Source organism: Rutidosis leptorrhynchoides, chromosome 3, assembly GCF_046630445.1.
Source record: "Rutidosis leptorrhynchoides isolate AG116_Rl617_1_P2 chromosome 3, CSIRO_AGI_Rlap_v1, whole genome shotgun sequence".
Taxonomy (NCBI): domain Eukaryota; kingdom Viridiplantae; phylum Streptophyta; class Magnoliopsida; order Asterales; family Asteraceae; genus Rutidosis; species Rutidosis leptorrhynchoides.
Window position 1 is genome coordinate 68,569,705 of NC_092335.1, and position 72,089 is coordinate 68,641,793.

Here is a 72,089-nt window from a genome sequence, read left to right on the forward strand (position 1 = left end):
GCTCGGTTCATTCCTCCGAATTATTATTTTTTATATTATTATTATTATTATTATTATTATTATTATTATTATTATTAAGATTAATATTATTATTATTAATCTTATTATAATATTATTATTAGTAGTATATATACCTAAAATACTACGACGACGTTATGAGCGTGTCACCTTCAAAATGGGTTTTTGAGCTGGATAGAGCTAAGGAAATTATGGGTTATTGCCAAGGAGGTTATGGGTAATGTTCGGGGGTATATTTGTGAATCAAATCTAGTGTTTATCATCTCCGTTACGTCTACGTACTTTCCTACAATATTGAATCTCAATATTTATACGTAAGCACTCATATTTTATCTTTTATATATTAATTGTGTATCCATGTCTAGTGCTCGAGTATATATATATTTATATATGCTTGTATGCTAAATTTCGTCGTTAAACAGTTATAATGAATCACGAATTAAATACATATATTTCTGGTAAAAAGTATATGATATACATGTTTTTGGAAAGCTGGCGAAAAATCAATAACTTTTCATTTAGATATCTAATAATTTCGATGAACGGATTAAAAGATATGATCAACCGAATTATGATTGACGTTAATTGAAATTGCTTTTGAATCTACAATTAAGATTTAAACAACTCGTTTACGAGATTGATAATTTGGATTTTTGAATATTACCAACCGAGTAAATGAATCCTTATATAAGGTACATCTCGTTTTGTTAAACAACTGTCAAAATTGACTTTTTGAAACGACATTGGATAACTTTTGTATGTCGATCTCGAGCATTAGGATTGTGATACACTATGACCTGACCTAGCTTGATAGACGTTTATTGACCAACATATGTTCTCTAGGTTGAGATCTACGATTATTTGGTAATCCGAGTTTCGATCACATTTTGGTGAACGACTTTATATGCTGCTAAGGTGAGTTTCATATGATCCCTTTTACTCAATATATTTTTGGGCTGAGAATAATGCGACTGTTTATAAATACTGAAAATACTAGATTTATATGCGTGAGTTTCATATGATCCCTTTTACTCAATATATTTTTGGGCTGAGAATAATGCGACTGTTTATAAATACTGAAAATACTAGATTTATATGCGTGAGTTTCATTTGCTCCCTTTTTAAATGCTTTTGCAATATATATTTTTGGGCTGAGAATACATGCACTTTATTTTAAACAATGGACACAAGTTCATACTAAATTCTATACTGAGTTTGAACCGAAAATCCCTTAGCTTTGGTAACTAGTAACTACCGGTTATAAGAACTGGTGGGCGCGAGTAGTAGTATATGAATCCATAGGGCTTGATATCCTCGTCCGAGCTAGAGCACTAGCCTTTTAACGGATGTATGCTATTTGAGAAGCGTACACGTTGGTTTGCGTGTATTATTAAGATGACTATACAAAGGGTACAAATTATATATACGTTAAAGTTTAGTTACCAGGGTGCTCAATTTCGTAGAATATTTTGATAAACGTTTCTGGATGAAACAACTGAAATCTTGTGATCCACCTTTATATACAGATTATACGAAACATTAAAACTATGAACTCACCAACCTTTGTGTTGACACTTGTTAGCATGTTTATTCTCAGGTTCCCTAGAAGTCTTCCGCTGTTTGATTATATGTTACACAAGCTATGTGCATGGAGTCTTACATGGCATATTTTTTCAAGGAAACGTTGCATTCACCAAATCATCACCATGTATCTTATTTTGACTGCATTGTCAATGTAATTACTATTGTAAACTATTATTTACGGTGATTGTCTATATGTAGAAATCATCAGATGTCGAAAACCTTTGATTTAAATATTCATTTATGGTGTGCCTTTTCAAAAGAATGCAATGTTTACAAAACGTATCATATAGAGGTCAAATACCTCGCAATGAAATCGATGAATGACGTGTTCGTCCATATGAATTTGGAGCGATCGTCACACGATGGTAGGGGACAATCGGTCGATGGACACGAGACTAACGGTCGATGGTTGTGATGACCCGGAAATTTCTGACCAAATTTAAACTTAATCTTTGTATGATTAACATTTGTATGAATAACTTACGACGTATATTTAAAACGTGTTAATGAATGTTGAAAATATATATTAACTTGGTCATAAAACGATTTGTTATTATATATATATTAACAAATAGCGAGACAATGATTTATAGAAGTAAATGACCAAAACACTCGAAAGTTTAAGATACACTTTGAATGATATAGTTTATTGATAATTTAAGATTATATTTTGACAAAGGTACGAGTCACAAAACGTAAATTACTAGTTTTCTAAGCGTACGAAAATGCGTTCGAGAAACCGAAACCGGGACATAAGTCGAGTGACAACATACGAGTCATCGGAACAAAAATTACAAGTCAACTATGCACATGAATTTAATATAATATATAATTAATTATTTAAATTATATATATTATATATATATTATATAATAATATGTCGACAAACAAGAAAACAAAAACATTTTGAGCTGGATCAGGCGGCCATGCGATCGCATGGAAAATACACTAAAAACCCATGCGATCGCATGGGCATCAGATTCCAAAAAGTTGCCTATAAAAGTCCAGTTTCTGCTCGAGTTTTATTTACACATACACTAATCCCTTTGTAATATTATTATTATTTATTATTTATATTAATATTATTAATATTATTATTATTATTAAGATTATTATTAAGATTATTATTATTATTATTTATTTTATTATTATTAGTAGTATTATTATTATTACTAATTATATCACTTAAAATACTACGACGAGGTCATGAGCGTGTCACTTTCAAAATGGGTTTTCAAGCGGGATAGAGCTAAGGAAACTATGGGTTATTACTAAGGAGGTTATGGGTATTGTTCGAGGGTTTTGCTCGTAAGTCAAACCTAGTGTTTATCATCTCCGTTACTTCTATGTACTATCCTACAACATTGAATCTCAATATTGATACGTAAGCACTCATATTTTATGTTTTATATATTAATTGTGTATCCATGTCTAGTGCTCGAGTATATATATTTATACATACGTGTATGCTAAATTTCGTCGTTAAACAGTTTATAATAGATCACGAATTAAATACATATATTACTGGTAAAAGGTATATGATATACATGTTTTTGGAAAGCTGGCGAAAAATCAATAACTTTTCATTTAGATATCGAATAGTTTCGATGAACGGATTAAAAGATATGATCAACTGAATTATAATTGACGTTAATTGGAATTGCTTTTGAATCTACAATTAATATTTAAACAACTTGTTTGTAAGATTGATAAATTGGATTTTTTGAATATTATCAACCGAGTAAATGAATTCTTATATAAGGTACGTCTCGTTTTGTTGAACTATTGTCAAAATTGACTTTTTGAAACGACTTTGGATAACTTTTATATGTCGATCTCGAGCATTAGGATTGTGATACACTATGACCTGACCTAGATTGATAGACATTTATTGACCAACATATGTTCTCTAGGTTGAGATCTACGATTCTTTGATATACCGAGTTTCGGTTACATTACGATGAACAACTGTATGTGCTGCTAAGGTGAGTTTCATTTGCTCCCTTTTTAATTGCTTTTGCAATCTATATTTTTGGGCTGAGAATACGTGCACTTTATTTTAAACACAATGGATACAAGTACATACTAAATTCTACACTGAGTTTGAACCGAAAATCCCTTAGCTTTGGTAACTAGTAACTACCAGTTATAAGAACTGGTGGGCGCGAGTAGTAGTATATAGATCCATAGGGCTTGATATCCCCGTCCGAGCTAGAGCACTAGCCTTTTAACGGACGTATGCTATTTGAGAAGCGTACACGTTGGTTTGCGTGTATTATTAAGATGATTATACAAAGGGTACAAATTATATATACGTTAAGTTTAGTTACCAGGGTGCTCAATTTCGTAGAATATTTTGATAAACGTTTCTGGATGAAACAACTGAAATCTTGTGATCCATCTTTATATACAGATTATGCGAAACATATAAACTATGAACTCACCAACCTTTGTGTTGACACTTGTTAGCATGTTTATTCTCAGGTTCCCTAGAAGTCTTCCGCTGTTTGCTTATATGATAGACAAGCTATGTGCATGGAGTCTTATATGGCATATTTTTCAAGAAAATGTTGCATTCACCAATTCATCATCATGTACCTTATTTTGACTGCATTGTCAATGGAAGTACTATTGTAAACTATTATATACGATGATTGTCTATATGTAGAAATCATCAGATGTCGAAAACCTTTGATTTAAATATTCATTTATGGTATGCCTTTTCAAAAGAATGCAATGTTTACAAAACGTATCATATAGAGGTCAAATACCTCGCAATGAAATCAATGAATGACGTGTTCGTCCATATGGATTTGGAGCGATCGTCACAGTTGGTATCAGAGCGTTGGTCCTAGTGAACCAGGTCTTGCATAAGTATGTCTAACTGATAGTTGTTAGGATGCATTAGTAAGTCTGGACTTCGACTGTGTCTGCAAGTTAAAAGTTTTGCTTATCATTTCTTGTCGGAAATTACATGCTTATCATTCTTAAGTCTAGACACATTTTCCTGCATTTATTGCATAAATAGTGTATAGACAAAAATTCATATCTTAGCGTATCTGTTACTGTAAACTTTTCCTGATATCTTCCGAAAATTTCTCCGTGATTTATGGAATTTGGTATTATATATACATATGTAAATTATGTATTGAAGAATACCAAACTAAATTCTATAATCTAATTCATATCAAAAATCATCTCCCTATTTATACAAGATGGATCCCGTATCTAGTTCAAACTCTGACAGCTATTCCGATATGGATATTCACCTGAATTCCGAAGACAGTGTAACCGGAATGGATCAACCAATTAGCCATCATCTATTCTGGATGAATTGGGGATGGGTTCGTAACCTACTTAATTATTGGAGACAAGAAGAAGGCGATCCCTTTCACCCACCACATTGCCCTCTTGGCGAAGAACCCGAAGCTCTTACCGGCGAACCTGTTCGAGACACCATTTTCTCTCTCATTTCCAGAGTATCTCGTCACGATAATATACTATCTCAAATTCTGGATCTTATTCATCCGCTCGTCCGAACCGCTAATCATCCCGGTGTAGTAGAATAAGTCAACGAGCTTCGTGCTCGGGTAGTGGCTTTGGAGAATATGGTGCAAAGGTTACAAACACCAGCAGCATCACCGGCATCAACAGTACCACCGACAACAACACCAACAGCACCATTACCACCACCAACAACATCCGCATCGCAAACCTCAACTTCACAATCTGTTCCACGAGCATCAACGTCATACGCACCGTAGTTACCAAGAAATACCAGCAACAATAACCGATGAAGTATTAACTCATTTCCCCTGAAGAAATTTTATGTATATTTAATATATCTGAATTTTGAAATCAAAATAAATCTTTTCGTACTAAGCTATTACATGTGAATCTTAACTGGTAGGTACTACTCGGTTAGTTCATATTACTAATATGCAATGATGTACATCCTTCCTTAACAACTTAACCATTGTTAACTACAATCTCTATTTCAACCCAATGAATTTCATTTCATAATAAACCAAGTGTATTAATCAATTACATAATTGATTTTACATTTTCAATTTCGATATACTCAAAACTTTCCAGAAAACATCATCTGTGCCTTGTAATGTTCACAAAAAAATTCCACGAGTACCAACATTCTTCACCAAGGAATATCAATAAGAATAAATAATGAAGTATTGATTTCATTAGCGAAATACTCCGCAAAGATTATGTAATCTTTAATATTTTAAAGATTAATCATTTCTAAGTCAAGCCGAAAATCAAATGAGCTTAATATGATATTAACTCATTAAATCTGTATTACATCTGAAGAAAATATACATACATATATTTTCATAAAGACGGTAATAAAAATTCTTTTGTACAAAATATTAATTGTGAAATCTTTAACGGGTAGGTAATACTCGGGAAATATATAAGTTCACAATTAATATGTTATACTGTACATTCTTCAACTTTGATTCAAAAAAAAAAATTATTAACAATACTCACAACGATATACAATCGTTTTCATACAAATTCAATCACATATTCTGATATTGACGGATCAGAATCCAAGTCATAACTCTGAACCGGTGACATCATTCTTAGATATCTACATCTTTCAAAGCTATACTTTGACTTCAAAACTGTGCAAGATCCTTTAGCGTTGTTTTTACCGAAAATAATCTTGCAATCCCTTTTCAAAGTATCCAGTATTATCAATCATTCAACCAGTCAACCTCGACTTTTCAGATTAGCCTTATTATAATCTTGACATATACATTCTTGTTACAGGGGAACCTTTCATGTTCCACCACATTAGCAGTAAATTTATCAACAACCTCATTGATCCTTGATCTTTCGCAAAATCCTTATACTCATTGAAACCCTATCATGTACTCATCTACATCTTGTAACGGCAATTGCCATACCAACTACCGGGAATTAGCAATAAGTATTACGAATTTCGCAGCAATTCTACGCCAACAGTTATATATATACATATAATGTCTATCTTCTAGACTTACATACTTCGAATGTGAAGTTTCTGAAAAACATCCCAAACTATGAACTAGTTCTCTGAAATTGGAACAATGTTGATGAAGCAGCAAAAACTGTAAACGACCTTAACAGTCAAAAGCTTGATGATAAAGAATAGTATGGTGGTAAAGCTGAGAAAAAGAGAAGGTTTGGAACTGAAAAACGGATTGAGTAAAGTATGAAAGAGGCTGTGGATAAATCACAAAGACTGAACCTGCCTTCAAAGAATCCAAATGATTCAGTATCTGCTGAAGCCATTAACGAATACCTTGCTTCCGAATCTAAACACTTGCGGACAATATTCTTCATCATCCTCTGATATTAGAAATTCTAAGATATCATCGTATCTTTCATTATAAATATCCTCCATATTTCTGGAGATAATTCCATAATCATTCTTATCAGAAATCAATTTTCTCCTTATGATATCTGTGTTACATCATAAAAGAAACTATTTTAGTTTCTAAATTCTGAAACCTTCGAGTTTAAAATATGAATATTTTTGAAGTGATGTTGGGAGCTGAAGCATGAGTTAGTATAATATAATGACACTTGATCAACGTGATTATATTACAGTAAGTCATGCTGAGTTTCTAAATGGAACGTGATGATTCACAGATCATAACGTCATCATGTGCTATGTCATACGACTCTTGTATTCTAGTTAATCTCTAAAATATCAAGAAAATATTTCTTGATGATTCTATCTTTCCGGATATTCTAGTAATTTAACAAATCAAGATCGTGCCATTACGATTACCTTCTTAGAACATTAACTATGTTCATCCAAAACTCCATACCTACGAATTCTGGACCATTATTCGCTTGACTTGAAGTCGGGAAGGAAAAATAAAAGCATGAAGCTCCGAAATATAATGGAGAATAAAAAGCCCGATAAAAACCCCGAAATTACAAACCGTGTATATCAATGCGTATAGCAATATAAAGACATGGGAGAATGAAAAAAACTATAACCCCAAGGTAATAGTAGAAGAAAATAACCTCCTCTGGTGGCAGATGAAAAAGAAGAATGAAGGATACGATAGCCAAGAAAATATCAAGAATCAGAACTGGATTAAGCATTTTCAAAATCTATTAGGAAGTATGAAATAAGGAAGAAGCTTATAGGAGTGGTGAAAATAAATGAAACGGAAGAGGTCAATTTATAGTAAAATATCAGACATAGTAATCGAGGCAGATTACGCATTTAATTAAGGAAGATCTTAATCTCCTTAATTTCCGAAGAATCAAATCTTATTTAGATTATGAAGATTTTCTATTCCTTAAATTACGAAAATCAATCGTTAATATGTCAAGAGTTAAGACGAATCTCTATTCTTCATTTCACTCTTTTACGATAACTTCTCTCATACGCTTCGAATAATCGGATTGTTTTATCCATATTATTCAACGGTGATAAAACTCTATTTATCAACACATATACGTCATGAAAACATTTTTATTGTTAGTCATGACTACCTCACTCAAATTTCGGGACGAAATTTCTTTAACGGGTAGGTACTGTGATGACCCGAAAATTTCTGACCAAATTTAAACTTAATCTTTGTATGATTAACATTTGTATGAATAACTTACGACGTATATTTAAAACGTGTTAATGAATGTTGAAAATATATATTAACTTGGTCATAAAACGATTTGTTATTATATATATATTAACAAATAGCGAGACAATGATTTATAGAAGTAAATGACCAAAACACTCGAAAGTTTAATTGAATGATATAGTTTATTGATAATTTAAGATTATATTTTGACAAAGGTACGAGTCACAAAACGTAAATTGCGAGTTTTCTAAGCGTACGAAAATGCGTTCGAGAAACCGGAACCGGGACATAAGTCGAGTGACAACATACGAGTCATCGGAACGAAAATTACAAGTCAACTATGCACATGAATTTAATATAATATATAATTAATTATTTAAATTATATATATTATATATATATTATATAATAATATGTCGACAAACAAGAAAACAAAAACATTTTGAGCTGGATCAGGCGGCCATGCGATCGCATGGAAAATACACTAAAAACCCATGCGATCGCATGGGCATCAGATTCCAAAAAGTTGCCTATAAAAGTCCAGTTTCTGCTCGAGTTTTATTTACACATACACTAATCCCTTTGTAATATTATTATTATTTATTATTTATATTAATATTATTAATATTATTATTATTATTATTATGATTATTATTAAGATTATTATTATTATTATTTATTTTATTATTAGTAGTAGTATTTATTACTAATTATATCACTTAAAATACTACGACGAGGTCATGAGCGTGTCACTTTCAAAATGGGTTTTCAAGCGGGATAGAGCTAAGGAAACTATGGGTTATTACTAAGGAGGTTATGGGTATTGTTCGAGGGTTTTGCTCGTAAGTCAAACCTAGTGTTTATCATCTCCGTTACTTCTACGTACTATCCTACAACATTGAATCTCAATATTGATACGTAAGCACTCATATTTTATCTTTTATATATTAATTGTGTATCCATGTCTAGTGCTCGAGTATATATATTTATACATACGTGTATGCTAAATTTCGTCGTTAAACAGTTTATAATAGATCACGAATTAAATACATATATTACTGGTAAAAGGTATATGATATACATGTTTTTGGAAAGCTGGCGAAAAATCAATAACTTTTCATTTAGATATCGAATAGTTTCGATGAACGGATTAAAAGATATGATCAACTGAATTATAATTGACGTTAATTGGAATTGCTTTTGAATCTGCAATTAATATTTAAACAACTTGTTTGTAAGATTGATAAATTGGATTTTTTGAATATTATCAACCGAGTAAATGAATTCTTATATAAGGTACGTCTCGTTTTGTTGAACTATTGTCAAAATTGACTTTTTGAAACGACTTTGGATAACTTTTATATGTCGATCTCGAGCATTAGGATTGTGATACACTATGACCTGACCTAGATTGATAGACATTTATTGACCAACATATGTTCTCTAGGTTGAGATCTACGATTCTTTGATATACCGAGTTTCGGTTACATTACGATGAACAACTGTATGTGCTGCTAAGGTGAGTTTCATTTGCTCCCTTTTTAATTGCTTTTGCAATCTATATTTTTGGGCTGAGAATACATGCACTTTATTTTAAACACAATGGATACAAGTACATACTAAATTCTACACTGAGTTTGAACCGAAAATCCCTTAGCTTTGGTAACTAGTAACTGCCAGTTATAAGAACTGGTGGGTGCGAGTAGTAGTATATGGATCCATAGGGCTTGATATCCCCGTCCGAGCTAGAGCACTAGCCTTTTAACGGACGTATGCTATTTGAGAAGCGTACACGTTGGTTTGCGTGTATTATTAAGATGATTATACAAAGGGTACAAATTATATATACGTTAAGTTTAGTTACCAGGGTGCTCAATTTCGTAGAATATTTTGATAAACGTTTCTGGATGAAACAACTGAAATCTTGTGATCCATCTTTATATACAGATTATGCGAAACATACAAACTATGAACTCACCAACCTTTGTGTTGACACTTGTTAGCATGTTTATTCTCAGGTTCCCTAGAAGTCTTCCGCTGTTTGCTTATATGATAGACAAGCTATGTGCATGGAGTCTTATATGGCATATTTTTCAAGAAAACGTTGCATTCACCAATTCATCATCATGTACCTTATTTTGACTACATTGTCAACGGAAGTACTATTGTAAACTATTATATACGGTGATTGTCTATATGTAGAAATCATCAGATGTCGAAAACCTTTGATTTAAATATTCATTTATGGTATGCCTTTTCAAAAGAATGCAATGTTTACAAAACGTATCATATAGAGGTCAAATACCTCGCAATGAAATCAATGAATGACGTGTTCGTCCATATGGATTTGGAGCGATCGTCACAATGGTAAAGACAAACGGTTATATGATACTACAAACTGTCCTCCGGTTCTATATGAGACGATCGGTCGATTGAGTCTGACGAACGGTCGAAGGTCGAGACAAACGGTCGATGGTCAAAGACGATCGGCCGAGGGTAGTTCTTACGTATACAGGGCAGGAAAAACTAGGGTTTTCACTAAAAACTTCAATTTTGATCGATTTTGACGTTCTAAATCCAAAACAAACCGGTAGAAGCCTAGGAAACACACCCAGAAACACAAATAAACACAAAAACCCTAAAATTAAAAACACTGAATTCGACTCAAAAACGTTTAGATCAGCAAGCCACAGCTCTGATACCACTTTGTAGACGTACTTGGATCTTAGATCAAACGTTGTACCTAGATTAGAGGCAGAAAACACTAAACTAAGATGAATCGAATACATAGTTCACTTTGGGATCAATCTAACCAACAATATGTTGATATAATCGACGCCTTAATGATTGTATTCGGTTGGGGTATGGTCTAGGACGATAGTAACAGCGAAAATCGACGGCAAGAGGGTGTAGGGTGTGTAACCTAACAATGTAACCCGACTTCCCTATTTATATACCATTACAGTGACCATCAGCCGGTGGTCCCTGACCTACTGCCGGTGGTGTTCGTCCCTCGACCGATGGTCTCTACCATCGGTCGATGGTCTGAGCTGCCAACCAAACAACTCGAACCATTTTATGTTAATACATTAATCAAACCAAACACAATGTATTAATGACATAGTCCTTACATGACTGAAATATCAAAGACAAAACGAATAAAACATATTACAATCATAGAACTTGGGATTATGCACCAACAGGTTTTTCGAAAATGGTGCATTGCTTTACTACGTTGGGGATGAGTCTAACCCTATTCGAGTTGAGAAAGACGGGGCGAACCTTCCACAAGGTGGTTTGAATGATAAAACATATTGGCTAGATCTTCCAGTTAATTCGTTGAGTAAAGAAAGAGTCAAGAGTGGTAATTTACAAAATGCTAGGGCTTATTTTCATGTTAAACCGGTTTCGGTTGGGCTATATGCCGATATTAGCATATGGGTGTTTCACCCTTTTAATGGTGCATCACGGGCTAAAGTGTTGTTTAGAGTAGTATCTTTAGCACCGGTGGGTGAGCACGTAGGTGATTGGGAACATGTGACTTTAAAAATAAGTAATATTAATGGAGAGTTGAGCATGGTCTACTTTGGGCGACATAGTTGGGGTGAATGGGTGAGTAGTTAGGGTCTAGAATGGGACGCGAATAGCAAAATAGTGGCGTACTCAGCATTACATGGTCATGGGTTATATCCTAGATCCGGGACCGTTTGCTTTGGGTTGAAAGGGGCGAAAGGGGCGAAAGTTGCAGGTTTGTTGGATATAACGTCCCCAAGTAATAAGGTTATGGATACATGTGTTGGCGCGGTGGTTGTTGCGGCAGAGTATCTGGGTGGTGTGGTGGTTGAGCCACCCTGGTTGAATTATATGAGGAATTGGGGTCCTCGTAAAAGTTATGTAATTGATGAGGAACTGCATGCAATACGACATCGTTTGGGGTGGTATTTAAGCGGAGTATTTGAGAGATTTTTTCAAAGTTTACTTAAAATAATATTTAGTGAAGGAGGACCAACAGGACCAAAAGTTAAAGGTAGTTGGAATGGGAGTGAGAAACTTCACATGGTTATAGAAAGGCCTATATCACTATGAGATGTCGATTTACTTTCCGCCCCTAATAATATGAGGAATTTATGTGAATCGAGACAACCAACAACCGCAGAGGCTAATTTACTTTATAATCTTGAAGAAACATACGTATGATAGTTTTTTCATGATAGTGGTATTGTAATACTTAAATGTTTAGATTTTATTATTATTTAGGATTTATCTTAATATAACCTTAAGGTTATATTAAGAAATGTAAATAAATCCTAATACTTATTACTCATATCTACAATATTAATTACGGATTGCTTTTGTTCATTACTATTTTTCTTTTATGACTTATACATTTAGCCATCTCATATTAAGAAATAGAAATAGAAATGGACGTTGTAAGTAATCTAAGTTATACGGAGTATTATTTTTAATGGGCGTGGTAGTTTCAATCTCAAATTTCACTCTAACAGATGAAAACTTGTACGAGTAGCATGCAGTGAATAGTTTTGTGTATAGATAAAATACAAATAAATTGATCACTCGGTTCATGTAGTATTTTATTACGTAGTACTACGTAGTATATCTCTTACATCACTATTATCGATCCTGGAATGGCATTTTGGGGCATTCACGGGTCGCTCCAAAAGTATTTGATTTGATGTACCAAAGGAAGACTAGAAGTTCTCTTTCCTTGCAATAGTTTTTCCATTAACAAGCCAACTCCTACATATATCAAAAGTTGTATTATGAATATTGCAAACAAGCAACTTCCTTTTAACCCGGCACACAAATTCGGGGCTCCACAAATACCGTCCAAACTCGTGGAACCGGGCAAACCAGAACTACCATAATATCTACTTCTTTCAATTCAATTAATTAAAAAAAAGGACCTTTTTAGGTGTATATATAGAGCTCAAATCACTTAGGCAATTGATCTAATAAAGTAGTCCCCTTTAGGAAAAATAATAACTCAATACGCACATATATAAGTAGATGCAGGTGATACACAGACATACATGTGTGGTATATATTCTTGAACCTGATGACCTTATCTAACGAATGAAACAATCGAGTGGAAATCGAACTTCTAATGAATAACGTGAACTTGTGGGATCGAATAAATCAAATCATTTCACTAAGAATTGATTAGATCGACATCTAGAGTTGTTTAATCGTATTGGGAATGAGCTAGAACGAAAAACACATAGTATATAACAGCTAGGGTTTGCAAGAATGAGTAACCTTTGTATGAAACCCGAACCCTTATTTAAAATTTTGTCATAACTTCTTCGCATTTTGTTTACTGAAAATTAAGTATAAAGATTTGACAGAGGTGTATTATTAGTTGCAAACGAAGCTGATATTCAACAAATATCCATAGTTTCTCCTACAATATCAAGTTTCAATTCGAGGTTGTACAAATACAAACAAAACCTGTGTCACGTCTAACTCCGAACCTAAATTAGTCCATGCCAAAACCAACATTTGCGTGGGAGGAAAAACATGTAACGAGATTTAATTTTTGGGGACCTGACAGATTAACTTCTTCTCCTCTTCATTTGGTTAATCATTTGTTCAATCATTGAATAAAAGCAATGTACATTAGTGGTGTTTATTGATACGGTTTATTCAGAGTGTTCTATTTGATTTTGAAACTTGTACGAGTAATATACCAAAAATCAAACTAAAACTGAACTCATTTGCAAACTGAAAACTGAATTTTGATTCGACGTTGGTTAAAATTGTAAACCCAATAAAATCATCATCTAGCCAAAATAATCATAAAATTTTGATTTTAAAATTTACTTTTGACTTTAAATCAATTGGTGATATTAGTATTTATATAACTAAATATATTATTAATTGAATTAGATTTTGAATCAGTTTAACCCAATCAGAATGTAAAAATAATAATTTTCTATCTATACATTATTATAAAGAGCGGACAAAATCTCGACGTTGGTCCTTTAACTTTGTACCAAACGGCGTGGATAACCTTAAACTATTTTTTTAACTTCATTGACCTCGAACTTTTACGATATCTCACAGATGACCTTGGTGCTAACGAAAGTTAAATTATGGCCGTTAAGATTAATCACGCAAGGGTATTTTAGTCCATGTACAGAGGTTTAATAGAAAAAATAGAAAATGGCAAGAGGAGGAAAAACAGGTACAAAATGGGGATGACTGGGAATCTCGAGATCGATACACATGGACAAGAACTAGAACTGACTAAATAACATATTCTTTCAAGAGGGGTAGTCTGAGGATATACATGGCTATTGAAAGGAAAACAGCTAACAAACATGGAATCCATGAGAAAGTCGTACATGGGAATTACTAGAGTCCTCCAGGTATGCATACACATCAACAAAAGACATCTCATATAAATGGTATTCAATATAAGACTACACCTTTAATTGGGAACCATGCTAAAAATGGAGATGGAAAGGAAGGCCTGAAGTCCTGACAAATTCATACTGTGATGAGAGATACTACAATGATGTGGTCACAAATGGCGGTGTTTACAAAATTGATAATACAGGGGGTTCTCAACGTGAAAAAAAATACAGATGGACCAGTTAAACTCGATGACGATGATTGTAATAGGGAGATCCTAACAAATTACGAATCAGAAACAAAACAACATCAAATTTACAGAAAAGTTAAGAACATTTATCGTTTTTGACACTTATGAACATGAAATCGAAATCGAAAACTAATGAGTTTTTGGTAATGAATTCGTCATGAAACTTGTCGTAAATTATAATCCTAAGCTTCGATGTTCACCCTCCTCATTTGTAACAGCTTACAACTCTCTAATCTGATTATTGATCATGTTGTTTACTTTTTGATAACGCACTTTGACTTTCAGTTGATCAATCAATCAAATGGATGAATTAGGATATCAAATTTTGAAGAAACGTTCACTTAATGATCATGAATAAATCTAGAATTTTAGTTTTGGCTATTTCTTTTCAAATTGTTCCGAGGACCAAAACGTTTTAAGTTTTCGGTTAGCGAAGAACACGATTTGAAAATCACCAAATCTGAAACTGTTGATTGAAGTAGTGATCGAAGAGTGTTTGGTTTTGTCTCTGAGCCATGAATCTATATCTAACTTGAGTTTATAACCTCTATTTGATGAACACACAAATCGGTTATTTGTTGCGGTTTGAAGATGAATATGAACATAGATGAAGACGAATTATGAATTGGAGATATTTATGTATCTGAATCTTTCTATATTTCTTGTTTCTAATTCTAATAATGGTATTCGAGATATCTAGAAGATGAATAACAATTTGATAATGAAATGAATAAGATCGATGTACACAGGTTCTAAAAATGATGATGATAGTCACGATGTGATTATGAATTCTTTTATTTTCTGAATTTTAGGATTAGAATGATGCGTTAAAATAAGTTGATCCATTAAACTTTTGTACATGGACTAAAATACCCTTACGTATTGTGCACGTGACTAAATTTAACGGTCAAAATTTAACTTTCGTTAGCACTAAGGTCATCCGTGAGATATCATGAAAGTTCAAGGTCAATGAAGTCAAAAAAATTGTTTAAGGTATCCACGCCGTTTGATACAAAGTTGAAGGATCAATGGCGAAATTTTGTCTAAAGAACGTGTCAATAATCTTAAGCGTCAATTTCTCAATTAATCTATTTAAATTTATTAAGCACAAAACATAACCCCCAATGTAAGTAACATGACAATGTTGGTACTTAAATTGACACCTATATTTACAATAGTCCAGTTACCTTCTAACGAGTTACTGAAGTGACCCTTGAGTAGCTCGAGTCCAAATCTGTTCTTTTAGGTTTAGTTATATTATAGAGGCATAACTAAAATGCGAAAACTCTAGCTTCAACTTGTTAGATTATTTGGTACCATACCATACTATCATATACATCATATACATAATACATTGATACAAAAGTTACTTAAAAAAACATTTTCCAGGACTTCATCATTCAAGAAATAAATCTTTTAATTGAGAGCGTTTACAAAGGGGGCCTGACAAGGACCTTATTTCTTATCTTTACGTCCACATCAACCCTACAATTATTGACTTTATAGACAAACGAATACCACTTCTTTCAGCGTAACCAAACAACCGTCTTCGTAAAATCACTAAAGGAACAAAACCCACCTAGGAGGGGTTTTTTTCTGCATTATAGTTTGCAACAGAACTATTGTGTTCGTTCAGCATTTCCATAAAAACGGCAGTTAGTTTTCAACGGAAGCCGAATACCGTGGTTCTACAGCAGATGACAACTAATTAATGTCCTAATACTTCGACACTTTTGCTCTTTTTTGTTTTTCTTTCTGTTTTTTAACTGTATACAGACGTATGTTCCAAGTTCATCTTCCACCACTAAAACTTACCAAAACTGATAACAGCAGGAGAAAATACCTTTAGAGCTGTTTTCTACAGGTGCTCTTGGTGTTCCCTCAACCGATTCATCTGTTTTTATGATTAAAGTACTTGTACCAGGAGAATCGGGTGAAAAAACAGCATTTTGAGAGGCAAAAATGCGAGATGGGATAGAAGTGGGACGGGGCTCGGGTGGAAAATTAGCAGACAAGTAATGATGAAGCATTTGTATTATTTGACTGAAATTAGGTCGAGAATTCGGATCCTCTTTCCAACATGATGTCACAATTAATGCTAGATCTTCCGGTAGATCATCAGCACGAGGCCTCACATTCTGTAGTAAAAAAACATATTCATATCAATGGCCGAGATTGATTATATCAAGTCATAAATATATTCATATCATTACGACCTCTATGCAAATTTGATCATCAAATATATTATAGGTGGCAAAATGGGCAGAGCTAATGGGTCAAAAAGTCAAATCCGATCGAGTTGAGTCGAGATATATAATATGTCCATTTTTCAACACCTCCTACATAATAACTAGTGTATTAAATGCGACTATAAATATATGTAATATCACAATAAAGCTTAAAAATTTGGTATAGTGAATTAGTAACAACAACAACAAAACCCAATACCACATGAGTAGTGTATGGGGAGATGAGATGTAGACAATCCTTCCCCTATCCGAGAATAAAAACAAGTAATTTCTCCACCAGAGTGAAAACACTCAAAAGTCAAAAGTATAGATAGTCATTCCTCTCTCTATTCGACGGGTAAAGAGGTTGCTTCCGATTGGACCTCCGGCCAATAAGTAGGAATTTTTTTTTTTAAAAGTAAAATAAAATTAAAATTAAAGATAAAATTAAAAATAAAATTGACACGCCATGGAAATGATAGAATCAAATTTCCATGAGTTTTAAATCCAGCCTGGAATTCAATTTAGGCTCTAAATTGCAGTCAAGGCGCCAATAAATCAATGCTTGTTGTTGACTCAAAGTTTCAAAGTTTCGACTTTACCCATATGGTGGTGTTGACTTTGATCCTATTAAATTTCAATATTTCACATTCTAGATCGGGAGTCAAACACATTAATGAAACTACATACTACATTCCAGGATAGCCCAGTGGTTGGGGCCCTAAGTTCCTTGCTACATACTACATTCCAGGATAGCCCAGTGGTTGGGGCCCTGAGTTCCTTGCAAAAGGTCTCGGGTTGGAATGACGAATATTTAGTGGTGGCCAGGGATGGGTAGGAAATAGGGAGTATACATGTTGGGTTGCGTACATCATACATCAGAGTATGGGATCGGGTCGATTTACTCGCCCTCCGGGTAGCCTTCTACCTTTTAGCTTTTTACATACTAATTCTCTCCTCTATGCTGCAAAGATTTATAGCAAAAATGGTTGAAAGATGACGTGAATTACGTACCTTGAACGCAGCAGCATAGGCTGCTTGAAGATTTGACATGCCTTCAAAGGGTAACTTATTGTGTATGAGCTCCCACAAAACAATCGCAAAGCTGTAGGCATCAACCTTGTGATTATAATGCTTCTTTTCGCCCTGCCTTAGTGTTACAGTACTGTAAAGCTACAATCAGATGACAAAGTTGCTTCAACGCACAATCAAATACCAAGAAACCTAACAAAAAGGTAATTGCTTTAGTATATTAACCATGTAAATGAGATTACCTCGGGAGCCATCCAACGATAAGTTCCTGTTTCTGCTGTCATCATCTCCGTTACTGATTCTTCTCTTGCCAAACCAAAATCAGCAAGTTTTACAATCTTGTGGTCTGCTGTTAGCAACAAGTTCTCTGCCAACAATAATTTAATGAAAATCAATTAACGAGTTGAAATGAAACATAAAGTTACAAGCTTTTTACATTTTAGTATCTAATTTAACTTTAGTAATCATACACATATACAACTATACACACGCATCTTAGGGCATGTCAAGTCTTTATCTACATTTGCTTACATTTTAGTTTAACTAAATATTTGAACAATTATTTACCTGGTTTTAAGTCACGGTGAATGATCCCGTGTGAGTGTAAACATTCCATTGCATGAGCTATATCAAGTGCAAAACTTATAGCAACACGTGTATCTAAAGACCTTGGCCGCATATTCACCAAGTATTTCCTTAATGTTCCACCAAGAAGAAGCTCGGTCACTATGACCATCACTGGTTCCTTACATGCTCCGATAAACTGCACATACATTAATTGTTATTGGATCCTGACATTAAATATTAAATTTTATTGCTTGATCATAATTCAGTAAACTACCTTTACTAAATTTTTGTGTTGCACTTTAGATAACATTGCAACTTCTCTCACAAATCGGCCTTCAATCTTTGCAATGTTCTCAGGCGTATCGCCTTTGTTTACAATCTTGATTGCAACAGTTTTGTTCTTATATCTAAAAAAAATCACATAATCAACAATAAAATCACCTTTAGCTACTCTACTAGCGCAATTAAGTAACTTATCAAAAACAGATGCAATGAACTCAGCAACATGATACTGATCTTTACATAAATTATAAGATTATATCAAATTATGAACAGGGCATTTTCTAACAAGTGAAAAGGATGTAGCTGACTTACTTGCCCTCATAGACTTTAGCATGTGCACCCTCACCGATCTTTGGACCGACAAAAAGAAGCTTCGGATCAATTAACCATTTTGATTCCAAATTCAAATCACCCACTGAATAAAACCCATTTCCAGATCCCATTTCCTATAATTATATCTACAAAATCTCGTTGAGGATTTTTCACAAACACCTTACAGGCAAACTTTCCAAGACAGCATTTTGACGTCAGTCCCGCAAATATATGATCAATTTTCAGCTAAATAAGTCCACGCTTACAGATTTTAATCAAATCCAAGATCATAAAGAGGATTAAAAAGCTCAATTTTACCACCCCATTAGATAATCTTTGGTTACAAAAAATTAATGGTGGTTGGATATATGTACAGTATAGATTTAGGTCAAAGAAGATAAAAGTGGTGAGATTGAAATTAAAGAAGTGAAATGAACCCAGATGCGGTGGTTGGAGTTAATGAGAGAGTGAATTCATGGTTTTAGGCGTTATTTGAGGGTGATCTGCAGAGATTAAGGAAAAGGTAACTGGGTGTGTAATGTGATAGAGACAAAGTAATCAAGTCATTGATTTTAATTAGGTGAGAAAAGGGCCAAATGAAATGGCGTTAATCGGGAAGATTTTGGTTGCGTGACGCGTGGTATTTGATTTACGGCCTTTGGTTTACCTTTTAATCAAATAGTTCAGCATTGAATTTTAAACCATTTAACATTTAGTTATTTGTTTCTGACATCTTAATGGTGCTGAATGGTTCTAACTCTGAATCATTCAGAGCTAAAACACTCTCTTAACCATTAAAAACCTCAATATTCTGTAATATTCTCTTCAAATCATACCTCAATAAGTTAACTAACAAGTATATTAAATATTCTATTCATGTTACACATTAATAAGGTAGTTTTACTCAGTTCTTATTGTTCATTCTAATTTCTAAATGATTATCAAAAGTTTATTTTCAAGTAAAACAAACCTTATTCAGAGGCTATGGACCATTCAGATTCTTAATCATTCAGTGCTAAATCATTCAGTTTTATTAAACGCACCCTTATTTTTTAATTATATACCTCGCTTTCTATAATTTCATTGTTGAAAGAAAAAAATACAAATAAATAAATATAGACAATTTTGTTCTTAAATATATAAAAAAATATAAGAAGTTTTGAAGATCATCGAGCCCGTTATCATGTGAGCCATATGAATTGCTAGAAATGAGTACACATTCGAAAGTATACTTATCGATCGGTTATCGTGCAAAACATCAAACTTAAAATATTCTTACTTATGTTATGATCTTCAAGCGTATGTTTGGGTAATCAAACCATTTTGTTTGATACATTAGGCTTGCAATCTTTCATGATCTATTGTAATATTCTTTTAGGTGTTATAATAATAATAATAATATAGATATGGATAGTCAATTTTGGTGTATACATATAGTCAATTTTGGTACACAAAGTATGTATTTTTATATTGAGATTTTAGGCTATAAATACTCATGAATGCAAGCATTAAACTTGCACCATTTCTCACACTTACAAAGTGTTTCTTTCTTTCTCTCCATTATCATCTTTGTTCTTACACTTCATTATTAGTATTCTAAATCAAGAATCAAATCACTAAAGGTAGTTATAAGCCTACTGAATTATAACATCAAGAATCAAACCACTAAAGGTAGTTATAAGCCTACTGAATTATAACACGTTATCAGCACGATAATCTTAATACTAAATATGGTTGGCTCTGCCACCAAAATGATATATGGTCGGTTATACCACCAAAATGATATATGGTCGGTTATACCACCAAAATGATATATGGTCGGTTATACCACCAGAATGATATAGGTCGGTTATACCACCTGAAAAAATATATGGTCGACACTGTCGCCAAATTTTCATTTATGTTTACTAATATTTATATTTTTGTTATATAACATTTATTTATGATTGCTTACACATGGTCGACACTGTCACCTACTTATCATTTATGTTATATTAAATTTATGTTTAATGTTTATATACTTATGAATATAAATTGACTCTAATTTATCATGATGTTTGTTTTAATTTTTGATAATAGAAAATGTCGAATCTGGGAAAGCTTAAATTTACTCCTTTAGAATCAACTGGAAACAACTACATGCCATGGGTTATAAAAGTAAAAATGCATCTTAAATCAATGGGCATTCTTGAAACCATAAATGAAAACAACACTTGTTCTGAAAAAGAACAAGCTACGGCATGTTGCTTTATTCATCAACATATTGATGAATGCTTACAAAATAATTATGTGACTGTAGAAGATCCCCATGTTTTATGGGAAGGTCTCAAAAGCAGATTCAATAATCAAAGAGAAATTTTACTTCCAGCTGCAATGGAACAATGGAGAACATTAAGGTTCCAAGACTTTAAGAAAGTAAATGAATACAGCTCAGCTCTGTATAATACATGTTCACAACTTAAATTCTGTGGACATGAAATTAGTGATGCAGACATGATGGAGAAAACTTTCTCCACAATGAATGCTGCAAACATCACAGTGCAAAGAAATTTGAGAATGCTAAAGTTCAAAACATATCCTGAACTTAATTCATATCTCTTAGTTGCAGAGCAAAATGATGAGCTATTAATGAAAAATCAGCAATCCCGTCCTACTGGTACACTTGCAATCCCTGAAGCAAATACTGCAAATAATTATAAACAGGGACAAGGACGCGGGCAAGGTCGTGGTTATAATAACCATCACCATCATCATGCCAAAAGCCATAACTATGGTAGAAACCATCCTTATGGTAATGGTAATGGGCGTGGACGTGGTCGTGGTCGTGGCCGTGGTGGTCAAAGAAATAGTAATCCACGAAAATATAAATATCAACCACAAAACAAGCCCATTAAACAAGATGTTGAAGAAAATTCTTTTAAAAATTCTGAAGAATCTTGCTACAGATGTGGTAGAATGGGCCACTGGGCTAATACTTGCCGAACATCTAAACATCTTGTTAAGATGTATCAGGATTCGCTGAAAGGTAAAGAAAAGGAAGTAAATTTTGTGGATAATATTGATCCAACAGTCACTGAGAAACCATCTGATTTATATGAAGATTTCTTGAATGTTTAAGTTGTGTGTCTTTTGAAAAATAAACGATTTAATATCGTCTGTCTTTGTCATTATGTTTGCTAAATGTTTCAGTACTATCTATTTGCGTTTAAAATATTGTGTAATATTAATGTACTCACTATTTATTTCTTATATATGAAGTTCAATATGAATTTTGCTGGAATACAACATCAATCAAGTGGTGGAGATCTCTGTATAGCAGACAGTGGAACTACACACACTATACTTAAATCCGAGAAATATTTTATTGATCTAAAACCAACGGAAGGAACTATACATACAATATCAGGACCTGCTAACTTGATAAAAGGGATAGGAAAGGCAAATTTCATACTACCAAATGGTACAAAATTTTTAATAAATGATGCCTTATTTTCTCCCAAGTCAAGCAGAAATTTATTGAGTTTCTCCGACATATACCTTAACGGGTATGATTATCAGTCAGTGACAACAGAAAATGAGAAATATTTAAGTATCACTGACAAGAGTCATGTGGTTGAAAAACTGCCAAGACTTAGTTCTGGATTACATTATACACATATAAATGTACCAGAAATACATATGGTAGTTAACGAAAAATATATTGATCCTGGTGTATTCAGTTTATGGCATAACAGATTAGGCCATCCAGGATCAACAATGATGAAAAGGATTATTGAATGTACTCATGGACATCCACTAAAGGATAGAAAAATCCATCATGATACAATGGTTCCATGTACATCTTGCTCTCTTGGAAAATTGATAACTAGACCCTCACCACTTAAGGTTGAGAAAGAATCACCAATGTTTCTTGAAAGAATTCAAGGTGATATATGTGGACCAATTCATCCACCATGTGGACCATTTAGATATTTCATGGTTCTAATAGACGCATCTAGCAGATGGTCTCATGTTTGTCTGTTATCAAGCCGTAATGTGGCATTTGCAAAATTTCTTGCCCAAATTATTAAATTGAGAGCTCATTTTCCTGATTACACCATTAAAAGGGTGAGACTTGATAATGCTGGTGAATTTACATCTCAAGCATTTAATGACTATTGCATGTCTATAGGAATTGTTGTTGAACATTCTGTTGCTCATGTGCATACACAAAATGGTTTAGCCGAGTCATTGATTAAACGTTTACAGTTAATCGCTAGACCATTGATAATGAGAACAAAACTCCCTGTATCTATATGGGGTCATGCAATTTTACATGCTGCTGCATTGATTCGCATCAGACCAAGTGCAAGTCATAAATATTCCCCCCTACAACTTGCTTTTGGTCAAGAGCCAAATATTTCCCATCTTAGAACATTTGGTTGTGCAGTGTATGTTCCAATTGCGACACCACAACGTACAAAAATGGGTCCTCAAAGGAGGTTGGGAATATATGTTGGATATGAAACATCTTCAATATTAAGGTATATTGAACCTATGACAGGTGACGTTTTTACAGCACGTTTTGCTGATTGTCATTTTAATGAAACATTGTTCCCTAGATTAGGGGGAGAAATGAAAAATAAAGAAAATGATGTTTCATGGTGTGAACCTCAATTAAAGTATCTTGATCCTCGCACAAAAGAATGCGAGACAGAAGTTCAAAAGATAATGCATATACAAGAACTTGCAAATCAATTGCCTGATGCATTTACAGATACAAAAACGGTGACAAAATCATATATACCAGCAGTAAATACTCCAGCTCGAATTGAAATTCCAAAAGCTGGCAATAACGTCACTCATGAATCTTTGCCACGTCAGAAACGTGGAAGACCAATCGGTTCAAAGGATAAAAATCCTCGAAAAAGAAAATCAGCTGATAATGAAGTAAAAGAAAGTGTTCAAGAAGAACCACAAATCAGTACTCCTACTGCAGAGGAGATTGATGATGTCAATACAGAAATTGCAATCAATTATGCATATTCAAAAATATTATGGAACCGAAATGAAATGAAAAATCTTGATGAGAAATTTTCATTTAATGTTGCATATGACATCATGAATAATGATGATGATCCAGAACCAACATCTATGGTTGAATGTCAAAATAGACATGATTGGGCTCAATGGAAAGAAGCAATACGAGCTGAATTAGAATCACTCAATAAAAGAAAAGTTTTCGGATCCATCATTCTCACTCCTAAAGATGTGAAACCTGTAGGATACAGATGGATTTTTGTCCGAAAAAGAAATGAGAAAAATGAAGTTACAAGGTATAAAGCTAGACTTGTAGCTCAAGGTTTTTCTCAAAGACCGGGAATTGATTATGAAGAAACTTATTCTCCTGTTATGGATGCAATTACTTTTAGGTACTTAATCAGTCTGGCAGTTTCTAAAAATTTAGAAATGCATCTCATGGATGTTGTGACTGCTTATCTATATGGATCACTTGATAGTGATATATATATGAAGATACCTGAAGGATTTAAGGTACCAGAAGCATCAAATGCAAAACCCAAAGAAATGTATTCGATTAAATTACAAAGATCTTTATATGGGTTAAAACAATCGGGACGTATGTGGTATAACCGATTAAGTGATTACTTGATAAGCAAAGGGTATACAAATAATCTTACTTGCCCTTGTGTTTTCATTAAGAAAACAACATCCGGATATGTGATCATAGCTGTTTATGTTGATGATCTTAACATCATAGGTACAAATAAAGAGATCCATGAAGCCATTCAACTTCTAAAGAAAGAATTTGAAATGAAAGATCTCGGAAAAACCAAGTATTGCCTTGGTTTACAAATTGAGCATATGCCTAATGGTTTACTTGTACATCAAACAACATATACTGAAAAGATTTTGAAACGTTTCAATATGGACAAGGCAAAACCATTAAGTACTCCTATGGTTGTTAGATCACTCAATGTTGAAGCTGATCCATTTCGTCCATGTGAAGATCAAGAAGACATTCTTGGACCAGAAGTACCATATCTTAGTGCAATTGGAGCTCTTATGTATCTTACAAATTGTACAAGACCTGACATTTCTTTTGCAGTTAATTTGTTGGCAAGGTTCAGCTCTGCTCCTACCAAAAGACACTGGAATGGGATCAAACACATATTTCGATACCTTTGAGGAACTACTGATTTAGGATTATTTTATTCTAACGAATCAAAACAAGATTTGATTGGTTATGCAGATGCAGGTTATTTATCTGATCCACATAAAGCTAAATCTCAAACTGGATATGTATTCCTAAATGGAGGTACTGCAATATCATGGCGTTCTCAAAAACAAACACTTGTTGCTACATCGTCAAATCATGCCGAAGTGATTGCATTACATGAAGCTACTCGAGAATGTTTTTGGTTGAGATCAATGACACAACTCATTACTGATTCTTGTGGACTAGAACGCGATAAAAGTCCAACAACTATCTATGAAGATAATGCAGCTTGCATAGCACAGATGAAAGAAGGGTATATCAAAAGTGACCGAACAAAACACATACCACCTAGATTCTTCTCATACACTCAAAATCTCATTAAGGACAACCAGATTGAAATGAGATATGTGCAATCTAGCAAAAACTCTGCTGATCTTTTCACGAAAGCACTTCCAACTGCTATTTTCAGAACACACGTTCATAACATTGGCATGAGACATGTTCAAAAGATGTAACAGCTGAAGCGATGTCTACTTGAGGGGGAGTCAACTCCATGCTGCACTCTTTTTCCCTTAGCTAAAGTTTTTTCCCACTGGGTTTTCTTTAGCAAGGTTTTTAACGAGGCAGTAATTTATAGTTGATCTTCAACAAAATAAAATTGCTATCCAAGGGGGAGTGTTATAATAATAATAATAATATAGATATGGATAGTCAATTTTGGTGTATACATATAGTCAATTTTGGTACACAAAGTATGTATTTTTATATTGAGATTTTAGGCTATAAATACTCATGAATGCAAGCATTAAACTTGCACCATTTCTCACACTTACAAAGTGTTTCTTTCTTTCTCTCCATTATCATCTTTGTTCTTACACTTCATTATTAGTATTCTAAATCAAGAATCAAATCACTAAAGGTAGTTATAAGCCTACTGAATTATAACATCAAGAATCAAACCACTAAAGGTAGTTATAAGCCTACTGAATTATAACATTAGGCATTTAAAGTCTTTGTCATTGTATTTTGTTTTTGGTATTCTTCATTAGTTTAATAAAAATATCATCATTAATATAAGTTTTTTTTTTTGACCAATTTTTTTTTTTTGGTGTTACGAATGGTTTTGAGTAGGGGTGTTGAAAACCGGATATCCGAATTTTCGGTTATCCGAAAATTCGAATAGTGAATTCAGCCATCCGATATCCGAATCCGAAATTTCGGATATCCGATTTTCGGGTATCCGAAATTTCGGATTCGGATATCGGATTATCCAAATATCCGAAATTTCAAATAAAGCAATGCAAGTAGTATGTGTTTACTGAACAACAACATTTAACGAAATCTAAATAAAACGACAAGTGTAATTGAAATAAGGCGTGTAGATATATGAAATTAAATATAATGAAATCCAAGGCTAATAGATATACACCGCTTGCGATTGTAATAGAAAATGTTTGGTTCCCACCTGCTTCTTCGTGAACGATCTTTATTTCAAAATTCTTCAAGCTTCTAGAAGAAGGTAAAATGAATCTGGGTTTCAATTGTTCTTAAAAGTTCTACTATACATCTGGAAAAGTGAAAAATTGGATAATCGAATACATCTGAAAGAGGAGAGGTAAAGTAAACTTGGGTTTGAATTGTTTTAAATGCGATGCTTATATTTGAGAAGTGTAATTTTTTCGGATATTCGGATATCTGAATATCCGATTTTTTAAAATGTGTCATCCGATATCCGAATCCGAAAAATCCGATATCCGAAAATTCGGATATCCGATTTTTCGGATATTTTGAATCGGATTTTCAGATAGTTCGGGTTGCGGTTTCGGATTCGAATATTATGAACACCCCTAGTTTTGAGTGGTGTTGTGTTAAATGCAATCTATCAATTTCAAGACGGTTTTTGTCATAACCCGTCCTAAACCATAAGGACAAATATAATAACATATGATTTCATCGCGAGGCATTGACCTCTATATGAAACATTTTTCAAAGAAAACTGCATTCATTTTTACAATACAAACCATAACTTTTATTAAAAATACAAAGTTTAAACAACATAATAATGATTATCGTTTAGCGATAATCTTAGCCTTACAAACTTTACATGTGATGATAACAACACGATTTCCAACGTATTTTACATTACAACTTCTCCGATATGCAGTTTTATTTTTGACACAAATATGCATACTCAAGATCTTGCTTAAATTCAACATGTTGCAGCGGAAGCTTTTAATTATCACCTGAGAATAAACATGCTTAAAACGTCAACATAAAGTTGGAGAGATATAGGTTTAATGCCGGCGGCGTTATAAATATAGACCACAAGATTTCATATATAAACGTTTTAATAAAAATATTCTAAGTTGTTGAGCACTTGATAACCATACTTAACATTTAATCAACGTCGCATATTCCCTTTATTATGAAATCTTACTACACCGTACCAAGTGTAGTCACCGAAACGAAGTACTGTGCAACCGTTGAATACTGGTCATCCAGTCCGGTTGGGGTTGTCAAGCCCGATAGATCTATCAACAGGATTCGCGTTTACAATACCTCATGTAAATAGTAGTTACCAAGTTACAGGGAAGTATGCCAGTGGTACAACTCAACGTAGAATATATATTTTTAATCACTTGTGTCCATAACGTAAATCATAAAATGCATGTATTCTCATCCCGAAATATTTAGAGTTTAAAAGTGGGACTATATACTCACTTTTGCCTTGAAGGTATTTAACACGACTTGGTCTCCGATAGATATCACGAACCTAACCATATATATAATATATCAACATATTTTCTTTTCAAGTAATCGTTACATATATAAATATACTTATAATACTTTTAATATTTTCTTAGTCCGTAGTTAGCAGTCTGTTGTTAATGGTCCACAATTAGTTGCTCAATAAAATAAATAAAGACCCCATCGTATTCGTATTGATCTGAATTAATCTCGACCCATGGTACCATGTTGTCAAATGACGTGTTGCGTACATAAAGTACCGTGTTGTCAAATGACGTGTTGCGTACAATCATGAGGTCTTATGATTAATCTTCTCGTGTTGTTTACGGGTGGTCCTGAAATATATAAAATCAAATCATAAGTAAATATATATAAAATATCATATTAATTAGCAAAAATATGACTAGTTTAGTTTTACTCCAATTAATTTCGTAGCTAAACTAGCTTCGGATACCCGATTTTGTTTTAAGGTGTTCTTTGTAAAAACAAGTTGTATCTTGTTAAGTTAGCATATCATTATGATATATTACAGGTCTTGAAGTATTTTAAAAGTCAAGTTAGAAGGATCTATTTAGTTTGCGAACAAGTTTAAAATCATTCAAACTATGTTCTTGTTGTTATAATTTATAACTCAAAATAAGATAGCTATATAAATATGAATCGAATAAGATTGTGAATAAGGTTACTACCTCAGGTTACTTGGATAAAGCTAATGGAAAAGATAAGAAAAATCTTGGAATCAAAAGAGTGGTGGAGTGATGTGACAACCCGGAAATTTCCAACCAAATTTAAACTTTAATCTTTATATGTTTTCGACACAATAAGCAATATTTGTTAAGTTAAATTTCAAGAATTTTAAACTATGTTCATACATTCATTCAACCTCGACCAAGTTCCAACGATTCACGAACCATTAAACGAATATGATTATATATGTATATGTGTATATATATTATAACTTGAAACGTAAACAAAATATTAGATTAAATACTTTATATGATTGTATCTGTTTCAAAATGTTTATCAATGGAATTAGAAGATAAGATCAAATGATTGAATTATCAGATATATTAAATTATGATTACAAGTCTCTGTTGAAAGGCCCACGTTGATTTGAGAAATCTTTCCATTTTAACAATATTCGGAAAATGGTAAAGTAATTTATAAATAAGAACAAATTGTCAATCATTGAGAACTAGACAAAGGATAGTGGAAGATTGAATCTCATAAAGACTCGATTGTTCTATTTAGTTTCAAACGTACAAAAACGTTTTCAGTTTAAAAAGAACTTTATTATTAAAACGTATATAACTTTTATAAATATCTAGAACCACTTTTGACAACTCATTACTTAACTAGTATGATAAAGATAACGATATTTATATTTTATTTTATTAAATATATATAACGATTTAAATTAATATTATATATATTTATACGCGTATAATACGTACATAGTTTTATACTTTTACTATACTTAAACTTTACCTTTACTTTATTTTTACTTTACTTTAACTTTAATAATTCACTTTAATAATTCATACTTTAATAATTTATACTTTAATAATTCACTTTAATAATTCATACTTTAATAATTCACTTTAATAATTCATACTTTAATAATTCACTTTAATAATTCATACTTTAATAATTCACTTTAATAATTCAAAAATCTATTATAAATAGAATTCAATAGGTTTCATTATTTCATAGAAACTTGAAAATATTTTTCTCTAAACTCTCTCAATCGATTTACATATATATATTTACTCCGTATTATTTCAAGATATTATTAGTATACATAAAATATTACGACGGAGTGTTGTCCGAGTGATTTCGAAATTGTTTTTCGAGTAGGATAGGATTAAGGAAATTATGGGTTATAGCTATGGAGGTGATTGAGTATGGTTCATGGGTATGCTCGTGAGGTCAATATAGTGTTTATCATTTCCGTTGCGTCTACGTACCTTTCCTGCAATATTGAATCTCAATATTGATACGTGAGTACTCATAATTTAACTTTTACATACTAATAGTGTATCCCTGACTAGTGCTCGAGTATTTAGGATTATGCATGCTTGTACTTTTGATATTGCCCTTAGACAGGTTAGGTTGAATCTTGAATTAGTTACACTTGCGATTGAGATAAGGTATAAGATATGCATGTCCTTGGAAAGCTAGCGAAAAATTAAGAACTTTTCCTTTAGATATCGAATGGTTTCGATGAACGGATTAGAAGTTATAATCAATTGAATTTTCGATATTTTTATTAAAAATGATTATTATTATCGTCGTTTTTATCGTCGTTCTAGTTTTATCTTATTATTATCATTATTATTATCTTTATCAATAAAAGGGATTTATCATTAAAAATTGTTTTTTTATTACTATCGTTATTATCGTTAAAGTTATAATTAGTATTATTATTATTATTATCCAATTATCATTATTATTATTATTATTATTATTATTATTATTATTATTATTATTATTATTATTAGTATTATTATTATTATTATTATCATTATTAATATATATATATCATTATTTAAAAATGGTTATTGTTATTGTTATTGTTATTATTATTATTACTATATTATCATTAAGATAATTATTAGTATTATCGTTAATAATATTATAGTAACTATCATTATTAATATTAGTGTAATTAAAACAAATAATTGTAACACCTAAATATTTTGATTACTATTATTATCATTATTATGAACACGATATAAAAGACGATTAAAAGCTATTAAACGAAACTATTAGGAAATAATGAGTAAGAGTATCATGATGAAATTAAAATATTATAAGATATTAATTTAGATAAAATTATCGTTCTTATTATTTTTATCATTACTATTATTATTAAAAGTATCGTTAGTATTAAAACTATCATTTTAACAAAAATTATCATTTTAATAGAAATGTCATTGTTACTATAAAATATCATTATTATTATTATTTTAAATAGAATTATTATTTTAAAGATAATATTAAAAATTATCGTAAATATTAAAGTTATCATAATTAGAATTATCGTTTTATCATAATGTCATCTTAGTAATTATAAATATTGATATTTTTATAATAATAATTATTATTACAAAATAATAAAACTTTTACTTACTATCATTATAGATATTATTTTATCAAATAAATATGTGATACGAACATATTTTACTACGTGTAATAACTTACTTTAATAATACCTATCATATTATCTTTATGATATTTAATGAACCCTATAAATTTTATTACTTAATATATATAAAAGTATATTTTATTATATAAATTTAATATAAAATTTTATTTATTAATAAATAAATTATATTATTTACTCTAATAAATCTTTTAAAAATATTTAAAAATATAAAACGACGATATTTAAACTATATATTAATCATGTATAGATTTTTGGAAATTATTTTGAGTCAAATTTACTTTTGTAGACTTTTGCATATTAGTCTCGAGCATTAGGATTGTGGTACACTATGACTTGACCTAATTTGTTAGACAAATATTGACCAACACATAAATATATATAATTAATTTAGGTTCGTGAATCCGAGGCCAACCTTGCACTTGTTCAATGACGTTATATGTATTTTTACTACGAAATACAGTATGGTGAGTTTCATTTGCCTTTTTACTCTTTATATTTTTGGGCTGAGAATACATGCGCAACTTTTATAAATGTTTTACGAAATAGACACAAGTACGTGAAACTACATTCTATGGTTGAATTATCGAAATCGAATATGCCCCTTTTTATTAAGTCTGGTAATCTAAGAATTAGAGAACAGACACCCTAATTGACGCGAATCCTAAAGATAGATCTATTGGGCCTAACAAACCCCATCCAAAGTACCGGATGCTTTAGTACTTCGAAATTTATATCATGTCCGAAGGAGGATCCCGGAATAATAGGAGATATTCTTATATGTATCTAGTTAATGTTGGTTACCAGGTGTTCACCATATGAATGATTATTTTTGTCTCTATGCATGGGACGTATATTTATGAGAACTAAAAATGAAATTCTTGTGGTCTATTAAAATGATGGAAATAAATGATTATGATAAACTAATGAACTCACCAACCTTTTGGTTGACACTTTAAAGCATGTTTATTCTCAGGTGTTAAAGAAATCTTCCGCTGTGCATTTGCTCATTTTAAAGATATTACTTGGAGTCTTTCATAGCATATTTCGAAGAACGTTGCATTCGAGTCATTGAGTTCATCAAAGATTATTATTAAATCAATTTATAGTTGGATAGTGGATATTATGAAATGGTATGCATGCCTGTCAATTTTCGATGTAAAGAAAGTTTGTCTTTTAAAAACGAATGCAATGTTTGTAAAATGTATCATATAGAGGTCAAATATCTCGCAATGTAATCAACTATTGTGAATCGTTTATAATGTATATGAACGGGTCCTTTCAGTTGGTATCAGAGCGGTGGTCTTAGCGAACCAGGTCTGCATTAGTGTGTCTAACTGATAAGTCGATAGGATGCATTAGTGAGTCTGGACTTCGACCGTATCTGCATGTCAAAAGTTTTGCTTATCATTTTTTGTCGAAAATTAACTACTTATCATCCTCAGGAAATTACCTGCTTATCATTTTTAGTCTAAGACACGTCTTGTTGTATTAATTGCATGAATAGTGTATAGACAAAAATTCATATCTTAGCATATCTGCTAAATCATATCTTATTGTATCTGTTACTTTAAACTTTGCCTGACATATCCCGCAAAGTCCTCCGTAATCTACGAAATCTTTTGATCTATATATATATATATATATATATATATATATATATATATATATATATATATATATATATATATATATATATATTCTATGTAATTAGAATACCATCCGTTAGCCAAAATCATTTCATATCGGAAAAAAAAAAATCCTTTATCCAATCGTACAAAATGGAATTCGTCATCAGTTCAAGTCACTCAGATTCCGAAATGGAATCCCATTCAAGCTCCGAAAGCAGTGTGACCAGAATAGATCAACCAATCAGTCATCACCTATTCTGGATGAATTGGGGATGGGTTCGTAGCCTCCTCAATCATTGGAGACAAGAAGAAGGTGATCCCTTCCATCCACCACATTGCCCTCTTGATGAAGAACCTGAAGCACTTACCGGCGAACCTGTCCGAAACACCATTTTCTCGCTCATTTCCAGAGTATCTCGTCACGATTATATATTACATCAAATTTTAGATTTTATTTATCCGCTCGTCCGAACCGACAATCACCCCGGTGTAATAGAAGAAGTCAACGAGCTTCGCGCTCGGGTAGTGGCTTTGGAGAATATGGTGCAGAGATTACAAACACCAGCAGCAGCATCAGCAACATAACCAGTACCACCATCATCAACGCCAACAGTACCATTACCACCTCCAACCACAACCGCGTCGTAAACCTCAACTTCACAATCTGTCCCACGAGCATCAACGTCATACGCACCATAGATACCAAGGAGTACCAACAACAATAATTGACGAAGTATTAATTCATAACTTCATTGGAGAAACATTCCGCGGCGATTATGTAATCTCTAAAGTCTTAGAGATTATCTAATCTAGCCCTAATCATAAATCAGTTAAGCGAACCAAAATGATGGAAGGAAGAGTAGAAACCCTGACAAAAATGGTGTGTGATTAACAAGCTAAACTTGCTTTACCAACAACATCAATAGTACCATCAGCGTTACCAGCATCGTCAGTACAGTCAACATCCGAATCAACAACACCGATAACATCACAAACTCCGTCAGTTCAAGAATCACTGTGGACATCATTACGAATCAATAACGTTTATATTATATCAACGAGTTATGAAGAATTAACTCATTTCCTCTGAAGAAGTTATATGTATATTTTATATATATATATATATATATATATATATATATATATATATATATATATATATTGTAATAAATCTTTCAGTGCTAAGCTATTGTGTGTGAATCTTAACTACTCGGTTAATTCATATTACAAATATGCAATAATATACGTCCTTCGGTCGCAACTTAACCAGCGTTAACTACAATCTCTGTCGCAATTCAACAAATTCCAATTCATAATAAATCAAGTATATATTTGATTTTACACTTTCATCATCAATGTACCCGAAACTTTTCAGATAACATCATTCGTACTTTGCGAAATTCACAAGAATTCCACGAACCGAACACCATACATCAACATATAACGAAGTATTGATTCATAATTTCAATGTCATTAAAGAAATATTGCGTAAAAGTTATGTACTTTTTAAAGCCTTTAGGGATTATTCAATTCTAGTTTCAACCGTAAATCAAATGAGTTTAATTTAACATTAACTCATTAAATCTATGTTACATCTGAAGAAAATATACATATATATATTTTCATAAAGACTGTAATAAAATTCTTTTGTACAAAATATTAATTGTGAAATTTTTTTTAACGGGTAGGTAATACCCGAGAGATATATAAATTCACAATTAATATGTTACATTCTTCAAATCTGATTCAGCAAATCATCCATTATACTCCCTACTTTCACAACAATATACATTCTTTTATAGAAATCAAAACAACCATACTCATTCAAAATTTAATTACATATTCTGATTTTGAAATCTCAAAATTTAACTTGAGATATGACCAAAATCATCACTCTTAGATCCTTACATCTTTCACAAGCTATATTTTGACTTCAAAACTGTGTTAGAACATCAAATGTATGTTAACGATTACAATCTATGTTCAAACCCTTCGAAAATTTCTGAAGACACTTCGAATGATGAGCAATCGAGATGATGATCCAACCACATGTTACCCACAGTTATGTACCCGAAAAACTCTTGAAACCAAAGTAAAAGTTTAAACAACGTATCCGCGTCAGATTCTTTGGCATTTATTAGCAAAAATAACTTTGCGACTCCTATTCAAAGTAGCCAGTTTTGTCACAGCTCCAGCAAGTCAACTTCGACTTTTCAGTCAGACTAACCTTATTATAACCTTGAGATATACACCATCGTTACCAGGGAACCTTTTACATTCCACCATATTATTAGCAGATGTACCAACAACTTCATTACCCTTTGACTTTAGCCTCTCCAAAAAGTCATCATAATTATTCATTGAAACCCCATCATTTACTCATTCGCATATTGTAATGAGAATTGCCATATGAATCATTGGGAATTAGCAATCAGTATTTTGAAATCTTGCAGCATGTCTGCTCCAACAGTTATATGTGTATATATAACGTCTATCTTCTGGACTTAATTTGAATATGAAGTTTCTGAAAAACACTCCGAACTACGAATTGGTTCTCCGAAAATGGAAAAAATGCTGATGAAGCAGCAAAAACTATAAACGACTTTAAATGGTAAAAGCTGGATGATAATGATGAAGTGTGCTGGCAAAGCGCAGAAAAAGAGAAGTTTTGGAACTGGAAAACGGATTGAGCAAAGTAGGAAGGAGGCTGTGGACAAATTACAAAGACTGAACCTGACTTTAAAGGATCCAAATGATTCAGTACCTGCTGAAGTCATTAACGAATACCTTGCTCCAGACTCTAAACCCCTGCGGACAATATTCTTCATCATCCTCTGATATTAGAAATTCTAAAATATCATCATATCTTTCATTATAAATATCCTCCATATTTCTGAAGATATTTTATTAATTTTTCTTATTTGAAATCATTTACCTCTTCGCGCTATCTGTATTACATCATAAAAGAAACTATTTTAGTTTCTAAATTCTGAAAGATTCAAGTTTAAAATAGGAATATTTTGAAGTAGTGTTGAGAACTGAAGCATGAATTAGTATAATATAATGACACTTGATCAATGTGATTATATTACAGTAAGTTATGCTGAGTTTCTAAATGGAACGTGATGATTCACAGATCATAACATCATCATGTGCCATGTTATACGACTCTTGTATTCTATTTAACCTCTAAAATATCAAGAAAATATTTCTTGATGATTCGGCCTTTTCCAAGGTATTCTAGTAATTTGACAAGTCAAGATCGTGCCATCACAATTTCCTTCCTAGAACATTAACAATGTTCATTCCGAAATTCATATCTGTGAATTCTGGACCATTACAAGCGGTGCTTAATCGCAAGAAGAAGAAACGAAAGGACAAAACTCCGAAATAGAAATTGGGGTATAAATTGCAGCAAATAAAAGAGAGCATTAACTGTGAATGATAATGATTATAGAAGACAGAAGCAGATACTTTGAAATATAAGGGAACATATAAAGCCCAACGACAAACCAGAAATTATAAACCATATATCGATGCATATAGCAATATAAAGACACGGGAGAACTAGAAACACTATAAACCCAAGAGTATAGTAGAAGTAAATAGATTCTTCCGGCGGTAGATGAAAAAGAAGAATGACCGATATGAAAGTTAGAAGTATATCGAGAGTCAGAGCTGGATGGAGCATATTGATGAATACTTTAAAATATGAGTTGAGGGGGAAAGAATAGAAGGTGATGAAACATGACTAGGAACTTAGAAATCAACAGATTTAACTCACACAATGGCAGAATAAGTGAATCAAACCCTCTAGTGAATAGGTTAAGTTTTTTTTTTGATTAATTTAGTCAAACCACAACTAAATCAAGTGTGATTAGATCAACACCTAGAGCTATTATTCACCACATGGGTGATTTGGACTGAGAGAGAATCGGAGGAGCTCACTAGATCTGAGTGTGTGTAACAAATAAGAGGCTTAACCTAAAATGAAGAACATAAGACTTTATATACCCCTACTGTTGACTCACCCATACGATTCATTCATCACACGTACGAGTTGGCTTCATCAGCCGTACGGGTGATCACTCACTCGTGTCTTCTCATTTACGTTGTAATTGTGACTTAGCTCAGCATCAACCGTGCGTATGAGCCTGTCAGCCGTACTAGTGAGGCTTCACTCGTACGTCTGACTAAGTCTAACATAGTCAAACATCTAAATCTCGTTCTTGCAGTTCCTGTAACCACATACAAACACAGGATAATAATGAACAATCATGGTGGCCTGTAAACGGTTGTACCTGCAATGGACGTGGGTAGATGTCTAGGGACTTGCATAAAATGCATCAACAGAAGGTGTGAGTTGTAAGGAAACGAAGGAGGTGAATTTATAAGAAAATCTCCGACAGAATAATTAAAATGGACGATCGCATTTAAAGCGAATCCTAATTTCCTTGATTACCGGAGAGTCAAATCTTATTAAGAAGATTTTCTTCAAATCCCTTGAAATCTGGGAATCAATCATATCTACGTCAAATGATAAGATGAATCTACACTTACTCATTTCACTCTTCTATGTTAGCTTCATTCGTACTCTTCATATAAATGGATTGTTTATCCAAATTATTCGCTGATGATAAAACTCTAATTTTCAGCCCGTATGCATCATGAAAACATACTTATTAACATTCACGACCTTTCCACTTAAATTTCGGGACGAAATTTCTTTAACGGGTAGGTACTATGACAACTCGGAAATTTCCAACCAAATTTAAACTTTAATCTTTATATGTTTCTGACACAATAAGCAATATTTGTTAAGTTAAATTTCAAGAATTTTAAACTATGTTCATACATTCATTCAACCTCGACCAAGTTCCAACGATTCACGAACCATTAAACGAATATGATTATACATGTATATGTGTATATATATATTATAACTTGAAACGTAAACAAAATATTAGATTAAATACTTTATATGATTGTATCTGTTTCAAAATGTTTATCAATGGAATTAGAAGATAAGATCAAATGATTGAATTATCAGATATATTAAATTATGATTACAAGTCTCTGTTGAAAGGCCCACGTTGATTTGAGAAATCTTTCCATTTTAACAATATTCAGAAAATGGTAAAGTAATTTATAAATAAGAACAAATTGTCAATCATTGAGAACTAGACAAAGGATAGTGGAAGATTGAATCTCATAAAGACTCGATTGATCTATTTAGTTTCAAACGTACAAAAACGTTTTCAGTTTAAAAAGAACTTTATTATTAAAACGTATATAACTTTTATAAATATCTAGAACCACTTTTGACAACTCATTACTTAACTAGTATGATAAAGATAACGATATTTATATTTTATTTTATTAAATATATATAACGATTTAAATTAATATTATATATATTTATACGCGTATAATACGTACATAGTTTTATACTTTTACTATACTTAAACTTTACCTTTACTTTATTTTTACTTTACTTTAACTTTAATAATTCACTTTAATAATTCATACTTTAATAATTCACTTTAATAATTCATACTTTAATAATTCACTTTAATAATTCATACTTTAATAATTCATTTTAATAATTCAAAAATCTATTATAAATAGAATTCAATAGGTTTCATTATTTCATAGAAACTTGAAAATATTTTTCTCTAAACTCTCTCAATCGATTTACATATATATATTTACTCCGTATTATTTCAAGATATTATTAGTATACATAAAATATTACGACGGAGTGTTGTCCGAGTGATTTCGAAATTGTTTTTCGAGTAGGATATGATTAAGGAAATTATGGGTTATAGCTATGGAGGTGATTGAGTGTGGTTCATGTGTATGCTCATGAGGTCAATATAGTGTTTATCATTTCCGTTGCGTCTACGTATGATAATGCTAAAAACGAACATATATTTCATAGCATTATTCCTCAAGAAAGACAAGCTTTTAGTTGCAATTGTTCTATTTACAAGTGATATTCGTTTAAATAATAAAAGGTGAAGACAAAAGACAGATTCGACGAATTGAAGACGCAAACGACCAAAAAGCTCAAAAGTACAAAAGACAATCAAAAAGGTTCCAATTATTGATAAGAAACGTCTCGAAATTACAAGAGTACAAGATTCAAAACGCAAAGTACAAGATATTAAATTGTACGCAAGGACGTTCGAAAATCCAGAACCGGGACCAGAGTCAACTCTCAACGCTCGACGCAACGGACTAAAAATTACAAGTTAACTATTTATATAAATATAATATAATATATAATTAATTATATTAATTATATATATATTATATTTATAAATAAAAACCGTCGGCAGAGAAAGACTCCAAAGTGTGAGCTGGAATTTCAAACTCCGCGACTCGCGGAGTTTGAAGGCAAAATATGCCGCGAGTCGCGGAGCCCCAAAATGAAATTATGCCTATAAAGCCAACCGAATTCTGATCGTAAAATCCATCTTTTTTCTTCCTCATTCATACGTAAAATTTATATTTATATTTATAATTTATATTTTAATTTTAATTATAATTCTAATAATAAGGGTATGTTAGCGATTATTGTAAGGGTGTAAGTCGAAATTCTGTCCGTGTAACGCTACGCTATTTTTAATCATTGTAAGTTATGTTCAACCTTTTTACATTAATGTCTCGTAGCTAAGTTATTATTATGCTTATTTAAAACGAAGTAATCATGATGTTGGGCTAATTACTAAAATTGGGTAATTGGGCTTTGTACCATAATTGGGGTTTGGACAAAAGAACGACACTTGTGGAAATTAGACTATGGGCTATTAATGGGCTTTATATTTGTTTAACTAAATGATAGTTTGTTAATGTTAATATAAAGATTTACAATTGGGCGTCCCTATAAATTACCATATACACTCAATCGGACATGATGGGCGGGGTATTTATATGTACGAATAATCGTTCATTTAACCGGACACGGGAATGGATTAATAGCCACTAGAATAATTAAAACAGGGGTGAAATTACATTCAAGGGTAATTGGTGTAATTGTTAACAAAGTAGTAAAACCTTGGTTTACACGCAGTCGATAACCTGGTGTATTCATTAAACAAAGTATTAAAACCTTGTTACAATTCGAATCCCCAATTAGTTGGAATATTTAACTTCGGGTATAAGAATAATTTGATGAGGACACTCGCACTTTATATTTATGACTGATGGACTGTTATGGACAAAAACCAGACGGACATATTAAATAATCCAGGACAAAGGACAATTAACCCATGGGCATAAAACTAAAATCAACACGTCGAACATCATGATTACGGAAGTTTAAATAAGCATAATTCTTTTATTTCATATTTAATTTCCTTTATTTTATATTTAATTGCACTTCTAATTATCGCACTTTTATTTATTGTTATTTAATCGCACTTTTAATTATCGTACTTTTTAATTATCGCAAGTTTATTTTATCGCACTTTTATTATTCGCAATTTCATTATCGTTATTTACTTTAAGTTTTAATTTAAGTCTTTTATTTATTTAATATTTTACATTAGGTTTTAACTGCGACTAAAGTTTTAAAATCGACAAACCGGTCATTAAACGGTAAAAACCCCCCTTTATAATAATAATATTACTTATATATATGTTTGTATTTTTATAAAAGTAAACTAATATAGCGTTGAGCTTTGTTTAAAAAAGATTCCCTGTGGAACGAACCGGACTTACTAAAAACTACACTACTGTACGATTAGGTACACTGCCTATAAGTGTTGTAGCAAGGTTTAAGTATATCCATTCTCTAAATAAATAAATATCTTGTGTAAAATTGTATCGTATTTAATAGTTTTTCCTAGTAAAATATAAACTATTTCGTATACCTTAGCTTTGACATCAACGTACCTTTCCTGCAATATTGAATCTCAATATTGATACGTGAGTACTCATAATTTAACTTTTACATACTAATAGTGTATCCCTGACTAGTGCTCGAGTATTTAGGATTATGCATGCTTGTACTTTTGATATTGCCCTTAGACAGGTTAGGTTGAATCTTGAATTAGTTACACTTGCGGTTGAGATAAGGTATAAGATATGCATGTCCTTGGAAAGCTAGCGAAAAATTAAGAACTTTTCCTTTAGATATCGAATGGTTTCGATGAACGGATTAGAAGTTATAATCAATTGAATTTTCGATATTTTTATTAAAAATGATTATTATTATCGTCGTTTTTATCGTCGTTCTAGTTTTATCTTATTATTATCATTATTATTATCTTTATCAATAAAAGGGATTTATCATTAAAAATTGTTTTTTTATTACTATCGTTATTATCGTTAAAGTTATAATTAGTATTATTATTATTATTATCCAATTATCATCATTATTATTATTATTATTATTATTAGTATTATTATTATTATTATTATTATTATTATCATTATTAATATATATATATATCATTATTTAAAAATGGTTATTGTTATTGTTATTATTATTATTACTATATTATCATTAAGATAATTATTATTATTATCGTTAATAATATTATAGTAACTATCATTATTAATATTAGTGTAATTAAAACAAATAATTGTAACACCTAAATATTTTGATTACTATTATTATCATTATTATGAACACGATATAAAAGACGATTAAAAGCTATTAAACGAAACGATTAGGAAATAATGAGTAAGAGTATCATGATGAAATTAAAATATTATAAGATATTAATTTAGATAAAATTATCGTTCTTATTATTTTTATCATTACTATTATTATTAAAAGTATCGTTAGTATTAAAACTATCATTTTAACAAAAATTATCATTTTAATAGTTTGTTAAAAGTTTTATAAGTTTCTTTATTTTTATTTTAGTTTATAAAAAAATATAAGTTTTATTTAAATATCTTTTATTTATATAAAAAACAGAAAAAAAATAAATAAAGAAAAACGCGTTGAAATTATAAGCTGTCATCTGAATTTCTGAACCCCGCGACTCGCGGGGTTTTCTTTATAAATTACCGCAACTCGCGGAGCTGCTCTGACACGCAAACAGGAAGCCCTAATCCTGCATTAATTACGGATAATTATTAATTATTATTATTATTTAACCCTAATAATTATTATTATTATTATTATTAGTTTTATTTTAACTTTTACTTTTTAATTAATTTGTATTTAGTATTAATTAGTTTAATTAAATTGTAAAATTAGTAGTTTTATTAAATAAATAATATAAAAATAATATTTTTATAAAAATTGTAATTTTTACAACTTTTTGTATATTTTTATATTTTGTCCCTTTTTAATCGTTGTAGCATAATATTTGTATTTTTCGCTCATATTTAATTTTAAACTTAGTTTTTGCTATAGTTATTTTTACTCCTAGATTTTTAGGCTTTGCCGTAGAATTCCTTAAGTGCTTTTTCTTTAGACTAAGATTTAGGTACTTTAAAATTTTGCGACGCCTTTTTAAGTTTTAGTTTCTTTTTAAGTTATTTCCATTTGGGATTTAGTTTTTCCTGTAAGCTTTAATATTTTTAGACGACTTTTACTATGTACCAATTATCATTTCAATTAGTAATATCAATTTGCAATTATAATTTTAAGTTAGTTGTAGTAATAAGGTTAGGTTAGTCAAGTATTTTTAAGTTTTTATAAGTTTCTTTTATTTTTCCGTCACCTTTTATTTTTCAATCATTTTTTCTTTTTCGACCTTTTGCCACGAACTCTTTTTCTCTCTTATTTCTCTCTATTCTAGTTTTAGGACATAGATTTTTTCTACTTCTTATCTAAACTTTCTTAAAATTACGAAAATTTATTTTAAGTGGTTAAATTAATAGACATCAAAATTTTCTGGTTCGTAGTAATAGTTGGATTTGTACGTGGACCGGGTTATTGGAGCCAAATAGTCCTCAATTATATTGAGACCAAACGAATCCTGCCCCTCTGCTGCATCTTTTGGCTATTCGAAACGTGGGCAAAATCAGAAAAGTCTATTAATTGGATAACTTATTATAATTTTTCTTTCCTTTTAAAAACTAATAGGATATTCAGTGAATGCACCGAGCAAGACGTTCATCACCTTTTGTACGTTCACCACCTGTAACTAGATCAAGATATTTAGCAAATATAACCACCGTTGATTTTTCTTTAGAATCGTCATCCAGTAGACTAAGTACTTCAGTTCAAATTTCCGATAATCCATTTTTTGAACCCGAACTCACAATTGAGAATCCGGAAAATATTCAGGAACGGTTCGTAGATCCTGAACCATTAAACTTTCCTCCGGAGCCACCAATCATTCAAACAGAGAGTGTTGAGGAACGAACCATTAAATCAGAATCATCTAGTGATACCAATTCAACAAATTCAATTATGGAGAATCTGGAACCTTTAAGTATGGAAGACCGAATGAGAGCTAAACGCACTGGCCAAGGTCACGCAATTACTCATCCAGACATTAATGCACCAGATTATGAAATCAAAGGACAAATTCTACACATGGTGACTAATCAATGCCAATTTAGTGGTGCGCCTAAGGAAGATCCAAATGAACATCTACGTACCTTTAATAGGATCTGCACACTATTTAAAATCCGAGAAGTGGAGGATGAACAGATATATCTCATGTTATTTCCCTGGACTTTAAAGGGAGAAGCCAAAGATTGGTTGGAATCATTACCTGAAGGGGCGATTGATACATGGGACGTTTTAGTTGACAAATTTCTTAAACAATTCTTTCCTGCATCTAAAGCCGTAAGACTTCAAGCAGAAATTGTTACGTTCACACAGAAGCCAAATGAAACTCTATATGAGGCGTGGACTAGATATGGAAAGTTGTTAAGAGGATGTCCGCAACATGGTTTAGACACCTGTCAAATAGTACAAATATTCTACCAAGGATGCGACATCACTACAAGAAAAGACATAGATATAGCAGCTGGTGGTTCTATTATGAAGAAAACCGAAACTGATGCTTACAAAATTATTGATAATACTGCTTCCCACTCACATGAGTGGCACCAAGAAAAAGACATCATTAGATCATCTAAAGCAGCTAGAGCCGATTCTAGCCATGACTTAGATTCCATTTCCGCAAAGATAGATGCTGTAGAGAGACGAATGGAAAAGATGACTAAAGATATTCACTCAATACGAATTAGTTGTGAGCAGTGTGGAGGACCACATTTGACAAAAGATTGTCTCAGTATTGAATTAACAATGGAACAAAGAGAGAATATTTCATACATAAACCAAAGGCCTGGAAATAATTATCAGAATAATTATCAACCGCCAAGACCGATTTACAATCAAAACCAGAATTATAACCGAAATATTCCATACAACAACCAACAAGGTCCTAGCAATCAACAAGTATCCAATAATACTTACAACCAGCAAAGACCTAATTTTCAAAACAAGCCACCATAACAAACCGATGATAAAAAGCCGAATTTAGAAGATATGATGACAAAGCTAGTTGAAACTCAAACACAGTTTTTCACATCTAAGAAACAAACCAATGAACAAAATGCTCAAGCATTTAGAAATCAACAAGCTTCTATTCAAAATCTGGAACAAGAAGTGAGTAACCTAGCAAGGTTAATAGGTGAAAGAAAACCGGGAAGTCTACCTAGTGATACAAATGTTAACCCCCGGAATGAAACAGCTAAAGCCATTACCACAAGAAGTGGTACAACACTTAAACCACCTGAAATACCTGTAACTTCTGATGAAACTATTCCTACTCCACAAGAACCACAACCTGATCAAGATAAGGAAAAAGAACCGGTAGTTGAGAAGGTTAATGAAGATAACAAAGTTAAGGATAAACCTTATGTTAAACCATACCAACCACCACTTCCTTACCCGAGTAAAATGAAGAAAGAGAAACTTGAAGCCGAGCAATCCAAATTTTTGGATATGTTTAAACAGATAAATGTAAATCTTCCTTTCATTGATGTGATTTCAGGAATGCCAAGATATGCTAAATTCTTGAAAGATCTAATCTCAAATAGAAAGAAAATGGAAGAACTCTCGGCTGTTACTATGAATGCTAATTGTTCAGCAGTGCTGTTGAATAAGATACCAGAAAAACTATCTGATCCAGGAAGTTTCACAATTCCATGTTTTCTGGGTAGTCTTAGTTCAATAGAAGCATTGGCAGACTTAGGTGCTAGTATAAATCTAATGCCGTATTCACTATACGCTAAACTAGACCTTGGAGAATTGAAACCAACCAGAATAAGCATACAACTAGCCGATAGATCAATAAAATATCCTAGAGGGATAATGGAGAACATGCTAGTTAAAGTTGGTACTTTAGTATTTCCAGTAGATTTTGTTGTTTTGGACATGGAAGAAGATTCTCAAGTTCCTCTCATATTAGGAAGACCATTCTTAAACACGGCTAAAGCAATGATAGACGTGTTCGGTAAGAAACTGACCCTAAGTATAGAGGATGAGAGTGTTACCTTTTCAGTTGATAGAGCAATGCAACAACCACAATCTGCAGATGATACATGTTATTATATTCAAACTATAGATGCACATGCAGAATTATTAGAAGAATTTCCAGAATTACAAGGAACAGGAGAATGTTCTTTAGGAGAAGGTAATGAACCAATTGATGAAGCTGAAATGTTAGCTACACTTATAGCTAATGGATATGAACCAACAACAGAAGAAATTCAAATGCTAAAAGAAGAAGACAGATATCGATATAAATCATCGATAGAAGAACTTCCGAAATTAGAGTTAAAGCCACTTCCAAACCATTTGGAATACGCTTATTTACATGGTGAATCTGAATTATCTGTAATAATATCGTCTTCTCTTACTGAAAATGAGAAATCACAACTCATTTCTGTGTTAAAAGCTCATAAACCAGCCATTGCATGGAAGATTCATGATATTAAAGGAATAAGTCCTTCGTATTGCACACATAAAATCCTTATGGAAGAAGGTCATAAAACGTATGTGCAACGCCAACGAAGACTAAATCCTAATATGCAAGATGTAGTTAAGAAAGAGATTATTAAACTGCTAGATGCAGGTTTGATATATCCAATTTCTGATAGTCCATGGGTAAGCCCAGTTCAATGCGTGCCTAAGAAGGGTGGCATGACTGTCATTACAAATGAGAAAAATGAGCTTATTCCTACTAGGACTGTAACAGGATGGCGTGTATGTATTGATTATAGAAAATTAAATGACGCCACCAGAAAAGATCACTTTCCCTTACCTTTCATAGATCAAATGTTGGAAAGATTAGCCGGAAATAGTTACTATTGTTTTCTAGATGGATTTTTCGGATATTTTCAAATTCCAATAGCACCCGAGGATCAAGAGAAAACCACATTCACGTGCCCTTATGGTACTTTTGCTTACAAACGCATGCCATTTGGACTTTGTAACGCCCCTGCAACCTTTCAAAGGTGCATGATGGCGATTTTTCACGACATGATAGAAGAATGCATGGAAGTATTCATGGATGACTTTTCAGTCTTCGGTGATACATTTAAATCATGTCTAGTTAATCTGGAACGAATGCTAATTAGATGCGAACAATCAAATCTAGTACTTAATTGGGAGAAATGCCATTTCATGGTTAAAGAAGGCATCGTTCTTGGACATAAAATTTCAAAAGAAGGAATTGAAGTGGATAGAGCTAAAGTAGATGTAATTGCTAAACTTCCACATCCCACCAATGTTAGAGGAGTTAGGAGTTTTCTAGGGCATGCCGGTTTTTACCGACGTTTCATAAAAGATTTTTCAAAAATTGCCACTCCTATGAATAAACTCCTAGAAAAGGATGCTCCATTCATCTTTTCAGATGAGTGTATCAAATCTTTTAATATTCTTAAAGAGAAACTCACTAATGCACCGATCATGATAACACCAAATTGGAATCTACCATTTGAACTAATGTGCGATGCAAGTGATTTTGCAATGGGAGCCGTTTTAGGACAAAGGATTGAAAAACGATTTCAACCTATATATTATGCTAGTAAGACGTTACAAGGAGCACAAACGAACTATACAACTACTGAAAAAGAACTCCTTGCTATTGTCTTTGCTTTTGACAAATTTTGTTCATATCTCGTTCTAGCAAAAACGGTGGTCTATACCGACCATTCTGCTCTTAGATACCTATTTTCAAAACAAGATGCTAAACCAAGATTAATCCGTTGGATCTTACTCTTACAAGAGTTTGATATTGAAATCCGAGATAAAAGAGGAGCAGAAAATCTCGCCGCTGATCATCTTTCTCGTCTTGAAAATCCCGAATTAGAAGTTCTGAATGAATCGGCCATACAAGACAACTTTCCTGATGAATATCTATTGAAGATAGATTATAAAGAAATCCCATGGTTTGCAGACTATGCAAACTACTTAGTTTGTGGATTCCTTGAAAAAGGATTATCGTACCAAAGACGAAAGAAATTCTTCAGTGATATAAAACACTATTTCTGAGAAGATCCACATCTGTTTAAAAGTTGTCCCGATGGAATAATACGCCGATGTGTATTTGGAGATGAAGCTAGTAAAATTTTAAACCATTGTCACACAGGACCAACAGGAGGGCATTATGGGCCTCAACTAACAGCAAGAAAAGTTTATGAAGCTGGATTCTATTGGCCTACAATTTACAAAGACGCACACCTTCTTTGCAAATCCTGTGATGCATGTCAAAGGGCCGGAAAAATAAGTCAACGTGATGAAATGCCACAAAATGTCATCCAAGTATGTGAAGTATTTGACATTTGGGGTATTGACTTTATGGGTCCATTTCCAAAATCTCATAATAATCTATATATACTCGTAGCCATTGATTATGTATCTAAATGGGCGGAAGCACAAGCTCTCCCAACTAACGATGCACGAGTTGTAGTCAACTTTTTAAAACGTCTTTTTGCAAGGTTTGGAACACCGAAAGCTTTAATAAGTGATCGGGGTACTCATTTCTGTAATAATCAACTTGAGAAAGTTCTTAAAAGATATGGAGTAACTCATAAAATCTCCACCGCATATCATCCACAAACAAGTGGACAAGTTGAAAATACCAACCGAGCTTTAAAACGTATTCTAGAGAAAACCGTAGGATCAAATCCGAAGGAATGGTCCATTAAATTGGAGGATGCACTCTGGGCTTTTAGAACAGCCTACAAAACTCCAATTGGAACCACACCTTTTAGACTTGTTTATGGAAAAGCATGTCATCTTCCAGTAGAAATTGAACACAAAGCATTTTGGGCTTTGAAGACATGTAATCTTGATTTACATGAAGCTGGACGTCTACGATTAAGTCAACTAAACGAATTAGAAGAATTAAGACATGAAGCATACGAAAATTCGTTAATCTATAAAGAAAGAACGAAGAAATGGCATGATAAAAGAATCAGAAGTTCAAAAGAATTTAAAGAAGGAGACAGAGTTCTTCTTTTCAATTCACGATTCAAGCTATTTCCTGGAAAATTGAAATCAAGATGGTCTGGACCATTCATAGTCAAAAGAGTTTTCCCATACGGAACGATAGAATTAATAAATTCAAATGGGATTGAATTTAAAGTTAATGGTCACAGAGTTAAACATTACATACATGGTCCGATGGAAGTCGACAACGAAGTTAATCACAATTTCGACACCACAGCTAACTAAGTGTGGGGAGAATCAAGTCTTTAAAGGATAATATGTATTTCTGTTAGAGTTAGATTGTCTGTTTTCGTGTAGTTCTCGAAAATGGAACCCGAATGGTCTTTCCCTAGCAGACCCTAAAGAACTAGTCTTCTCCCCCCATTCTGAATTTTTATTTTTTTTTAGGTTTTTACAAAATGAAGACTGCCTGTGAGCTAAACCATGGTCTAATGCTACACGCTTTGATCACTAAACGTAATAATGACATACTACCGAGTGAAATAATATCAGTAATCAGAGAAAGAATGGACGGAGTTAGAAAAGAATCCAGATGCGAAGATAATAAGTTACAATTTGGTAAAGGAAAATCAAAATCCGCAGCGAAAAGAAGAGCACGACACCTATAAAGATGTCACAAATGCGGAAAATGGTCACATGGAGGTAAATGTTCAAATAATCAAACCTATTCAAATACCGAATTTGTTACTTTATGCAGAGACGGACCGTTCATATGTTTAAAAGAAAAGACACTGAATGCTCGAGGTTACGCCTATGTAGCCATGGAAAATCAATTAAACCGACTATCTTATGAATGGGATAGATCATATAACTAAGAAATCTATTCCACAGGTATGTCTGTACAGTTTTTATTTTTATTTTTATTTTTAACCTTTTGATAATAAACGCTAATTTGTTCGCTAAAAAGTATTAAATTGATATTAAATAAAATTAGGTTTGGCGACCGAAATTATTGATATCATTCAAAAATTTATTACATCACTGCGAAATTTAACGTTTATTCTTAAGGTATAAATATCTTTAATCAATCAACACAAAATATTTCAAAAATTCGTCATGAGTTAAATTAAGTCTTGGAACCGAAATTACTTTACTGAAAAGAGGGGCGCATATTTTTGATAATATTTGATTGATTAAAGTGGGATAAAAAGTCAAAAAGATTTTTAATTTTATTTTTACCATGTTTTTTTTTTTTTTTTAAAATTAATATTTGAACCCTTTATAAATATTGTAAACTTTGTAAAATCAATATTTTTAAAATTGTAAATATTTGAAAAAATTAATATAAGTTTGGTGTAAATTTATAATATGAATTTTTAAATTAATATTGGTGAGAACTTTTAATTTTTAAAATATGAATTTTTAATTTTATGCATTTCAAATTTTGAGTTTGATGTGAATTTTTAATATTAATTTTGAATTTTATATTTAAGTTGTGTGAATTTAAAAACAAAAATTTACTTTATCTCATTAAGTTAAGAACATGATTTTTAAAATTCATCGTAAGTTGAAGACTAGGTCTTTGAACCGAAATTGCTTTACCCGAGGGAGGGACAAGAACTTTTAATATCATTATTTTTAATCTTATTGAATTAAAGTATGCCAAAAACATTGAAAAAACCCAAAAATCTTAGCTTTTAAAACAATCGCTACAAAAAGACAAATTTTAAAATTTTGTCGAAGGACGGACTAGGACATCGATCCGAAACGACCTCGTCCTAAATAACAAGGGAAACAAAATTTTAAAATTAATTACTTAATTGTTTTAATAAGTTAATGATTATAAAAAAAAAAAAAAATACCAAACTCCGCGAGTCGCGGAGTTTGGAGGGTTAATCCCCGCGACTTGCGGGAGAGTCGGATTACAGAAAAAAAATAAAGAGCTGCAACAGCTCAGTTTCACACACCCAAAACAGAAAATAGCTGCGAAATACTCCGAAAATACCCGAGAAAAAACCCCCAAAATCACAATTTTTAACCGTTAATCACCAAATCTTTTGCTAAAATCATGTTGAGAAGGATGCTATCTAAGAATTACTCAAGAAAAATGGTAAATTTCTACACCTAAACACCATTTAATCCGAAATTTGGTGTTCTTGAGTCATTTTTTTCCCAATTTGATTTTGATGCTTTTTAGTGTAATTAAACTTAAATTGTTTATGTATTATGCTTGTATAACTTAGATTGATGCTGTTTAACATAATTAGAAGCCTTAAACTTCAAATTTTGAGTAATCTAGGGTTTGTGTTCTTGAGTAAATTTGGGGCTTTTTGATATAAACAGGTTATGGCCGATTTTTGTCATGAATTGTTGCTAAAATAAGTAGTGTAACATGTCTAGGTAGTTGAATGATCCAAACTTTGAGCCTAAACATGATTTTGAGAATTAAAGTGGACTTTTTCAAGTCTAAAATTCATGAACTTGATTTTTGAAAGATAATGCCATTTGAAACTTGTTTAATTGCTAGTAATGATTATTTTGACATGTTATTTGAGTTGAATGATTATGAACTTGGCGAACATTTTCGTATATGCTTATTTGAAAAAGTGTAGATTTGATGAAAATATGAAAATGAGCTTAAGTTTGATATAAATTGATAATGTCATTGTAATTATTTTGATTGATGATTTTGCTGAAACTAATGCATATTTGGATGCACAAAAATTGTGTTTGATGTGTTTTGCAGAATGAAAGGGGTGAATCTTCATCCCAAGCCCGCAATGCTCCTGCTGAGAATTTGGAACAACAGGAGGTGGATAACTACTACAAGCAGGATATACCTCATCCAGTCATGACCTTTTCCGATATGCACTTGGAAGAGTTGCACCCGAACCTGAGATTTGACAGACTTTGGATAGATTATCCAAAATATCAACGGGGTTTGTGTCATAACCCGTCCTTAACCATAAGAACGTGTTAGATAACGTATGATTTCATTGCGAGGTATTGACCTCTATATGCGACATTTTTAAAAGAACAACTGCATATATTTTACATTACAAACCATAATTCTTATTTTGATACAAGCTTTAGACAAAATAAAGATGATTATCGTTTAGCGATAATCTTAGACATACAAACTTTACATGTGATGATAACAATACGATTTCTAGCATATTTTACATTACAAATCCTCCGATATGCAGTTTTATTTTTGACACAAATATGCATACTCAAGATCTTGTTTAAATTCAACATGTTGCAGCGGAAGCTTCTAATTATCACCTGAGAATAGACATGTTTAAAACGTCAACATAAAGTTGGTGAGATATAGGTTTAATGCCGGCAGCAATATATATATAGACCACAAGATTTCATATATAAACGTTTTAATAAAAATATTCTAAGTGGTTGAGCACTTGGTAACCATACTTAACATTTAATCACGTCGCATATTCCCTTTATTATGAAATCTTACTACACCGTACCAAGTGTAGTCACGAAACGAAGTACTGTGCAACCGTTGAATACTGGTCGTCCAGTCCGGTTGGGGTTGTCAGGCCCGATAGATCTATCAACAGGATTCGCGTTTACAATACCGCTGTAAATAACAGTTACCAAGCTACAGGGAAGTATGCCAGTGGTACAACTCAACGTAGAATATATTTTTCAGTTACTTGTGTCCATATCGTAAAACATAAAATACATGTATTCTCATCCCGAAATATTTAGAGTTTAAAAGTGGGACTATATACTCACTTTCGTCTTGAAGATATATATAATTTGACTTGGTCTCCGGTTGATATCACGAACCTATCCATATATAATATATCAATACCTTTTCTTTTTAAACAAACGTCACATATATATACTTGTTATACTTTTAATACTTTGAATAATTCCTTAGTCCGTAGTTAGCAGTTCGTTGTTAGTAATTCAATTTTAATGGTTCATTTTTAGATGTTTAATATACCCGCAATGAAATAATTAAAACCCCCAACGAAATAAATAAAACCCCATCGTATATGTATTGGTCGAGATTAATCTTGACCCACGGTACCGGTGTTGTCAAATGACGTGTTGCGTACATAAAGTACCGGTGTTGTCAAATGACGTGTTGCGTACAATCATGGGATCTTATGATTAATCTTCTCGTGTTGTTTACGGGTGATCCTGAACCATATAAAATTGAATTATAAGTACATATATATAAAATATCATGTTATCTTAGAAAGATGTGATTTTATTTAATTTTTCCCAATTAATCCCGAAGTTAAACTAGTCTTGGATAACCAATTTTGTTTCGGTCATAGTTTCTTCGTTACAACTCCGTTTTTGTTGATTCAACTTGCCATCTCCTTAGATCGAGTCCCTCTTTAAGACTATGAACTGTAAATACCTTAGTTTGTATTCGAAATCACAGGTCATAGGTGAAACTTTGGTGAAACTTATGAAGTTAAACATTTTTGTTACAAAAATATCATTTAATGACTATTTTTCTAAAAATATTTATACTTTGAATTAAATCATGAAATTTTTATGTGTTATCATATTCATAGTAAAAATCATTTTTCCAGAACATAAACCTTCAATTCAAAGTTTAAGATGGTTTTTAATTATCCAACCCAAAACAGTCCCCGGTTACACTCCGACGTCGTAAAAACAGTTTTTAAGGTATTCTTTGAAAAACCAAGTTATACCTTGTTAAGTTAACATATATTTAAGTTATATTACAGGTCTTGAAGTATTTTAAAAGTTAAGTTAGAAGAATCTATTTAGTTTGCAAACAAGTTTGAAAACATTCAAACTATGTTCTTGTTGTTAAAATTTTATACCACAAAATAAGATAGCTATATATATATGAATCGAATAAGGTTATGAACAAAGTTACTACCTCAAGTTACTTGGACAAGATTGCTGTAAAAGAGGAGTAAGAACCTAGAACCAAAAGGGTGATGGAATTGGATGAAAGATTGGAAGTAAGTTTGTGTTCTTGGAAGGATTTCTTGAAGTGTTTTTGTATGGTTTTCTTATGGTGATTAAGTAAGGTTTTTGAAGCTAGATCTTTATGGAACTTTGCTGGATTGTTATGAAGTTTAAAGGGTAAGAAAGAGTGTGTGTTTTTAGCTAGGAAAGTTGAAGTAAAATGAATCAAAATGATGATCCATGGTACTCCATATAAAACGTGTTTAAGGGGTGTATGGAGACAAAATCTTTAACTTGTAATCTTGTGTATTTGTCAAACAATCATACAAAAGTAATTACCTTATACATAAGGCATGAACAAGGGCTGGTTAGGTGGTGATTTGATGTGTATATACCAATAGTAAATACGTATAGAAGCTAGGTATGATACGAGTACAAATACTCTAGATATACGTATAGAAATTTTGTGAAAATGGAATGAGGATTCAAATATAGCTATCTTTTGTGAATACACTTATATGGTTTTATGTATTTAAGTTCTTAAAAGTGATTAAATACATTACTTATACGATATATGTATAAACATTATAGGTTATAAGTATTTAAGTCAAATAACGTTACGTATGGTTATCGTTTTGAAAACTTAAGTTAGTAGTTTCAAAATATACTTATAACTTATTGTTATTGATACAAAATGAGATATTAAAACATTCATTAATCATGTTAAATATGTATATATACATATATATATACAAACGTATAATTATCATATATTGTATAGTTCGTGATATCATCGGTCAAACTAGACGGTCAAACGTTGTGCAAAACTCTTTTCGGAAACATAAGTCTCAACAATTTGGATTGCTTGTCATGTTGGTAAGGTTTAATTTATGTAAATATTAATCTTATAAGTATAGAATGATCGAAAAAGTGCGGGTCATTACAGTTTGCATACTCTTCATTCTAAGGTTGTTGAGGTACCGAGGGTCATAGAATGGGGACCCTTAGAAGCTGTAGAATTGGCCGGGCCAATTAGGGAATTACTTGTACAGAGGTATGGTAATTCTTCTTTTAATGACTGGGTACGTTTATTCACCATGCGTAGACCTGTATATAAAGTATGGTGTGAAGAATTGTTATGTAGTATAGAGTTGAATGATCGGGTAGCTAGTTTAACCGATCGTTCTTTTATTAGATTTTTGTTAGGCGGTTCGATACGCCACATGTCTTTACTGGACATGGCTCAGGCTTTACGTATATATACGCCTGAGGAGTTAGCGTCTGCCGATTGTAGAGGATTGATACTAAACGGTAGAAAGATAGATGAAAATTTTGATACACACGGTGTGTGGAGTCAAATGACAAGCCATCACCGTTTCAAAGGGGGAAATTACTCTTATTTGGATATAGATAGAGCCGAATTAAGAGTGATACATAGGTTTTTAGCTAATTCGATTACACAAAGGGGTAAAAACAAGGAAAAGGTAAATGAACAGGATTTGTTTTACCATATGTGTATTCGAGACCCACAAAGCGCTGTAAGTATACCATATTGTGTGGGTTATTATTTATCAGCTATGGTTCGGGGGATGCGACCGCATAGCATAATAGGAGGTGGTATTTTTATTACTTTGATTGGTGAATATCTCGGTGTGGATATAAGTCGGGGGGGATTATTAGTAGAAGAACCAGAACCCCGCGATACTATAGGTTTAAATGTATACCATGGTGCGAAAGTTTTGAAAAGGCGAAATAACGCCGCAGTACGATACCATGGTAGACATCCACAGGTGGAGAGAAACCAACAACAAGGTAATGTAGGAGGGGGGAATGAGATGCAAGAAATGCATAGGTTTATAGCTTCTCAGGAATACGAAAATGCTAGACAGAGAGCATTTGAAGATTGGCAAGTTCATCAGAACCAGATTATAGCTCATTGCCAACATATAGGTAGAAACTATATTCCTACACCGAAACCCATCTTCCCTCCTTGGTCTATAGAGATGCAGCCACCATATCCTACGTATGACCCTGCCGAAGCATTCTATAGCACCTATGGTTATGCCTGGAACCCCTATTGGTACCAATATCATCCTTAGTTTACTTATTATTTTTTTTTATTTTGTAATTTGTAATTATTGATACGTTTAATACTTTTGTTAATATTGTAATCATTTTTATAATTATCTAACTTTTATTCTTAGATTTTAATAATTTTTGAATGTGGGGTAATATACCAAACTTCAAAAATATGTATATATGTTTGCAGTTTATCTTATGTACACAACAGGGTAAAACAACGCATTTTCAAAGACTGGCATTAAGTTCAGCAAAAGCAACTAATTTTGACGACAAGATGCAAAATATATGTGAAATAACAACAAGACGGAATGAACAAATGATGTGCACCATTTATCATTCAGCAAACAAACGCCAATATATTTGGAAACTTTGGTAAAAATTTAATCATTTTCACACAAATCACCCTCAATAATTTAAATTGTTACTGATTTCTTGCAAATGAGGGCATTGCAAGATCTTAAGTGTGGGAAGGGGTTAAATTCTTTCGGATTTTAAAATTTTTATCTTAAACACTTGGTTACCATTAAAAATACTAGTAAAGCAGTAGTTGTATTAGAATCTAGTGCTCTCTGATAATAAAGAACAGCCCTGGTCTTATATACTGACTACCCAATTCTAGTAAAAAATTTTCAAAATTTTCAATTAAATGAACTCAAAATCATGTTTATACATATTTATGAACGATAAAACTAGGTTTTAACACCGAAATTATTGTAACCTCGGAAAGGACATAAATTGAGAAACAAACCAAAATGTTAAAATTCATTTAAAATGGAATAGAGGACGATAAAAAGGAAAATAAAAGCCAAGTGTGGGAAAATTCTCCAAGTTATTCAAAACATATATCACATATATCTGTAACAAATAACTGAAAATACTTTTGCTTTGGACTAAACTAAACTGTTTTACCCGATGAAAGAAAAGAAGATATGGATCTACACGATGAATCAGTTCCATTATTAAAAGGAAGTAAAGTCTTCCGAAAAAGACACGCGCTTCTTGATTTAGGTCATGAAGTTGTCGTCCAGACCAGCTGTAGGTTGACGAAAAATCTAGAAAAGTCATCACTAAAATCAGCAGGAAATCCACGGACCTCGGCATTAAACAGGGTCGCCAAGTGGTCAGATTTATCCTAACCATGAGAAGGATTTATCTCGTACAATGGGGGGCACCATGCAAATTAGCTGGATAAGACTAATGAATCAGATCCCCAGAAAGGATAATCTCCTTAAAGATTAAAAATCAGCTTTTAAGACTGATATTACTCAATCCTAGAGATTGACCTTAAAGATTGAGAATTCAAACTCATGGAATTCAATGATATCTAAACTCGAGCTTGAACGAGAAAATATTTTGATCAAAATTATAAACCGATTTGTTTTCTGAAAACCCATTTTCAATGCGTTCATTACCATTGAACGTAAAATCCTAGGAATTCACCTGGAATTCATTAGGTCACCTGAACCAAATCGGGTGTCAACCGTAAGAACGGTGGTTGCATAGCATGGTCAAAGACAGGACCTTGTGCCATACCGAAAAATTATAAGGGTGAGCTTTACTATTGCTCCTACCAAGGATAGTAATTGCGTCCGACACGTTATAGACCATAATTAAAAGCATGTCAGGGGACATTGCCTTAACAGTTGCTTGTTCAACGCTTTCCTTTACAACCGGATGGTAGTTTATCGAAAGGTAATATACGGGACAAGTAAACTGGACGTGTTGCTTTCCAAATACAAGGTTAGCAAGTGGGTGACACAAAACAGCAAGTTTTGAGCTAAAATTTTCAATTCTGAAACCCACCAAACCCACAAAAATATTTTGCAAACACCGGTAAAGGGTTATCCCGGAAAACTTATCTAGGGTAAAAACTAGATTTAATTTTCAAAAGATCAAATGTTTTCATAAAGATCCAATTTCCTTAATGGATCTAAATTTTTATAGTCATGTGGGACTGTAAACCATATCGTTACTACCATTGTTTATACCGCCGTATAGAAAATCACTGATGTACAAAGTGTGAAGAATAAAGAAGTGATTCTAGTATTTCAAAACGATATTGCTTGAGGACAAGCAACGCTCAAGTGTGGGAATATTTGATAATACTAAAAACGAACATATATTTCATAGCATTATTCCTCAAGAAAGACAAGCTTTTAGTTGCAATTGTTCTATTTACAAGTGATATTCGTTTAAATAATAAAAGGTGAAGACAAAAGACAGATTCGACGAATTGAAGACGCAAACGACCAAAAAGCTCAAAAGTACAAAAGACAATCAAAAAGGTTCCAATTATTGATAAGAAACGTCTCGAAATTACAAGAGTACAAGATTCAAAACGCAAAGTACAAGATATTAAATTGTACGCAAGGACGTTCGAAAATCCGGAACCGGGACCAGAGTCAACTCTCAACGCTCGACGCAACGGACTAAAAATTACAAGTTAACTATGTATATAAATATAATATAATATATAATTAATTATATTAATTATATATATATTATATTTATAAATAAAAACCGTCGGCAGAGAAAGACTCCAAAGTGTGAGCTGGAATTTCAAACTCCGCGACTCGCGGAGTTTGAAGGCAAAATATGCCGCGAGTCGCGGAGCCCCAAAATGAAATTATGCCTATAAAGCCAACCGAATTCTGATCGTAAAATCCATCTTTTTTCTTCCTCATTCATACGTAAAATTTATATTTATATTTATAATTTATATTTTAATTTTAATTATAATTCTAATAATAAGGGTATGTTAGCGATTATTGTAAGGGTGTAAGTCGAAATTCTGTCCGTGTAACGCTACGCTATTTTTAATCATTGTAAGTTATGTTCAACCTTTTTACATTAATGTCTCGTAGCTAAGTTATTATTATGCTTATTTAAAACGAAGTAATCATGATGTTGGGCTAATTACTAAAATTGGGTAATTGGGCTTTGTACCATAATTGGGGTTTGGACAAAAGAACGACACTTGTGGAAATTAGACTATGGGCTATTAATGGGCTTTATATTTGTTTAACTAAATGATAGTTTGTTAATGTTAATATAAAGATTTACAATTGGGCGTCCCTATAAATTACCATATACACTCAATCGGACACGATGGGCGGGGTATTTATATGTACGAATAATCGTTCATTTAACCGGACACGGGAATGGATTAATAGCCACTAGAATAATTAAAACAGGGGTGAAATTACATTCAAGGGTAATTGGTGTAATTGTTAACAAAGTAGTAAAACCTTGGTTTACACGCAGTCGATAACCTGGTGTATTCATTAAACAAAGTATTAAAACCTTGTTACAATTCGAATCCCCAATTAGTTGGAATATTTAACTTCGGGTATAAGAATAATTTGATGAGGACACTCGCACTTTATATTTATGACTGATGGACTGTTATGGACAAAAACCAGACGGACATATTAAATAATCCAGGACAAAGGACAATTAACCCATGGGCATAAAACTAAAATCAACACGTCGAACATCATGATTACGGAAGTTTAAATAAGCATAATTCTTTTATTTCATATTTAATTTCCTTTATTTTATATTTAATTGCACTTCTAATTATCGCACTTTTATTTATTGTTATTTAATCGCACTTTTAATTATCGTACTTTTTAATTATCGCAAGTTTATTTTATCGCACTTTTATTATTCGCAATTTCATTATCGTTATTTACTTTAAGTTTTAATTTAAGTCTTTTATTTATTTAATATTTTACATTAGGTTTTAACTGCGACTAAAGTTTTAAAATCGACAAACCGGTCATTAAACGGTAAAAACCCCCCTTTATAATAATAATATTACTTATATATATGTTTGTATTTTTATAAAAGTAAACTAATATAGCGTTGAGATTTGTTTAAAAAAGATTCCCTGTGGAACGAACCGGACTTACTAAAAACTACACTACTGTACGATTAGGTACACTGCCTATAAGTGTTGTAGCAAGGTTTAAGTATATCCATTCTCTAAATAAATAAATATCTTGTGTAAAATTGTATCGTATTTAATAGTTTTTCCTAGTAAAATATAAACTATTTCGTATACCTTAGCTTTGACATCAACGTACCTTTCCTGCAATATTGAATCTCAATATTGATACGTGAGTACTCATAATTTAACTTTTACATACTAATAGTGTATCCCTGACTAGTGCTCGAGTATTTAGGATTATGCATGCTTGTACTTTTGATATTGCCCTTAGACAGGTTAGGTTGAATCTTGAATTAGTTACACTTGCGGTTGAGATAAGGTATAAGATATGCATGTCCTTGGAAAGCTAGCGAAAAATTAAGAACTTTTCCTTTAGATATCGAATGGTTTCGATGAACGGATTAGAAGTTATAATCAATTGAATTTTCGATATTTTTATTAAAAATGATTATTATTATCGTCGTTTTTATCGTCGTTCTAGTTTTATCTTATTATTATCATTATTATTATCTTTATCAATAAAAGGGATTTATCATTAAAAATTGTTTTTTTTATTACTATCGTTATTATCGTTAAAGTTATAATTAGTATTATTATTATTATTATCCAATTATCATCATTATTATTATTATTATTATTAGTATTATTATTATTATTATTATTATTATCATTATTAATATATATATATATATATCATTATTTAAAAATGGTTATTGTTATTGTTATTATTATTATTACTATATTATCATTAAGATAATTATTATTATTATCGTTAATAATATTATAGTAACTATCATTATTAATATTAGTGTAATTAAAACAAATAATTGTAACACCTAAATATTTTGATTACTATTATTATCATTATTATGAACACGATATAAAAGACGATTAAAAGCTATTAAACGAAACGATTAGAAAATAATGAGTAAGAGTATCATGATGAAATTAAAATATTATAAGATATTAATTTAGATAAAATTATCGTTCTTATTATTTTTATCATTACTATTATTATTAAAAGTATCGTTAGTATTAAAACTATCATTTTAACAAAAATTATCATTTTAATAGAAATGTCATTGTTACTATAAAATATCATTATTATTATTATTTTAAATAGAATTATTATTTTAAAGATAATATTAAAAATTATCGTAAATATTAAAGTTATCATAATTAGAATTATCGTTTTATCATAATGTCATCTTAGTAATTATAAATATTGATATTTTTATAATAATTATTATTATTACAAAATAATACAACTTTTACTTACTATCATTATAGATATTATTTTATCAAATAAATATGTGATACAAACATATTTTACTACGTGTAATAACTTACTTTAATGATACCTATCATATTATCTTTATGATATTAAATGAACTCTATAAATTTTATTACTTAATATATATAAAAGTATATTTTATTATATAAATTTAATATAAAATTTTATTTATTAATAAATAAATTATATTATTTACTCAAATAAATCTTTTAAAAATATTTAAAAATATAAAACGACGATATTTAAACTATATATTAATCATGTATAGATTTTTGGAAATTATTTTGAGTCAAATTTACTTTTGTAGACTTTTGCATATTAGTCTCGAGCATTAGGATTGTGGTACACTATGACTTGACCTAATTTGTTAGACAAATATTGACCAACACATAAATATATATAATTAATTTAGGTTCGTGAATCTGAGGTCAACCTTGCACTTGTTCAATGACGTTATATGTATTTTTACTACGAAATACAGTATGGTGAGTTTCATTTGCCTTTTTACCCTTTATATTTTAGGGCTGAGAATACATGCGCAACTTTTATAAATGTTTTACGAAATAGACACAAGTACGTGAAACTACATTCTATGGTTGAATTATCAAAATCGAATATGCCCCTTTTTATTAAGTCTGGTAATCTAAGAATTAGGGAACAGACACCCTAATTGACGCGAATCCTAAAGATAGATCTATTGGGCCTAACAAACCCCATCCAAAGTACCGGATGCTTTAGTACTTCGAAATTTATATCATGTCCGAAGGAGGATCCCGGAATGATAGGGGATATTCTTATATGTATCTAGTTAATGTCGGTTACCAGGTGTTCACCATATGAATGATTATTTTTGTCTCTATGCATGGGACGTATATTTATGAGAACTAAAAATGAAATTCTTGTGGTCTATTAAAATGATGGAAATAAATGATTATGATAAACTAATGAACTCACCAACCTTTTGGTTGACACTTTAAAGCATGTTTATTCTCAGGTGTTAAAGAAATCTTCCGCTGTGCATTTGCTCATTTTAAAGATATTACTTGGAGTCTTTCATAGCATATTTCGAAGAACGTTGCATTCGATTCATTGAGTTCATCAACGATTATTATTAAATCAATTTATAGTTGGATAGTGGATATTATGAAATGGTATGCATGCCTGTCAATTTTCGATGTAAAGAAAGTTTGTCTTTTAAAAACGAATGCAATGTTTGTAAAATGTATCATATAGAGGTCAAATACCTCGCAATGTAATCAACTATTGTGAATCGTTTATAATGTATATGAACGGGTCCTTTCAGTTGGTATTAGAGCGGTGGTCTTAGCGAACCAGGTCTGCATTAGTGTGTCTAACTGATAAGTCGATAGGATGCATTAGTGAGTCTGGACTTCGACCGTATCTGCATGTCAAAAGTTTTGCTTATCATTTTGTGTCAAAAATTAACTACTTATCATCCTCAGGAAATTACCTGCTTATCATTTTTAGTCTAAGACACGTCTTGTTGTATTGATCGTATGAATAGTGTATAGACAAAAATTCATATCTTAGCATATCTGCTAAATCATATCTTATTGTATCTGTTACTTTAAACTTTGCCTGACATATCCCGCAAAGTCCTCCGTAATCTACGAAATCTTTTGATCTATATATATATATATATATATATATATATATATATATATATATATATATATATATATATATATATATATATATATTCTATGTAATTAGAATACCATCCGTTAGCCAAAATCATTTCATATCGGAAAAAAAAAAAACCTTTATCCAATCGTACGAAATGGAATTCGTCATCAGTTCAAGTCACTCAGATTCCGAAATGGAATCCCATTCAAGCTCCGAAAGCAGTGTGACCGGAATAGATCAACCAATCAGTCATCACCTATTCTGGATGAATTGGGGATGGGTTCGTAGCCTCCTCAATCATTGGAGACAAGAAGAAGGTGATCCCTTCCATCCACCACATTGCCCTCTTGATGAAGAACCTGAAGCACTTACCGGCGAACCTGTCCGAAACACCATTTTCTCGCTCATTTCCAGAGTATCTCGTCACGATTATATATTACATCAAATTTTAGATTTTATTTATCCGCTCGTCCGAACCGACAATCACCCCGGTGTAATAGAAGAAGTCAACGAGCTTCGCGCTCGGGTAGTGGCTTTGGAGAATATGGTGCAGAGATTACAAACACCAGCAGCAGCATCAGCAGCATAACCAGTACTGATAATGTTAAAAACGAACATATATTTCATAGCATTATTCCCCAAGAAAGACAAGATTTTAGTTGGTATTGTTCGATTTACAAGCAATATTCGTTTAAATATTAAAAAGTGAAGACAAAAGGCAGATTCGACAAATTGAAGACAAAAAGGTCCAAAGAGCTAAAAAGTACAAGATACAATTAAAAAGGTTCAAAATATTGATGAGGAACGTCTCAAAATGACAAGAGTACAAGTTACAAAACGCAAAGTACACGATATAAAATAATACGCGAAGACGTCCGAAAATCCGGAACCGGGACCTGAGCCAAGAAGAAACGCCCGACGCAACGGACCAAAAATATCTAGTCTACTATGCACAAGAATATAATATAATATATATATAATTATATATAATTATATATTATATATATTATTATTATATTACGTCGGCAAGAAGAAAACAAAGTAGTTGGCTGAATCCAGGGTGGCCATGCGACTCGCATGGCCAGAAGCACAAAATCATGCGAGTCGCATGGTGTGAGATTGCTGGTCAGGTCCTATATAAAGCCAGTTTTCTGCCGAGTTTTAAACATCTTTTTTCTCTTCCTCTTCATACGTAAATATATTTATATTTATAATTTATATTTTAATTTTAATTATAATTCTAATAATAAGGGTATGTTAGCGAATGTTGTAAGGGTGTAAGTCGAAATTCTGTCCGTGTAACGCTACGCTATTTTTAATCATTGTAAGTTATGTTCAACCTTTTTATATTAATGTCTCGTAGCTAAGTTATTATTATGCTTATTTAAAACGAAGTAATCATGATGTTGGGCTAATTACTAAAATTGGGTAATTGGGCTTTGTACCATAATTGGGGTTTGGATAAAAGAACGACACTTGTGGAAACTAGGCTATGGGCTATTAATGGGCTTTATATTTGTTTAACTAAATGAAAGTTTGTTAATGTTAATATAAAGATTTACAATTGGGCGTCCCTATAAATTACCATATACACTCGATCGGACACGATGGGCGGGGTATTTATATGTACGAATAATCGTTCATTTAACCGGACACGGGAATGGATTAATAGCCACTAGAATAATTAAAACAGGGGTGAAATTACATTCAAGGGTAATTGGTGTAATTGTTAACAAAGTAGTAAAACCTTGGTTTACACGCAGTCGATAACCTGGTGTATTCATTAAACAAAGTATTAAAACCTTGTTACAATTCGAATCCCCAATTAGTTGGAATATTTATCTTCGGGTATAATAATAATTTGACAAGGACACTTGCAATTTATATTTATGACTGATGGACTGTTATGGACAAAAACCAGACGGACATATTGAATAATCCAGGACAAAGGACAATTAACCCATGGGCATAAAACTAAAATCAACACGTCAAACATCATGATTACGGAAGTTTAAATAAGCATAATTCTTTTATTTCATATTTTATTTCCTTTATTTTATATTTAATTGCACTTCTAATTATCGCACTTTTATTGTTATTTAATCGCACTTTTAATTATCGTACTTTTAATTATCGCAATTTAATTTTATCGCATTTTTATTATTCGCAATTTCATTATCGTTATTTACTTTACGCTTTAATTTAAAGTCTTGTATTTATTTTATATTTTACATTAGGTTTTAACTACGAATAAAGTTTTAAAATCGACAAACCGGTCATTAAACGGTAAAAACCCCCCTTTATAATAATAATATTACCTATATATATATTTGTATTTTTATAAAAGTAAACTAATATAGCGTTGAGCTTTGTTTAAAGATTTCCCTGTGGAACGAACCGGACTTACTAAAAACTACACTACTGTACGATTAGGTACACTGCCTATAAGTGTTGTAGCAAGGTTTAAGTATATCCATTCTATAAATAAATAAATATCTTGTGTAAAATTGTATCGTATTTAATAGTATTTTCCTAGTAAAATAATAACTATTTTATATACTACCCCGCTGCACATCAAGTATTTTTGGCGCCGCTGCCGGGGACTTATCTTAAAAACCGGAAGCGCAACGCTAATATAAAAAAAAAAAAAATTTTTAGTTACTTTTATTAAAAATTCGTTTTTGTAAAAATACGTTTTAATTATTCAAAAATATAAAAAGAAAAACAAAAATATTAGTATTTTTAAGATTTTGTTAAATATTTAAGTTTTATAAGTTTCTTTATTTCTATTTTAGTTTATAAAAATATAAGTTTTATTTTAAAATCGTTTATTTAAATTAAAAACATAAAACATAAAATAAAAAAAAAAATAAAGAAAAACGCGTAAAAACACAAAGCTGTCAACTGAATTCTGGAACCCCGCGACTCGCGGGGATTTCTTCTTTATTTGCCGCGACTCGCGGAGGGTTTCTGACACACGGACAAAAACCCTAATCAAGCATTGATTACGGGTATTTTTAATTATTATTATTAAAACCTAATTATTATTATTATTATTATTAGTTTTAATTTTACTTTTACTTTTTATTTATATATTTTAGTTAAATTAGTTTTATAAAATTGTAAAATTAGTAATTTTATAAAATAAATAATATAAAAATAATATTTTTATAAAAATTGTACTTTTTACAACTTTTTGTATATTTTTATATTTTGTACCTTTTTAATCGTTGTAGCGTAATATTTGTATTTTTAGCTCATATTTAATTTTAAACATAGTTTTTGCTATAGTTATTTTTACTCCTAGATTTTTAGGCTTTGCCGTAGAATTCCTTAAGTGCCTTTTCTTTAGACTAAGATTTAGGTGCTTTAGAATTTTGCGACGCCTTTTTAAGTTTTAGTTTCTTTTTAAGTTATTTCCATTTGGGATTTAGTTTTTCCTGTAAGCTTTAATATTTTTAGACACTTTTTACTATGTATCAATTATCATTCCAATTAGTAATTTCAATTTGCGATTATAATTTTAAGTTAGTTGTAGTAATAAGGTTAAATTAGTTAAGTATTTTTAAGTTTTGATAAGTTTCTTTTATTTTTCCGTCACCTTTTATTTTTCAACCATTTTTTTCTTTTTCGACCTTTTTCGACGAACTCTTTGTCTTTCTTATTTCTCGCTATTCTAGTTTTAGGACTTAGAATTTTTTTTTTCTACTTCTTATCTAAATTTCTTAAAATTACGAAAATTTATTTTAAGTGGTTAAATTGATAGACATCAAAATTTTCTGGTTCGTAGTAATAGTTGGATTTGTACGTGGACCGGGTTATTGGAGCCAAACAGTCCTCAATTATATTGAGACCAAACGAATCCTGCCCCTCTGCTGCATCTTTTGGCTATTCGAAACGTGGGCAAAATCAGAAAAGTCTATTGATTGGATAACTTATTATAATTTTTCTTTCCTTTTAAAAACTAATAGGATATTCAGTGAATGCACCGAGCAAGACGTTCATCACCTTTTGTACGTTCACCACCTGTAACTCGATCAAGACATCGTTTAACAAATATAACCGCCGTTGATTTTTCTTTAGAATCGTCATCCAGTCGACCAAGTACTTCAGTTCAAATTTCCGATAATCCAGTTTTTGAAACAAACCTCACAATTGAGAATCCAGAAAATATTCAGGAACGGTTCGTAGATCCTGAACCATTAAACTTTCCTCCGGAACCACCAATCATTCAAACAGAGATTGTTGAGGAACGAACTATTAAATCAGAATCATCTATTGATACCGATTCAACAAATTCAATTATGGAGAATCTGGAACCTTTAAGTATGGAAGACCGAATGAGAGCTAAACGCACTGGCCAAGGTCACGCAATTACTCATCCAGACATTAATGCGCCAGATTATGAAATCAAAGGACAAATTCTACACATGGTGACTAATCAATGCCAATTTAGTGGTGCGCCGAAGGAAGATCCAAATGAACATCTACGTACCTTTAATAGGATCTGCACACTATTTAAAATCCGAGAAGTGGAGGATGAACAGATATATCTCATGTTATTTCCCTGGACTTTAAAGGGAGAAGCCAAAGATTGGTTGGAATCGTTACCTGAAGGGGCGATTGATACATGGGACGTTTTAATTGACAAATTTCTTAAACAATTCTTTCCTGCATCTAAAGCCGTAAGACTTCAAGCAGAAATTGTTACGTTCACACAGAAGCCAAATGAAACTCTATATGAGGCGTGGACAAGATATGGAAAGTTGTTAAGAGGATGTCCGCAACATGGTTTAGACACCTGTCAAATAGTACAAATATTCTACCGAGGATGCGACATCACTACAAGAAAAGACATAGATATAGCAGCTGGTGGTTCTATTATGAAGAAAACCGAAACTGATGCTTACAAAATTATTGATAATACTGCTTCCCACTCGCATGAGTGGCACCAAGAAAAAGATATCATTAGATCATCTAAAGCAGCTAGAGCCGATTCTAGCCATGACTTAGATTCCATTTCCGCAAAGATAGATGCTTTCGAGAGACGAATGGAAAAGATGACTAAAGATATTCATGCTATACGAATTAGTTGTGAGCAGTGTGGAGGACCACATTTGACAAAAGATTGTCTCAGTATTGAATTAACAATGGAACAAAGAGAGAATATTTCATACATAAACCAAAGGCCTGGAAATAATTATCAGAATAATTATCAACCGCCAAGACCGATTTATAATCAAAACCAGAATTATAACCGAAATATTCCATACAATAACCAACAAGGTCCTAGCAATCAACAAGTATCCAATAATACTTATAATCAGCAAAGACCTAATTTTCAAAACAAACCACCGCAACAAACCGATGATAAAAAGCCGAATTTAGAAGATATGATGACGAAGCTAGTTGAAACTCAAACGCAGTTTTTCACATCTCAAAAACAAACCAATGAACAAAATGCTCAAGCATTTAGAAATCAACAAGCTTCTATTCAAAATCTGGAACAAGAAGTAAGTAACCTAGCAAGGTTGATAGGTGAAAGAAAACCGGGAAGTCTACCTAGCGATACAAATGCTAACCCCCGGAATGAAACAGCTAAAGCTATTACCACAAGAAGTGGTACAACACTTAAACCACCTATACCTGTAACTTCTGATGAAACTATTCCTACTCCACAAGAACCACAACCTGATCAAGATAAGGAAAAAGAACCGGTAGTTGAGAAGGTTAATGAAGATAACACAGTTAAGGATAAACCTTATGTTAAACCATACCAACCACCACTTCCTTACCCGAGTAAAATGAAGAAGGAAAAACTTGAAGCCGAGCAATCCAAATTCTTGGATATGTTTAAACAGATAAATGTAAATCTTCCTTTCATTGATGTGATTTCAGGAATGCCAAGATATGCTAAATTCTTGAAAGATCTAATCACGAATAGAAAGAAAATGGAAGAACTCTCGGCTGTTACTATGAATGCTAATTGTTCAGCAGTGCTGTTAAATAAGATACCAGAAAAACTATCTGATCCAGGAAGTTTCACAATTCCATGTTTTCTGGGTAGTCTTAGTTCAATAGAAGCATTGGCTGATTTAGGTGCTAGTATAAATCTAATGCCGTATTCACTATACGCTAAACTAGACCTTGGAGAATTAAAACCAACAAGAATAAGCATACAACTAGCCGATAGATCAATAAAATATCCTAGAGGGATAATGGAAAACATGCTAGTTAAAGTTGGTACTTTAGTATTCCCAGTAGATTTTGTTGTTCTGGACATGGAAGAAGATTCTCAAGTTCCTCTCATATTAGGAAGACCATTCTTAAACACGGCTAAAGCAATGATAGACGTGTTCGGTAAGAAACTGACCCTAAGTATAGAGGATGAGAGTGTTACCTTTTCAGTTGATAAAGCAATGCAACAACCACAATCTGCAGATGATACATGTTATTATATTCAAACTATAGATGCACATGCAGAATTATTAGAAGAATTTCCAGAATTACAAGGAACAGGAGAATGTTCTTTAGGAGAAGGTAATGAACCAATTGATGAAGCTGAAATGTTAGCTACACTTATAGCTAATGGATATGAACCAACAACAGAAGAAATTCAAATGCTAAAAGAAGAAGACAGATATCGATATAAATCATCGATAGAAGAACCTCCGAAATTAGAGTTAAAGCCACTTCCAAACCATTTGGAATACGCTTATTTACATGGTGAATCTGAATTACCTGTAATAATATCGTCTTCTCTTACTGAAAATGAGAAATCACAACTCATTTCTGTGTTGAAAGCTCATAAACCAGCCAATGCATGGAAGTATTCATGGATGACTTTTCAGTCTTCGGTGATACATTTAAATCATGTCTAGTTAATCTGGAACGAATGCTAATTAGATGCGAAAAATCAAATATAGTACTTAATTGGGAGAAATGCCATTTCATGGTTAAAGAAGGCATCGTTCTTGGACATAAAATTTCAAAAGAAGGAATTGAAGTGGATAGAGCTAAAGTAGATGTAATTGCTAAACTTCCACATCCCACCAATGTTAGAGGAGTTAGGAGTTTTCTAGGGCATGCCGGTTTTTACCGACGTTTCATAAAAGATTTTTCTAAAATTGCCACTCCTATGAATAAACTCCTAGAAAAGGATGCGCCATTCATCTTTTCAGATGAATGTATCAAATCTTTTAATATTCTTAAAGAGAAACTCACTCATGCACCGATCATGATAACACCAAATTGGAATCTACCATTTGAACTAATGTGCGATGCAAGTGATTTTGCAATGGGAGCCGTTTTAGGACAAAGGATTGAAAAACGATTTCAACCTATATATTATGCTAGTAAGACATTACAAGGAGCACAAACGAACTATACAACTACTGAAAAAGAACTCCTTGCTATTGTCTTTGCTTTTGACAAATTTCGATCATATCTCGTTCTAGCAAAAACGGTGGTCTATACCGACCATTCTGCTCTTAGATACCTATTTTCAAAACAAGATGCTAAACCAAGATTAATCCGTTGGATCTTACTCTTACAAGAGTTTGATATTGAAATCCGAGATAAAAAAGGAGCAGAAAATCTCGCCGCTGATCATCTTTCTCGTCTTGAAAATCCCGAATTAGAAGTTCTGAATGAATCGGCCATACAAGACAACTTTCCTGATGAATATCTATTGAAGATAGATTATAAAGAAATCCCATGGTTTGCAGACTATGCAAACTACTTAGTTTGTGGATTCCTTGAAAAAGGATTATCGTACCAAAGACGAAAGAAATTCTTCAGTGATATAAAACACTATTTCTGGGAAGATCCACATCTGTTTAAAAGTTGTCCCGATGGAATAATACGCCGCTGTGTATTTGGAGATGAAGCTAGTAAAATTTTAAACCATTGTCACACAGGACCAACAGGAGGGCATTATGGGCCTCAACTAACAGCAAGAAAAGTTTATGAAGCTGGATTCTATTGGCCTACAATTTACAAAGACGCACACCTTCTTTGCAAATCCTGTGATGCATGTCAAAGGACCGGAAGAATAAGTCAACGTGATGAAATGCCACAAAATGTCATCCAAGTATGTGAAGTATTTGACATTTGGGGTATTGACTTTATGGGTCCATTTCCAAAATCTAATAATAATCTATATATACTCGTAGCCATTGATTATGTATCTAAATGGGCGGAAGCACAAGCTCTCCCAACTAACGATGCACGAGTTGTAGTCAACTTTTTAAAATGTCTTTTTGCAAGGTTTGGAACACCGAAAGCTTTAATAAGTGATCGGGGTACTCATTTCTGTAATAAACAACTTGAGAAAGTTCTTAAAAGATATGGAGTAACTCATAAAATCTCCACCGCATATCATCCACAAACAAGTGGACAAGTTGAAAATACAAACCGAGCTTTAAAACGTATTCTAGAGAAAACCGTAGGATCAAATCCGAAGGAATGGTCCATTAAATTGGAGGATGCACTCTGGGCTTTTAGAACAGCCTACAAAACTCCAATTGGAACCACACCTTTTAGACTTGTGTATGGAAAAGCATGTCATCTTCCAGTAGAAATTGAACACAAAGCATTTTGGGCTTTGAAAACATGTAATCTTGATTTACATGAAGCCGGACGTCTACGATTAAGTCAACTAAACGAATTAGAAGAATTAAGACATGAAGCATACGAAAATTCGTTAATCTATAAAGAAAGAACGAAGAAATGGCATGATAAAAGAATCAGAAGTTCAAAAGAATTCAAAGAAGGAGACAGAGTTCTTCTTTTCAATTCACGATTCAAGCTATTTCCTGGAAAATTGAAATCAAGATGGTCTGGACCATTCATAGTCAAAAGAGTTTTCCCATACGGAATGATAGAATTAATAAATTCAAATGGGATTGAATTTAAAGTTAATGGTCACAGAGTTAAACATTACATACATGGTCCGATGGAAGTCGACAACGAAGTTAATCACAATTTCGACACCACAGCTAACTAATTGTGGGGAGAATCAAGTCTTTAAAGGATAATATATATTTCTGTTAGAGTTAGATTGTCTGTTTTCGTGTAGTTCTCGAAAATGGAACACGTATGGTCTTTCCCTAGCAGACCCTAAAGAACTAGTCTTCTCCCCCCATTCTGAATTTTTATTTTTTTTAGGTTTTTACAAAATGAAGACTGCCTGTGAATTAAACCATGGTCTAATGCTACACGCTTTGATCACTAAACGTAATAATGACATACTCCCGAGTGAAATAGTATCAGTAATCAGAGAAAGAATGGACGGAGTTAGAAAAGGATCCAGATGCGAAGATAATAAGTTACAATTTGGTAAAGGAAAATCAAAATCCGCAGCGAAAAGAAGAGCACGACACCTAGAACGATGTCACAAATGCGGAAAATGGTCACATGGAGGTAAATGTTCAAATAATCAAACCTATTCAAATACCGAATTTGTTACTTTATGCAGAGACGGACCGTTCATATGTTTAGAAGAAAAGACAATGAATGCTCGAGGTTACGCCTATGCAGCCATGGAAAACCAATTAAACCGACTATCTTATGAATATAATAGATCATATAACTAAGAAATCTATTTCACAGGTATGTCTGTACAGTTTTTATTTTTATTTTTATTTTTAACCTTTTGATAATAAACGCTAATTTGTTCGCTAAAAAGTATTAAATTGGTATTAAATAAAATTAGGTTTGGCGACCGAAATTATTGATATTGTTCAAAAATTTATTACATCACTGCGAAATTTAACGTTTATTCTTAAGGT

At 32.1% G+C, this 72,089-nt stretch overlaps 2 protein-coding genes across 2 annotated transcripts; one reads left to right on the plus strand and one right to left on the minus strand.

Moving 5' to 3' along the window:
• Positions 1-10,548: 10,548 nt before the first annotated feature.
• Positions 10,549-12,293, plus strand: LOC139900066 (hypothetical protein At1g04090-like). The gene is made up of 3 exons (XM_071882872.1): positions 10,549-10,574; positions 11,411-11,726; positions 11,832-12,293. Exons 1-3 carry the CDS (start codon positions 10,549-10,551, stop codon positions 12,291-12,293), a joined length of 804 nt encoding a protein of 267 aa, XP_071738973.1.
• A 4,162-nt stretch (positions 12,294-16,455) lies between these two features.
• On the minus strand, positions 16,456-19,819 carry LOC139896280 (serine/threonine-protein kinase STY13-like). Its single transcript, XM_071878879.1, has 6 exons — positions 19,254-19,819; positions 18,934-19,066; positions 18,660-18,855; positions 18,335-18,459; positions 18,075-18,233; positions 16,456-16,970 (listed from the first exon to the last, which is right to left on the minus strand). The coding sequence occupies exons 1-6, from the start codon at positions 19,382-19,384 to the stop codon at positions 16,644-16,646; spliced, it is 1,071 nt and encodes a 356-aa protein (XP_071734980.1). The 5' UTR covers positions 19,385-19,819; the 3' UTR covers positions 16,456-16,643.
• Between the last annotated feature and the right edge of the window lie 52,270 nt (positions 19,820-72,089).

Coding starts and splice junctions, on each gene's coding strand:
- LOC139900066 (XM_071882872.1), top strand. CDS start 10,549: ATGGATTTGGAGCGATCGTCACAATG. Junction 10,575..11,410: donor TTGGAGCGATCGTCACAATG/GTAAAGACAAAC, acceptor ATGCACCAACAG/GTTTTTCGAAAATGGTGCAT. Junction 11,727..11,831: donor TAGCACCGGTGGGTGAGCAC/GTAGGTGATTGG, acceptor GTGAGTAGTTAG/GGTCTAGAATGGGACGCGAA.
- LOC139896280 (XM_071878879.1), bottom strand. CDS start 19,384: ATGGGATCTGGAAATGGGTTTTATTCAGTGGGTGATTTGAATTTGGAA. Junction 18,460..18,659: donor TCACCGTGACTTAAAACCAG/GTAAATAATTGT, acceptor TATTGTTGGCAG/AGAACTTGTTGCTAACAGCA. Junction 16,971..18,074: donor CCTATGCTGCTGCGTTCAAG/GTACGTAATTCA, acceptor TTTTTACTACAG/AATGTGAGGCCTCGTGCTGA.